At 54.5% G+C, this 60,948-nt stretch overlaps 1 protein-coding gene across 6 annotated transcripts; it reads left to right on the forward strand.

Moving 5' to 3' along the window:
- Nucleotides 1–2,761: 2,761 nt before the first annotated feature.
- Nucleotides 2,762–59,257, forward strand: ACSL1 (acyl-CoA synthetase long chain family member 1). Of its 6 annotated transcripts, XM_045821886.1 has the most exons (22): nucleotides 2,762–2,907; nucleotides 20,371–20,597; nucleotides 29,987–30,101; nucleotides 33,589–33,653; nucleotides 36,404–36,505; nucleotides 38,595–38,694; nucleotides 38,918–39,096; nucleotides 42,748–42,780; nucleotides 42,901–42,952; nucleotides 43,495–43,568; nucleotides 45,904–45,981; nucleotides 46,050–46,127; nucleotides 48,032–48,166; nucleotides 49,989–50,123; nucleotides 50,787–50,882; nucleotides 51,526–51,598; nucleotides 53,121–53,209; nucleotides 53,974–54,090; nucleotides 55,845–55,988; nucleotides 56,948–57,049; nucleotides 57,168–57,239; nucleotides 57,589–59,257. In XM_045821886.1, the coding sequence occupies exons 2-22, from the start codon at nucleotides 20,403–20,405 to the stop codon at nucleotides 57,727–57,729; spliced, it is 2,175 nt and encodes a 724-aa protein (XP_045677842.1). In that variant the 5' UTR covers nucleotides 2,762–2,907; nucleotides 20,371–20,402; the 3' UTR covers nucleotides 57,730–59,257. The 6 variants fall into 6 exon arrangements, with proteins under 6 accessions (XP_045677842.1, XP_045677836.1, XP_045677837.1 ...); XM_045821880.1 differs by lacking the exon at nucleotides 46,050–46,127; XM_045821881.1 differs by lacking the exon at nucleotides 45,904–45,981.
- Nucleotides 59,258–60,948: the final 1,691 nt, after the last annotated feature.

The raw sequence follows: 60,948 nt of genomic DNA on the forward strand, positions 1-60,948 counted from the left end.
AATGCCCTCCCCTGTTCAGTTGTGATTACAGCAATGAGACTGTTATGATAATGAGACGATTATTCCCATCCTACGGAAGATGCAGGGGGGTTTAGTGCAGAGTAGCCCCCCCCAATCCCTGTGCAGCACTGCCTCCCTATACAGTCTCTACCTCTTGGTCACAGAACAACCCCATAAATGGCGAAACTGTTTGAAATGATTAGGGAGAAAAGTTTCATTTTTTAAAAAGTGTTAGCACTGACAAGGACCTGAGAAAATATTTAGTCCAGCCCCCTTATTTCCAGAGGAGACGCCTGAGCTTCTGGAAAGTAGCGTTGCTTCCCAACCTCCCAACCCCTCTGCCAGAGAGTGTGGGATCCAGCCATGATCCCTGGGTGCGTGCCTTTCCCACTCGAGAGCGGTCAGTCACCAGCACCCGAGGGCTAGGATGCAGGGAGTATTTTGGGGGTGTGAAGGGATAAGGGGAGAGAGAGCCAAGGACAATTGTCACCTGTTACAGGTGGAATTGTGGCCCTCTCCCCTCCCAATTTAATGTTGAGGTCATAACCCCCAGGACCTCAGAACGTGTTGCTCTCTGGAGGTAGAGTCTTTGCAGAGGTGATCAAGCAAAAACAAGGTCATTCGGGCAGATGCTAATGCAATGTGACTGCTGTCCACAGAAGGTGACATTTGCGCACAGACGCAGACAGAGGGAAACCCACATGAGGAGACATTACACCATGACCATTCCTAAGCCAAAAAGAAAGGCCTGGAACTGATTCTTGCCCCACAGCCTTTATTTAGAAGGAACCAACACCACTTACACCTTCATTCTGAACTTGCGGACTCTGGAACCATGAGACAACACATTTCTGTTGTTTAAGCCACCCAGTATGTGGCGTTCTGTTACAGCAGCCTGAGCACACTGATCCGCCGCAGAACGTGGGAAGTGACTAAGGAGACACGTTGCTGAGGGACTGGTTGGAGGAGAGGGAAAAGGAGAGGCTGAGATGATGAAATCACGGGCGGGGGAAGGAGACCTGGGCAGAGAAGCCAAGGATTAGCCAAGTGTAAACCCACAAAAATGAAAGTGGAGTCCACTTCTGCCTTTACATGAAGAGCCTAGATTTAGTCTGGAAGGTCTAGATTTAGAAGGGGCTCTTAGAGAACCAAGCTGTCACAGAGGCCAACTGCTGTCCCCTCACTGGGCCACGGCTCCCGCTCACTGGGCGGGAAACAGTTACTGCTTGCTGCCATGTTCGGATAATCTGGAAAAGTGAAAACAGCCCGGGGGAAGGCCTGTGGATATTATTGGGTGCCATCAACTTGAGTTGCTTCCGGAGTGAGCACAGTTCCCCGCCCCAACTATCAGTGGGGCACTATCTCTGAGGCTTCTGCAGACACCAGAATTTGCGGCTGCTCGAGGACCTGCGGTAAAATGGCATGGTGTTGGCAGGTGCACTTTGTATCATCTCTAGATTCCTGATAATACCAAATACATTGAAAATGCTATGTCAATAGTTACTGTGCTATATTATATAGGGGATCGTGACACGAAAAAGTCTAATGCACATGTTCAGCACAGGTGCGCTTACTTCAGGCCTAACTACACAGTACACGTCAGCAATGACCTAACCTTTTTTTTCCTGAATATTTTTGATCTAAGCTTGACTGAGTCTGCTGAAGCACCTCTCCCAAGGCCCACCGTACAAATACACTGTTCCTATGGTTACTATGTGCAGCTCTGGAGGCAGGTGGCCTGAGTTCCAGGTGTGGTTCTGCCCCCACTGGCATTCAACCTGCCTTTGCCTCAGTTTTTTTATCTGTAAGAGGGGGATGATGCCAACACCCACCTCATCAGGGTATGAAAACTCAGGAACATAATATGTGTGTGAAGGGTTTCAATAAACAGGATCCAAAGCATCTATTGTAACAAGAACCCTTTCTTCCCAGGACTCAAACTCATGGTGGCACCAGGTAACAGCCCTCCACCGATGCTGGGCACGGGCACCACTGCAGCTGGGACCACCGTGACTGGTGAGGATGCTGGCAGGCCTCGGGCACCAAGAAGAACAAGAGTATTTGGGATCCCGGCCTCCTGGAAATAAATTGCACTGGTCTCTGAAAACCGCCAGTGGGTATCGCCTGGATGCAGAACCCCTGAAAACCGCAGGCGCAGGGCTGAGCACAGTGGAGGGGCCGCAGGAACTTGGCGGAAGAACGCTACACTTGAGCAATGGCAAGGCTACCTCCCACTCTAACTATCCCCGACTGGTGTGCCCAGGGTTGCTTCACGTCCAGGGCATTGCAGAAGTCCAGGCCAGTCTCGCCACGCGGGGGCTGTGGCAAAACCCTGCACGGGGAACGTGGTGAAATCGAGTTAAAAGGAGTCCTACAGGTCGGTGCCAAAGAAAACAGGAAAAGAAAGCTCTGGGGCCGCCAGGGCCCCTTCTGCAGAATCCCTTGCTAGCCCAGAAGTCAGCAGGGCAACGCCCTGGTGGGTGAAGATGCACAAGAGCGTCTCGCGACCCCCGCAGACTCCAGGGCTGGTGGGGCTCCTGGGCTGAGGCATCTCAGTTTACCCTTTGCTCCTCCTCAGATTCGTTATGAAACCACTGGCACGTTCGGGAGACTGGACGCCTTCGCGACTCCCCGAACCCGGCCGCTGGCAGCACGCTGGCAGCTTGCGCTACCAGCGTGAGCCTGGACTTGAAGGCGGGCACGCTTCGGAGGCGGGGCCTGAGTGGGCGCTCGGCGGGGGCGGGGCCTGGGGCGGGGCGGAAGCAGCACGCGCACTTAGCAGAGGCTGGAGCGCCGTCACAGCCCAGAGGTGACGGCGGCGCCTTTAAATAGCATCCGGAGCAGGCGCGGGGCAGGCAGTGGTCTGCTGTGACAGCCGGCGACGTAGCAGCCGGGCTAGCGGAGGAGGTGAGTACTTCAGCTGTCGGGATCCGCGAGCGTCCCCGTTGCGGCGCCCGTGGGATCCCCGGAGGTCCGGGGCTGAGACTGCCTCGCCGGCCGGAGCCCCACCACAGTGGGGAGGCGCGTGAGCCGCCGCCGCTCGGTTCCCTGGGACGTTCCGCTTTTCCGGCCTCTGCCCTGCGGCTAAGCCCAGCCTGCGGCCGCGGAGGCCTCCGTGCAGCTGCAGCCGCCGCCGCCGCCGCCACCGCCTCTTGAACCTGAGCCGCCGGCATCCGCGCTGGCTCACTGCGGGATCTCGGTGACGTGCGCGCCGAGGCTCCGGCCCCTGGTTTGTGGGGCGGCGGGGACTGGCCCGGCCTGGATGAGCCTGAGTCCAGATGCGGGGAGATGATCCTGACAGGCCAGCATCGGTGGGTTCTCGGCCACGGGCATCCCTCCTGCGCCCGTGGCAGGGCTTTCGGGGTGCGCCCACACCGCTCTCCTGCCTCTGCAAGACGCCGGCCCCCGCGCGGAGCGCTCGCAGGAGGGTCAAAGGCAGCACCAAAAGCCGGTGGCCATATGTAGAATCCTCACGGTGTCTCCTGAGGACTGCTAGTAGCCTCTGCAAGAGCCGTGATGGGGTCCTTGATTTACAGAGTCTGGCTTTTTTTTTTTTTTTTTTTCTGATTAACAAGTGGAATGATATCTGTGACATCACAGGCGGAGCGTGCGGATGGGTGACTGGAGCGAACAGTGTACTAGAACCTAGAGACAGGTGCCCCGGGTAATGGTATAATTGCAACCCCCCCCCGCCCCACTCTTTTTCAAGGTTATGAAGCTTAATTAAGACTGTTATACAAGTGCCCTCTGTCTTTTCCAGTCGAGACTTTTAAGCTTCTGGTGGATGCAGGAATATCCAAAGTGTCCCCAGTGTCAATACCCTTCCTTTTATTTACTGACTTTTGCACAGCATGGGAGAAGCTGGGTAAATCTCAGTTTCTGGCACAGATTTCATCTCTGTTACCCCAACGTAAACGATTGTCTCCAAACACAAAGCCAGTTGAATGCTTCTGGTTGATTCTGCGTTTTCAGGCGGAGGTGGCGGTTAGATTGGCTGAAAACTCGAGGCCGGAGCTGACAGCCTGTGTTGCATGTGCTTGAGAAGGTGGAACTTTCAAAGGAACCCTTGCTTACGATTCTGTGTTGCTCTGACTCAACTGGGAGAATCCCTTCCCAGCCTGAAACCTGACTCCTCCTTTGTGAAGAGGCTGCATTAGACTAAAGTCTTTCGGGAGCTAAAATTCTAGATTAGAAAAAAAAAATCTTAAAAGCAACACATTTCAAACCTCCCTCTCTCCCTTAAAACAATACAGACATATTATAGACCATATGCAGTAGACCTCTATTTTCTACACTTACTGTAAATAGAAGACTTTTTAAAAAAAATCACCCTTCTCCCCACAATTATAAGTATTTTGATATATTTTCTTCCATTCTTTATTATGCATATTTTTTAATTATTATAGGCAGCCCAACTAAAGAGAAATCCCTGGGCTTTTTAGTTTGGGGCATTTAAGAGATAGACTGTTGTGACAAGAACAGGTAGGGACAGGTGTCTGTTTATACCAAGCAGGTAGAGTTTTCACGGCTATGTCTGCTTTTGGGTGAAGGTCAGGACAACTGAAAGTGTAGCAGCTGGCCACAGTGCCATGCTTAAGGTCCAGGTCTTGCTACGCCTTTCCTTTTGAGGTTGCTGTCATGTGGAAAATGGTTGTGTGTTTAGCGGGGAGGTGGGGAAAGGTCAAGTTGTTCTGTCATCACAGCTAGGAATTTCTCCTTCTCTTTCCCTTCCAATTTCACTTTTCTAGAAAGAGCAAGACTATAGGTATGGCCGTAATTTCCAGACATTGTTACTCAATAACCTTAGAGAGATGAGTAATTTTGCCACTGAAAACGTATGTCCATTATTCTTTTGCATTCACTGCCCCCTTGTAACCAAATTACATAAAGTTAGAATTCACGAATAATGTTTTATGAAAGGTCTTGTTTGGATGATGCTGTTAATTAGATGACTGTGTTACAAAATACCAAAAAATGTGGGGTTTTTTTTGAAGGCAGCTCAAAACTGTTGGTATCCTAAGGCCATTTCATGCCTCACTCCAAGGCCGCAGTTAGTCAGGTGGTAGACTGAAGATGCCAGAGTTTTATTGACAGTGAGTGCAGTCCGACCAGTGGTCAGACCAGCATGTCAGGGTCACTGTGTCTGTCTCGCCTAGAGGCTGGGCCTCGGTGACCACAGCCAATCTGAAGCTGCCAGTGGTTGAGTTTGAATTTCAACATCCTAGCGCTTGCAGGGGCTTCTGAGAGCTTTTAAAGAAATACAAGCCCCGAAGTAGCAACTGGACTTTACGAACCAGAGGTAGAGGGAATTTTATCAGTGTTTGTGGCTGCAGTTCCTTACCTAAAATGTAGAACGCCAACTCAAAGCCATCCCAGTTCGTGTAAGCCCGAGGTGACGCACGCTTTGAAGCGATCCCCGTACCACAGTGACGAGAGAAAACGAGCACACAATCCGAGTCGTGGCCATTGTCTGCTTTTTTTTACATCCTGACGCTTAGAAGTGGCGAGCGTGCTGGAGCGGGCACCGTGTTCCGTTCGTGTGACCTCCGCTGGTCGCAGGGGAGGCGGGGGTGTGGCGGAGGCCTCCTTGGACGGTGGCTGGCCTGGAGGGATGACACGTTCTTGGGACAGGGACTCAGGTGGAGGCGAGCACTCTTCTCTCCTGCCTTGGAAGAAGACGCTCCGCTGGAGACGCTTGTCTTATCTCCAGCATCTTAAGATTTCAACACTGGTGGCTCGGTGCAGATACCTGGACTAATTCTCTTCACGAATTAGTTGCCAGTCTTCAAGTTTTAAATAAACCTTAGAAAACTCTCAATTATCTAAATCAAAACCATTTGCCTCAGAAAAGTGACATATAATATATAATTTTACATTATATACTTTTTATATTGTAATAAGAATCTATGCTTATTATAGAAAATTCGGGAACTATAAAAAAGGTCTTAAAGAGATTCAGTACTATTAACATTTTTCTGTATTTCCTTTTTGTTTCTCTAAACAATATTTTAAAAAATTTAAGCATATATTTTTTACTGAAGATAAAATATTTGATAATTTCATTCTAATCATCTAAATTATATTGTGAACATTTTTTCCATGTTTTAACATATCTTTTAGAAACGGGGGCATGTTCTGCTTTAAAGCTGTTGAAATTGACAATGGTTTGAAAAGCATTTTATGAATGAATGGCTTTAACATACTTTTGGGTTCACGTGTTCTAGTCAAAAGCTGTTGAAATAAAGATTTCATGGTCTGGAAAGATAAGCGGAAAGGCGTCAGGGCCCCGAGGGAGGAACCGTGACTTGCCTTTGACACCACTTCCTCATGCCGGGAGGGGTTTCTGACACACATGTGACCTCTCTGTTAGCACAGCCACCGCGCTGTGCCCTCGGGTTTGTAGAGGGACAGACGGCCCTCGTGCACGGGGCCAGCGTGCCCTGGATGGCTCGTCCTTTCGTTAGCCAGGAAGGGAAAGTTGCTGTAGGAACTGGTTTGTCCCTCTAGGCTCAGCTATTAACTGCAAAGCAAGGCGGTGTCAGCTGACTGACCAGGTGGCCATGGGCCGAGCACGGGCCACTCAGGGCCCGAGAGGTGACAATACCAGCAAACGGTACCAGACACTGTCCTCGGTGCCTCAGGTGTGCCCACTCAGGGGCTCTTCCCAGCAGCCCCGTAGGGTAGGCAGGCCCTGCTGCTATCCACAGTAGATAAAAGAACAGGTACAGAGGTTACGTCACCCAGCCAGGGGTTGAACCGAGGCAGTCCGGCTTCGGGGCCAGAGCTCCTGATCCCTTGGCCGTTCCAGGTTAGCCAGAGGGCGGCAAGGCTGAGGACGGAGCTGGTTCTCCTTCTGCGGGCCCGTTGCTCCTTGGCCTTGCCCTGTCTCATTCACACGCCGTCTTCAACCACCAGAGTGCTGAAAACAGCAACGAATTCTGATTCAGGCTGGTTCAGTGAGTGGCGAGTCCAGCTGGTACACGGCTGTGACTTTCCAGGGAATTAAAGAGCTGAAGGCTCTGCCTGCCCTGGAGGCTGGTCCTGTAGGACTAGAGACGAGTAGAGACTGATGATTGACGCGTCGTGTGCGGAAGGAAGAGAGCACGTGGGGTGGGCACAGGGACCCAGGCTCAGCAGGGAGGGCGGAGTGTCGCCCACTCAAGTAGGAGGTTGGCTTCTGCGTGGCACATAGGTTTGCTTTCTGCCGAGCACCTTGGCTCATTTCTCCAGAAATAGACCGTCTGGACAGGGTCTAAACTGTGCTGATGGCTTGCAATAGACAAGAGGGCAGAAGGGAGAACTTCCCGGGTTTGCAGGCACAGTGCTGTCGCCTAGTGGTTATGGCCTCTTTTTCCCAGAACAATTTTAGGTGGAGCCCCGAGGTGTAAAACCAGGGCCGTGGTGGCAGGCGGGGGCAAGGGGAATCCCAGGTCACACAGACAAGGCGGGCAGCGCTTCAGAACAGCCCCGGGCTCCCTGACACTGAGTCAGCCTCGCCCACTCACTCCACAGACCCAGTGGCTGGAGACCGGCCTACGCGGCCTGTGTCCCCCTCAGGTACCGACACACAGTGGGGGTTGCTCCCGAGCCCTGCGTCTGGGGGCTGGCAGGACCTTGATTCTGTCTTTGATTCGGGTCCCGAAATCCAGTCAGTCGACAGCTTCTGCTCATTCTGACGTCCTCTGTACACATTGCCCAGAGCTCACCCCCTTTCCCCTTTCCGTATCAGTGTCACTGACCTAGTCCAGAGCCTGTCACCTCTCGGGTGGACTGCCAAGGCCCTCAGTTTAAAAGAGAGGGGGAGGATGAGGACTTTCCCCAACACAGAGCTCTGATCGAATCCCTCCTCTGCCCAGAAGCCGACCAGGGCCCCTTCAGTGAGGTCCCAAGTCTTCCTTTAGCTTGGTCGTGGGACCGCCCGCCAGAGTCCGGTTCCAGCCTTCTCTTTCCCGGGCTTCCCAAACCACCACCCACTGGGACCTTTGGAGCGCAGGGCCTGGTGGCACAGGGTTCAACCAAGGTCTCTGCACCCGAAGACTGTATGTGAGCTCTCTGTCCCACCCCGCCCGCCAGCCCTCCTGGGTCCTGGGAGCGCCCCGACATTCCTCATCTGCCCTCGCTCCTCCCGCTCCTCCTGGCCCTGCTCCTCAGAGGTGCTCTTCTGGAGTAACCCCCTGTCCTCAGACTCCAGCTGCTCACTGGGACTCCAGGCTGACGCTCAACGTGGAAATGTTAAAACACTCCCCTGCTGGTTAGAGAATGGGCCTCAGCCCTCATTCAGAACCTGGGGGTGATGCCTGGCCGGCAGAGGCTCCCCTGGACCCTGCCCCGGGCCATCGGCCTTCCTTCCCGTTGGCTGAGGCGTGGCTGCCCTGGTAGCGCCCGCTCTCTGTCCCTCGCCTGGCTCTCTGGGTGTGCATCCCGCGCACCCCCAGGCTCCGGGCTGGTCCTCCTGGGGTCCAGGAGGAGGCCTCGCCCTGTCTTTTCAGCAGCCTTTGCCCTAGGGCCTTGACGTCAGTGAGCACTTAACACCGTCTGGTGACTGCTTGAGACAAGACGTCTGGGTGGTCAACGTCCTGTGGAAGGGTCACTGACAAGAACACGCGTGTCAGCGTCCCAGGGCTGTGTGTCACGGTGCCGGGCAAAGGTCCACTCTCCGGAGCGGAGCCTGTGCTTTCGCCCAGCCGCGCTTAGGTTTGGGGTGCTTCTGAGGCATCTTCCTCAACTACGTTTGAGCTGCAGGTGCGTCTCGGAACTGCCACCCGAGTGATCGCACGTTTGGGATTGGCTCTAAACTTGTCTTTAAAAATTGGCTATAAGATGAGACAATATTAACAAAACGTAGATTAACAAAACTGAAGCCAAAGCTGAGGCTATGGGTGCCTGCTGGCTTATTATAGCACTGTGTTTACTTTGGAGTGGACTTGGGCACTTTCATGATAAAGATGCAACCAACACCGAAAGGGAAATAGAGACCCAAACTAGTGTTGCCCAAGCAGGTAATGACCACACCGGACAATGTTTTTCTTCCTTTCTCTCTTTCAAACACTGGCCTATTGTTCTATAATTCTCTGCAGCTTGGTAGATCTGGTTCGTGTTAAGCTCCCCCCGGGGCCAGTACCTGAGCCCTGGGTGTAATTCTACCTCCTGTCCCGTGGCTGTCCCCAGCACCTCCCTTGTCCCTGCTCACACAAAGAGCTAAACCCTGGTTAACCGTTCTTCCACTTCACGTGCTGTTTCCTGCAACACGGCCGAGGTCTTGGGCGGAGCTGACAAAATCGAGGGGTTGCAGTGGGGTCCCACGCTCTTTCAAGGCTCTGGTGGGCCCCGGGGAACCACACAGCCTGAGATTCCTCTGTAGGTTCTGGTCGTCTCTGTGTTTTGGGGTGACAGCAATACCCTGCAGGACTGAAGGCCTCCCAAACCTGTGAGTAGCTGGCTGTCCCCTGCCTGGGTACAGGCCTGCCTTTGTGTCCTGTCTTCCACTTACCCTGTTCTGCTAAGCCGTTTCTCTAGTTTTTCAGGCCCTCTGAAACCTTGAGCTATTTTAAGAGGTGTAAGTAACTCTACCCAACCTGGTGTCCCTTAGGCCTTCTTACCCAGGTCACTGATACTTGATCCTGGTGACTTCTTCCAGCCATGAGGACTGCTGTCCTCCCCATCTCCCACCTGAGGCCTCACCCTGCCGGGGCCCCGGGGGGCTACCGACGACATGCGGCTGTGTGGGGCCAGCCTCCTGCAGCCAGCTGCGTCTTCACTTATCAACAGGGTGCTGTCCTGGGAGAGAGCCAGGGTGTCCCTGGCCTCTGGTTGAGGACACGCCTGCTCCAAACCCGCCCACTTGCCCCGTGACCTCCTCTTTGCTGCCTGCACCCCCACCTGTCCCTGCCTGTTCCCACCTGGCCTGCTTCCCCCGGCCCTCTGGACGGCCCTCCCTCCGCGAGGCAGCCCACCCTGAACTCTCTCCCACCTCTGCCTTCAGTGCTCACGTTCTGTCTGTGCCATGTGGCTGGCCCCTGCAGCGTCTTGGTCCTCCGCGGTAGGCGGAGCAAACCCTGCAGGTGCTGTGTCCTCAGGCTGGTGGCCTTCTGTCCCCAAAGGACTAACTAGGGAGAGGTTTTTTTTTTTCACCTGTGATTTTTTTTTTCAGAGAATTGTTTGTTTCTTTGCAGTGGGACCCTTCAGTGGAAGTTGCCCACGTAGCCAATCAGTGGCTGCGCCAGGACCCACTGGGCAGGGCAGGGCAGGTGGCGAGAGTGTAGATACGCACTTCTGGGAGGGCCTGGCTCCTTCCCCGTCCCTCTGCTGGGAGGACAGGCTGCCACCCAGGCCCTTTCCAGAGCAGGTGGGGAACACGCAGACACCAGGAGACGGGAACCAACCTGACCTAGTTATAGCTTCTTTGTCTTGAGAAGAGTTGAACAATATAGCGAAGCACAAGGGACAAGGAAATCATAAATCGGATACTACGCGCCCACCACAGAGAACTGATGGTTGTTCCCGTCTGTTGTTCCTCTGTATGCCCTCTGCCGCCTGTGGGTTCTGGGCGTGGCTGGGATCCTGGAGGCCAGGACCCTGGGACCACCCTTCTCTGGCATCGTCTTGGGGGGGCCCCATGGTGTTGGTGGGGGGCGGGGTCACAGCTCTCCTCAGCCCCTGCCCCTTCCTCTGTCCCCCAGAGGCCCACACAGGCGGCAGCGGAGAAGCCGACTCAAGATTTTGTGTCTTGCTGGGGGCACAGCCAGTTCCTAGAACACAGGCTTTTGCATCTAATATTCTGTCCATCTTTCTGTGCTGTCTCCTGTACGCGCTCCTAGAAACGAGCGGCTTTGGGCGAATCATCTGAGGGGACCCCAGGACCTAGGTACCTCCTGTGCGTGCAGTCTCTCACGCAGGTGGGCCCTGCTCCCCTCGGTGGAGGAGGGTCCTGCCTCGCTGGGCCTGGCTCTGGCCGCTGCGAAAGGACACCTGTTCCCTTTCCCACCAAGTGGTTCTCCCTTCCCTCGGCGGAGCCTCCCGTTTCAGGGCTGGGGAGGTGGCGAGTCTCTTCTTCTGGATTATTTTGGTGGCGGCCAGCCCTTCCTCCCCTCGCTGGCTATTATCATAACAGGTCCCACCTGTGCTGCCAACACCCCGGACCGAGGCGTCACGTTCCTTTGCACACAGCCCCACCGGTGTAATTAGGGCTCTCTCTGTGCCGAGTGTCCGCCGAAAGAGCCTGCCTTCTCGGGTCCCGGCGATGAGTGGGCAGCTCACCCCGCAGAAGCCTGCGGTGTCTCCATTCTTGCAGAAGGGCGGGGCCGCCCTAGCCAACAGGTCTCCGTGTCCCCATCAGCTGGGGCGGAGCTGACTGAGGTTGTCTGCCCTGTGCGAGCCTGGCCCTCTCTGGCTCTCGTCGGCAGACGCCCCTGCCTCGTCACCACACATGCACAGGAAGCGCTTCCCAGGCTTACGGCAGGGCCCACGGAGACACCTTGCTTCTCTTAGGAAGTCTTCTGAGTGGAACTCCTCCTCCTGAATCCGCAGCGGTGGAGTTTACCCTCGCCGTCCCGCACAGGCCGCGTGGACAGCCGGCTCCGCTGGGCACGTCCTGACCACAGCTGTGGTCTCCCCCAGTGGGTGTGCGGGACAGGTCTTCGTATCTGTGTGGCAGAGAGAAGGCAGGAGAACCACACGGCTGGGCTTTTATCTTTGCTTTCCTTTTCCTCTCCACTCTGGAGAATGTTGGGCAGGTCCTGTCTTCAGCGTTCCTTACATCTCCGACGGCCACTCACGTGCTCTCTCGGCGCTTAACCTGGGACGCGCCACAGTGCACTCTGGCGTGCAGGCTGTGCGTCTGGTTTGGAGGGCTCTCTCTTCTCACGCCCACCCAGAGCGGGTGGCCGGCCCTGCTGGGGTGGGCGCTCTGGACTTGAGCCCTTCTGGCGTCTGCTGGTCTGCCCGAGGAAGGCATTTGTTCACTCTTCCTCCCCCTCGGGAAAGCCCGATTCGTTGTGCACAGTCTGCAGTCGTAGGTCTAAGTGTATGTCTGTGTGCCAAGGAGAGGAGAGGACCCTTGTCCTTAGATGACGTTGGGTGACATTGAACGTCAGTGACACAGTGTGAGGAATGATGGGAAGAGCGGCAGGGCAGTGTTTTTGTGTCCACCTGAAATCAGTGGCCTGCTGCCTTTTCTGGCTTTTGCCTCCAGATGACCTGGGGGCTGCCTCTCACCCCTCTGGCCCACTGACCCACTGCAGCGCCGCGGGGCACGGGGGACAGTGCTGAAGTTGGGGACAGGGGAACACCCCTTTCTCTTTGGAGACTCTCTGTTCTGTAAATACATCCTCCCCGGGCTCCCCACAGAGAAGGGTCAGAATCACAGAGGGTCATTCATGACTCAGCAGATGTGTGTGAAGGCCTGTCTGGGCAGGGCACCGTGCCGAGCACCAAGGATACATGGGGCCAGAGGGCAGGGTGCTGCCCCCCGCCCCCGGGAGGGCAGAGAGGCATCCCCGTCAGAGAAGCAGACACACCCCTGAGCGGCGTGCTAAGGGCCACAGGGGGCTGAAGCGCTCCTGCAGTTCAGAGTAAGGGCCCTCGGCTCCCGACTGCGGGGTCCTGTAAGGACCTGTCACAGGAGGGATCGAGCCTGTTAAGCAGGGCCAGGGGCAGGAGCAGTAGGGATGGAGGTGGAAGGAGGGGCATGTGGCCTGCCGGGAGGCTCAGGGAGGACCCTCTGGGGGAGCAGGGAGGGATCCGGAGGGTGCGGCCCGGCCCCCAGTCCCAGCCTCTGTGGCTGCAGTGAGGCAGGGCCCAGGCCAGCTTGCCCAGAGCAACGTGGAGGGGGCTTTCGCGACCCTGGAAAGGGGTGGAGCTCACGGAGCTCCTGTCTCACCTCCCTCCGGCCTCAGGGCCCCACCTGTGTTCTCCCAGGCGCGGGGTTCAACCCTCCAGTTTCTTCTCTTTTTTCCATTTATATCCATCTAGTTACCAAATTTTTGTGTGTTTTTTAGCCGATTAAAAAATCTTACTGTGGTAAAACACGCACAACATAAAATTTGCCAATTTAACCATTTTTAAGTGTACAGCTCAGTGGCATTAAGTACATCCCCAGTGCTGGATAACTACACCGCTTGCTAGTTCCAGAGTTTTTCGTCGTCCCAAGCAAAGGCTCTGCCCACAAAGCAGCAGCTCCTCATTCCCCACCCCACCCCTGGTAGCCTCTATCCATGTCTCTACGAATTCATCTGTTCTAGGTCCCTCCTACACGTGGGATCATACAGTATTTGTCTTTCCAAGTCTGGCTTCTTTCACTTAGCAGAACGTTCTTGCAGGGCTAAGCCATGTTGTAGCGGGCAGCAGAGCTCCCTCCTCTTTTAAAGGCTGAGTAATATTCCGCCGTGTGCCTGTTCCACCTTTTCCTGGCCCCTCTGTCTGCCGATGGACCTGGGACCCACCCAGGCTTTCATCGCTGTGGACCACGGCTCTTCATCACCCCCTGCGCGCCTCCCACCTCCGTCTAGATTTCAACCCCGGGTGTGCTTGGGTCGCGGCACTTACCTCTCAAGTCCATGGGCAATGCTTTCAGACCCAGGCCCCTGTCCTGTTCTTGTGTGCAGCTGGGGCGGGACGTTGAACTTCCAGGCACAGCTTCCGCCGGGTCTTTGCATCGAAGGTGGTGGCAGCTCCACTTGAGGAGGGCCGTGCGGAGGGTTACGTGTGGAGGGTTACGTTGGATCGTGAGCACACAGCAGAGGCATCTCAGACTGACCCCCTGAACGTCATGCTTTCCCTCCCCGTCCAGACGAACCCTCAGGGGTTCCGCATTAACTCACCCAAACGCCGCCGAGGGCTGGGCCGGCAGCTGCTCCCAGCCGTCCGGTTTCTGTCCCCGTCGCCTGGAGCAGAGCTTGTACTGCTCGCCCTCTTCCCCGGGGCACAGCTCACCGGGGGCTGTGACCCCAGCCCTCCCTGAGCGTGCGGTCGCTTTCATGGCTTCTGTGGCACTCGTCACCGCCTTGGCCGTCACCATTGTGCGTGTCATTGTTGCGAGTCTTCCGTCGGCATTACTCCTTTTACTTCCGAGCCTCCCGAGTGGGGTCTGCGGGCTGTTTGCGGGTCCTCCTCTGTGAATGTTAAATCACGTCTGTGCCATAGAAGGTGAGGGGCTCCCCCAAACTCTGTTTCATTTTCTGGGGTGCTCTGCCGGTCACTTTATTTTGAGCAACCCCGGGGAAGAGCAGGCACCTGAAACCCCCTCTGGCGGTCCTGGCCTGCATCCCCATACAGGCCAGCTAACAGAGTCTTCCTCTCCCTGAGACGCAGAAGTCCAGCCCCCGCTGGGCAGCTCTTCCCAGGGCTCTGGCGTCACAAATGCAAGTTACTATTGAAAAGCTTTTAAAAATCAGTTTAAAAGGCAGTCCAGTATGTGTTTTGGTTACATGAATATGGGCCCATAAGACATATTTTTAAAACTGTCCTAACATTATAAACTGTGTTCCTGTGCCTTTGGAGACTTTTTTTTTTTCCAGTGGTAGCCACACACGTGACTTCAAAAAATGCTTCCACTTAGACAACTTAAGTGGAAGAGAAAAATGTGAAGATAGCCACGGAAAACTGGTGATCCTCCAAAAGTGGCTTTAGAGACGCCCGAGGCCCTGTTTGAAGAAGCATGTTCAGAGATCTTGAGTAAAACATTAATGAAATGTGAACAGAAAAAAGGAAGTGTTTCTCAAATGATTTATTTTGTCCTATGACTTACACGCACATGTAGCTGAAGGAGCACAGAGCTGTTCCAAGTACACGCTTGCCCATTTCACCTGGGCCCCGGCAGTTTATGTGTTCGAGTCGGACCCCTCCTTTGAGAATCTCTTTCTTTCGGGGAGCATATGTGGGGGTTGTGGCCTGGGGCCAATAAGGACAGGCGAGCCACGGCCCTAATGCCACTGGTTAAAGATTAGGCCGGCCTTCTACCTGCCCTTGAAAGCTTTGCGCCCCACCCTTTCCCTGGCAGCTTTAGGGGAGCTGGGCAGGGGGGCAGGTTAGTGTGGAAATGTGCAGCTTGACTCGAATCATTTGGTAGACCAGGTTCCTGAAAACAGAGCATCTCTGCTTTGTTTCCCTTTTTAAAGATCTTCTTGGAATGGCATTGATCCACAGAATCGCTGTCCCGAGAATTCAGCGGGTGAAGGGCCACTGCGCCTGGGAGGAAGAGCTGGCCCCCCGGCAGGGCAGGCGCCACCACCCCCTGTGCTGCCACGGCCGGCCCCTGGTGAGCGTGTGAGATCCCAGGCTGTCCAGTGCGCCCTGTCCCGCTCAGGCTCAGAATGGGGAGATGGTCCCCAGGGCCGCGAGCCGCCTGCGTGGTCAGGAGCTCCTGCGCGGGATGGGGCGGGGCAGCGGCCTCTGCTTTCCCTCCTAACTGAGGGCCTCAGTCACCTCGGCATCTGCAGCTCCCTCTCTCCAGAGCGAGCCCGGCTGCCCTTTGGGTTCAGGAGGGGGTGGCTTGAGCAAGTCGAGCTTTAGGCCGTTTGCCAGCCAGGGTTAAGGGGCACCGGCCCGCCGGTGTGGAGTGGCGCACTAAAAGACCCGCGCGCGGCGCGGCCGCCGCTCTCTTGTTGCTCCCGAGGCTGAGCTGCGCCCAGCCAGTGCCGGACAAAGGGACAGCTTTCAGCCCCTGTCAATGGCCTATTGTGCCGGGGGAGGAGGAGGAACAAGGAATGGCAGCATCTCGCCAGCTTGGCTTGCGGTTTTAAGGAGAGAAGTCGGGATTTCTTCCTTGGCCGCTGCCGGGGCGGGGACGCGCTCCCGGTGGGGTCCTGTGAGGGCCACGTTCCTCGAGAAGGGCTCCTTCAGACCACCGCTGCTGTGCCGGGGAGAGCCTGAGGGACGGCACAGGGGGAGGGACATCTGGACCCCCGTTCGTTTGGCTGGTGGCTAACATGAAGAAAATAAAATGCTCATGTAAGTACAGGTCTGCGGGGCTGCAGGAGCTGTGTGTGTGTCCCTGTGCCCTTAGAGAGTGATGCCCTTGTGAGTCACGAGTCCCCGTTGGCCCTGGAGCACCTTTTCCTGGTGCAGACAAAGTGGTGAAAGGTGAGCCTCTGCACAGTGGAGCTGGGCCCACGTGCTCAGAGGCCAGGGTGGCGGGGGAGGTGCCGGTGGTTCCATGACATGGGGGGAGTTTGGATGCACTCCAGATGCCGAGTTCTCCTAATCCCATGGAGTGCGAGTGCTGGAAGGACCTTCAGAAGCCAGCTGCTCCTACAGGCGCCCCACCTGGGACGGGCCGAAGGGGACTGGTGAGCCCCGCGTGCAGAGGAGTATGTTGATGCTCTCAGTGGAGAGGCGGCGACCCACCCGAGGGTAGGAAGTGTTCCCATGGAGGAAACCACACGAACTGGTGTCAGACTGGTGTCCTGGGGACACCTGGGGAAGCCTTCTAAGTCCCGAGCCCTGGTTTCCCCGACGTTGTTTTGTACTGTGATGCTCGGATACGGCGCCGATGGGAAAGCCTTTCCAAAACACCAGCTTGGTGCTGACGGTGTGACGAGCTGGCTTTCTGCAGGTTCGGGCAGCTGGCAGCCAGGCTTCTGCTGTCTGACGGCGTGCAGTCCCGTTTCTGCCCCCTATGCAGGGCATCTGTGTCCACCCGGGTCTGTTCAAAGGTGCCCTGTGCTCTGCTTCCTTGCACCAGGCTCATACCAGGTTTCCTGGACCCTGGCCACACGCCCTGTCATTCTGTGGTTTCAGACTCCAGCTTCACAGGAAATCCAAGAGACCCAGTGGAGCACACCCTCTTTCTGTAGGCGCGGGACTAGCTGAGGGGAAGGAGAAGCTGGCTGCCGGTAGTCTCCTGTGTTCCGAGAAATGCTGGCCACCATCTGCGTAAGCCTTTAAGCCGATCGAATCGTATTCTCAGCACACGGCAGCGCGATTATGTGCCTGGGCTGCAAACCTCCTGAGGTGATGGTGTGCAGGTTTGCTTTTGAAAGAATTTCAAAGATACTACAACCAGAACAGCATTGGAATGAGAATAAAGTCTGAGTTTTAACTATTCGTTGGTGAGTTCATGAGTCCTGATGCTCCTTTGAGACCAGTTGTTGCCTGAGACTGTCTTAAAGCGGGATGTTCGTGTTCGCCCGCAGCGTTTAAAGGCTGTTTATTGTGGCTCATTTTCTCCGAATGTAGGTCCGTCTCCATTTCTAAATATCCCAAGTACCTTTTCCTTACAGAAGTTAAACAGAAGGGGGAAGGTTCACAGTGCTCTTTGTTTCACATGTAAGAGCTGTTCTTTCCACGAATGTAAGCGAGGTGTTGGCTTCATTCTTCATTGCGTAGACTGTGCGTCCTACACACGGCATTAACCAGTTTGTTCGGTGCGGTTGGTTTGCAGCTGGTCGCCGGCTGCCAGCTGAGAGGCCTGGAGTAAACAAACTGCTGTAGCTTGTCATTAGCAACAAAGATAAGAATTTGGCTGGCACTAAACCCTTAGCGCGGCAGGTCAGTATCCAGTAAAATGCTGGTGCACGAGTGCTACTGCCGTTTTTTGAAGTATTTAAAAAGTCTCCTTTCCTAGACATTTCTATAAATAGACTGGTTTCATTCTTAGTATAATGCTGTCTACAGCTTGGCTACTGCTGATGCTTAAAATAGAAAAAATCACGTGCTTATGACTGGATTTGTTGGTGAGGGAATTATTTCATATTCTCACACAGGGATGTGGTTCTTTCAGACAGCCCCTGCAAGTTCGCACGATCTAGGTTTTACGGAAACTGTTTCAGGGAGGGATGAGGGGAAGGCAGGGGTGTTGGGGAAGGGGTGGTAACCCCCCTCAGACTTCGAGTGCTGTGGGCGTAGCAAAGACACGGAAGGTGGATCGGTGAGAGGGGAAGGCAGGCGTGCACACTGAGTGCGTGAGGCTGCTTCGCACCCGTGGACCTGCAGGGCTGTGTGAAGTTCCGCGCCAGGACTGGGCTCAGTTCGTCGGCTGGGCCACCGAGTCCCGTGTGTGCCTCGCTCCCTCAGAGTGGCCCTGCCCGATCACTGGGTCTGAGCGGTGCCCACTCTCATCGAACCCGGTGAGGGTGCTTGTGGGGTTTTGTGTCTCCCCCAGCTGGCCAGCCGACGGAGAGCCAGCCCCGCCCCCGGCCCTGTCTCCCCAGCTCCTAGCATGTGCCCAGCACACACTGGGTGCTCAGGCGTGTGGAGTGACTGGAGTAGCTCGACCCCCATGGACTCATGTAGAATAAAGTCTGCTGTGGGTGTGCTGCTGACAATCTGTCGCTTTCTCGGTCTGTCTCATGTGGGTCCCACATACCACCCCACATCTGATCATTTCAATGGCTTCTCAAAACACACCCATTGTCTCTTCTTATTGGGAAGCTAAGCAGAAAGAAAACAATGTCTGTGTTCAGATCTGGCACTGCCGGTGACACCGACTGATGCTTGTCCCTGCCCATGGGTGGAGCAGTGGGGTGACTCTGCTCCCAGCTTCTCATTGGCCCACCCTTCCCCCTGTCTTCCCCTGGGCAGTCAAGTATGGATTTTGTCTGCTAGTTACCTTTAGCCCAGTGGGCAGTGGCACAGGCCCCAGCATGTGACTAACGCCCTGAGAGACCTTGGCAGGCCGGGGCCCCTCCCCCACCCCCGCCCCCACCGCCTTTTCTGGTTCTGCAGTGGTGTGTCACCTAGCAGTCAGCTGCTGGTGGCACCGATGGTGAGTGGCTCTGTAAGTGCTGGTGCTTTCGCTCCAGAATTATGACCTGAAGAAATTTGCTTATCTGTTCCTTCTCTGTTGTCATGTCAAACCCGGACATTTCCTGTGTATGTGTGTGTGTGTGTGTGCGTGTGCATGTGCGTACGCACACACACCTACACAGAGCTGTTGTAGCACAGGAGTGCATGAGCTGAACAGATGCGTTCCACCGGCTCGTTTAGTATTGATGGCCGGGGAAAACGCCTGATATTCTGGCTCTGTAAAACAAATACAGTAGTACTGACTGAAACTTAAAGAGGATTTCTATATTTGGAAAAAGGGGATTATTTTTCAGCCTGTGACCTATCTGTTTAAAAGAACATATAATAAGTAGCTCACAAATACCATCTGAACTTGTAGCTGAATTAACACTCAGTGGATTGCCGGGAAGTTTTTAAGAAAGCTCAGATGATTTGCTGCTATTTCCTTCCTTTTACAGGCAAATGTGCTGTAGAGCAGTTATTCACTGAGATTTTCCTAATGAGAATTATTCTTACTTTTTATCTGTACTTCACATTTTTCATGCTGATATAGATGTAAATTGTCTGCAACGTGCACTTCGAGGCTTTAATATACATTGAATTTGTCATCTAATTTTCTTCTGTGTGTTTGGCTTCTTAATTTCATTTGTAAACCCCTTATGGTAAAACACTTCTTTATTCCCCCTTACCTCGCTGTTCGGCACGTAGGACTGATCACAGAGTATCGGTAGAGGATGTAACAATAACGCCTCCCACTTACTGAGCACTTTCAGATGCTTCGTACTATTCTAAGCTGTATGTGAATTATTTAGTCATTAGAAAATCCCTGGGAGATAGGTACTATTTTTTATCTCCATTTATACAGGAGGAAACTGAGGCACAGAGAGGTGAAGTCATTTGTCCCAAGCCATATAGCCAATAAGCTAAGGAGTTAGGATTGAGCTCTAGAGTCTGGGGTCGTAACCCCTCTTCTATACTTGCTCTCAACTGCTTACTATGCTATAATCTGTCTCCAGATATCTGGTGCTTGGTTTACGGTTTATGCACATCAATTTATGACTTTATTTTTGCTACACTGTCTGGAGGAATAGAAAAGAAATTATTGTTTCAGAGCAGCCAGCTGCAGTTCCCCTGCGTGGATGCTGCGGCTCCCCTGGCGCAGAGGGCGGGGCATGGGAGACACGCTGGCGTTGGGCCGCCTGTGTTCCCAGGCGGTCTGCACTCTGTGGGGAGAAAGGACACCTGGGGGCTCCTCGGTGGTTTGGGCTTGATTGTGCCTCATTATCCCCATTCACTGTGATGACGAGAGCCGAATCTGCTAGACTGCGGGTGGAGGAGAACAGAGACACAGTGTCAGGGGAAAGTGGGAACTTATGCCACTTGCTGAGCATTTTATGGCGAGAGTGCTTAGTGACGAACACTTTAAAGTGTGGTTCATGAAAACGTTGCGCAAGACAGTGGTAGCAGTGAAATGAGTTCCTAAAGTGATGTTTGCAGAAGGGAGGTTTTGAGGGCCGGGAGGGACCGGGCCTGGGGGACTGTGGGTTCGCTGCCTCGGCCAGGCCATCGGGCGAGGTGGTAGGCCTCTGGGGAAGCTGGAGACGAGTCCTGCCTCCCCGGAGTGAACGTGACGTTTCTCTCTCCCGACAGAAGTCGGCCTAGGGTGGCACCCGCACAGGACCATGCAAGCCCACGAGCTGTTCCGATACTTCCGCATGCCGGAGCTGGCTGACTTCCGGCAGTACGTGCGCACGCTGCCCACCAACACGCTCATGGGCTTCGGCGCCTTTGCGGCGCTGACGACCTTCTGGTACGCCACGAGACCCAAGGCCCTGAAGCCGCCGTGCGACCTGTCCATGCAGTCGGTGGAGGTGGCGGTGAGTGCAGGGGCGGGCCGCCTGCGGGTGTCCCCGGGAGGGCACTTGGCAAACACGCTCAACACGCGGGAGCTTGCCGGGGATTACAGATGGAGGCGGAGGCCCACACGTGGTGGGCTGGCTGGGCACCTCCCGCAGAGGGACACACAGGGTGGTGCTGGCTAATGTCACACAGAGGCTCGTTCCAGAAATCCCAAGTGCTGGGCCTGGAAGAGTCCATGACGGGAAGGATAGGCAGCATCTCAACTCTTACAGGGCTTCTGTTTCTGCAGAGAAACGGGCTGTCAAATGTCAAGGAAAAAGCACTCTCGCGTGTGCTGTGCCTGACAGTTAGAACGCAAGCCCCGGCTGCTGAATGGGAGTCTGGGATTTCCAGCAGGACAAGGCCAGACTGGGAGCCTGCCAGGATAACTGGGCTGCAGGATTCAGGATAGGGCACACAGAAACGGGGACACTCGGGGGGTGTCCGAGGTGGAGGTGGTGAGTGCCGTGGCTACGGATAACTTGGGCCAATGAAAGGTCATACTGTCGTCGTTAGGAAAGTTGCAGCACAGCGTGTGTTCCCAAGTTGGGGCTGCGCTGGTGGGCTGGCTGGGGAAGTCCAGAGCCCCTTGCGGACCGATTCTCTCCCAGGGCTCTTCCTCTTCCTTTCTCGGGCACCCCCCCCACCCCCACCCCCCATCTCTCCTCAAGGTTAGGGAAGGGCCGCAAGGTGAAGCAGCCAGGTCCTCAGCTGTGCTGTGACTCTTCACCTACTCACTGCTCTGTCATTTCTTGCTTTCCTAGCCAAGTCAGAATGAATCTCCAGTATGCATTACTTTCGACATAAACGAAAAACCATGTTGTACATGCAGAATTGCCTCGTTTATGCCTGTAGGTGGAGGTGAGAGACCTCACCTCCCGGAGCTGAGGGGCACGTGTGGAATGTGGGCCCTTCCACACAGAGCCAGGCCTGATTCGTAGCTTCTGGCTCGTGATGGAGGTGTCTGTCTTACTCGTAACAAATGTAAAAATAGAAGGACTGAGCTAGTGCTGAGGAAAAGCAGCTTTAAGATGCTTTATTTCTAAAGAAAAGGTAAATACACTTCACCTCAGCTGACCGCACACGAGTGGAATGTAACCTTCTCTGACGGGGGCTGTGCGGGGCTGGGGCACAGCAGCCCCGCCGGGCCTGGGAGGGGGACTGGCGCGTCGGACTTGCAACTGGGTGTCTGCAACTGGGCCGAGCCTGCAAAGGCCTGAGTTCATTTCTCATATGAGAAGTTGTGGGGGCACTTACGGGGTGGTTTTCAAGCTCCACCTTAGCAAGAAGTCGTGGAGCCTTATTAAAATACTCACATAGGTTCTTCGTAGAACAGTTTAAAATTGCTGATAAGCAGAAAGAAAATTAAAATCTATAGTTTCACTACCTGGCATATAGGCTTCCTGATTTTTCTCCTTGCTTATAGAAATAGATTTAGCTTGGGTTTTCAGAGCTTGTAGGTCTTAGATATATAAAATTCCCTTTGCATTTCTAAAAATAGAACTTAAAATACTGAATTTGAGGTTAGCCTTCAAGTCAGGACACTTAGTGATTATAGATGCTGTCAGAGAGCTCACACCTTCGTACGGACCTCGGTGGCAGAAAGGGGAACCTGCTTCGCTCCCTTGAGTGCCAGTCGGGCTTGTACAGCTGGCACTGCCATGGGGGCCGGCTGCCAGGTGAAAACATCACTGCTGCCGCTGCTGTTGCTGCTGCTGTGACCCTCCTGTGACAGGAAGTGAACACCCTGTGCCCCTCCCCGTGCTCCCACCGCCTTCCACTTCCCACGTGCCCTTCCTTCCCCCTCCCCTTCCCACAGACTTTGTGTGGATGTGAAGACGGGAAGACTCGGCCCTTTTTGGTTTGGCTGCGCCTCCTGTCTGCCCACACTGGCTGTCTCCCAGCTACACTATTGTAAAGCAGCTGCACGGGGGTTTTTTGTAAGTTACGGCTTGTAAAATTTCCCTTTACGAACCAGGGTTATAAAGAGGATTTTAGTGCTCACGCCCTGCACCTGTGTAGGAAAGGCGATGAAGACAAAAGCTAGAGAATGGGACAGAGAAGGTGGACTCAGCAACAGAATCCGAAGGGTTTTCTAGCATCGCGAGCACGGTTCGATCAGCAGCCTGTTTGCAGAGCTGTGTCCCTCTGCACTTGCAGCTGTGCGCCCACCACGGCCATGCGGAGGCTGGCCTTCCCAACGTGTCAGGGTAGGACTCCCGGCTAGCGCTGGGTGGAGGCAGGTGTGTGTGTGTGTGCGCCTTTTTTCTCAGTCACTTTCACCAGTGATGATGCAGATTTTCCAGTTCCAGCTCATCCCAGCCTGTTCTCTGGGTTTGTGGCCCCCACACCCCCCAGTGAAGACGATCTTCGCTGGGGGGACTGGAAACCCTTGGGACTGGTCAGGGTGCAGGCCCCGGTGGCTGCAGTGAAGGGACCAGGAGAGCAGCTGGAGCCGGAAGGGCCCAGAGGGACACATAGATGTGGTGGGGCTGGACCTGGCTGCTCCGCTCAGACCAGGCAACCCTGGGCAAGCCCGCCTGACTTCTGTGACCTTCAGACCCCTCGTCCGGAAGACAGACGGGCCGGTACATCCCTCTGTCACTGTCGGTAAAGAGGGCGGTCTGGAGACCTGCAGAGCGTCCGCCCGGCCCCTGGTGAGTGTTCAGTAAATGTCAGTTCTCTTCTTCGGCAAAGGCCTCCTCTTTCAGCCCTCCCGTCTACGTGGGGGAAAACAAGTGAGTCCGGAGAGGTGAAGTCGGGCTGCGCAGTCAGAGGGAGGTCGAGAGCTTGGTTACGCTGTCTTCATCACGGGAACCGAAAGTCATGCATTGTGCTGAGTGAGACGTGCCCGTCCGAGAAGACAAGTACCGTTTGATATCCCTCATCAGTGGGATCTAGTGAACAGACCGAACTAACAAGCAAAAATAGAGGCAAAGCCATAGATAGAGAGCAGGCTGACAACTCAGGGCGGGGTGGAGGCAGTGGAGGGGTCAAGCAGAAAAGGAAAGAGAAAGAACTCATGGACTAGGACAACCGTGTGGTGATTGTGGGGGGCAGGGGGTGTGGGTGGAGGTGGAGGAGGGTGTGTCGGGAATAAATGGTGATGGGGAAAATGCAGAAAGATGAAAAAAAGAAAGTGATGTATTATAACCACGGCCCTGTGGTGGTAAACAAGGACAACAAAGAAAATTTGGGTCTGTCCAGCTAAATTTGAAGAGTCGGTGGCTGGAGCTTTTGATTCCAGGGCAGACCCTTCTGAAAATGGATGTGCAGGCAAGTGAATCTGGAGGTAGTGATGGAAATGAAAGGAGGAAGCGGGGCAGGTCAGGCAAGAAACGGAGTCTGAGATTCTGCACGTGGGTTACACGCGGTGTCAGAAACTGTCAAGAAAGGATCAGCTTGTTGCCCCGCCCATCTCTGCGTTCATTGGTTGCTTCTTGTATGTGCCCCGCCCAGAGGTTGAACCCACAACTTCTGTGCTTCGGGGTCGTGCTCTAACCCACTGAGCTGCCTGCCAGGGCCTAAAACTTGGGCTTTTTAATAACAAGGTAGAAAAACCTTGCTAACTTAAGATTTTCTTATTAAACTCACCTTACAGGAACAACTGAGATTCCACATGTTGTTGGGCTTGCCTGCTAACCTGAAAGTGACTAGTTATTCGAACGCGGCGGCGGGGGGTTCGCGCCGGTTGTGGGCCCTGGCCGAGGGCGGACGGGCTGCGAGGGGCCGGGCGGGGGGCATCACAAAGGCCCGGAGAGAGAGTTTCTGCGCCCTGTGCCAAGACCGGGCCACAGAAGTATCGAGTAGCAGCCTCTGGGAATTCAAAGGAGGGCGGGCGATTGTTTTAGAAAAAAAAAAAAATTGTTTCCGGGTTCTTTTAAACTGGGAAGAAAAGTCCAAGTTCGCGGTCAAGCTGCTCTGAAAACACAGTAGGTCATTTTGTAAAAACGAGGCTACTTCTCCCGGGCTCAGCAGTCACAGAATGTGTGTGCACAGAAGTGACCGAGATGTGTGCTGCCGTGCGGGTGTAAGTTTAAAAATAGCGCCTCCCCCCACCCAACGCAGGTTGAACTTGCACCAAATGAAAAGTGACCGATGTGAGCTTTCCAAGCCTGTCCCCACAGCCCGGTCTCCCACGGACGCTGTCGCGGGCCCAGACCTGGGTTCCCCGCAGGTTTCACCTCCGAGGTGACGCGCGAGGCCTCCCACATTCTAAACGGCAGGCGCGGGGAGGAGCCTTGGGCCGGCTTGCTTTGCTGGGACACCATGTGTTTCTGGGAATTTGGATCGGACTTTGTGGCTCTACACTCTCTCCCCTCTCACGGAGGTGGCGGCGGGGTGCTCTTTTCCCTCCCCGGGGCCGGCAGACTGGCCCTGGTGATGAGTTCAGCTGTGTGCAGCAGCGTGGAACCAGCGAGTGCTGCCAGCCCGCCCGCCCCTCAGCAAATCCGCAGATCGGAGCAGCAGGGCTTGGGAAGTTGGAAGCTGGAGAAAGAAAAGGAACAGCACTCGGAGGACTGGGGGGAAGTGTTGAAGAGCCAAAAACCCCAGTCAGGCACCAGTAATCCGGACCCGCCTCCTCAAAGAGGAAGGTGACCCGAAGGTGCTGTTGGCAAGTGTGAACCTGCCTGCGGAGCACAGACAAACCTCGCAGCCGACCAGGCGGCCCCTGGAGCCGGGTAAGAGGCTCGGCTCCCCCGAGTTTCAGACGTGGGACTGAGGCAAGAAGCCTCGCTCTGCGTCCGTTTGCTCATCTGCGAGGTGGCTGGCCTGTAGCAGGCGCTCAGGACACACCCTGCATCTTCCCTGCACTGCCCAGGTGACACTGGTGTGGACTGCCACTGCGATGGTCCTGCCCTTCCTGAACTCGGTTGGGTGCGAGGGATCTTGGGAAGTGAGCTAGTTAAATGGTGAGCATAAGCAGTGAACCTGAGTGTTCATTGCTACCCTGTGACATTTACAGTTCAGCGTGATGGGGGGGGGGGCGGTCTAGGTGTTCTTTTCAGTCTCCTGTCCACTGTCATCCAGAAAAGGGGGTCCCGAGGGCTGCGATGGGCTGGCCTTTGAAGGCCCTGTTTGATCTGTCAGAGGTCTGGTGTCGAGGGCGGGGAGTCTCTCTGTGGGCTCGGTGCGGGGAACGGAGCTCGGGGACTGTTTGTGGAACGGAGCAGGGGATGGCCTGCTGGGCGGGGCGAGGTGCAGGTAGAATGTAAGTGCCGGGAGGGGTCATTTCACGTGGAGGATATTGGAAGGGGTGGGGGGGCGGAGTCTCTCTTACCCCCCACGACTGTGGTCCCACCTGCTGCGTTGTTTCCCTAGAGATGGGTTTAACGTTAAAACCCAGCCAAGTCTTGCCAGTGGCTTTAAAACCGGGTTCTCCTCCTCCTCCCTCTCTTCTCTCTCTCCTGTCCCCTCCTCCCTCGGTCCCTGGTGTCCCTTCTTCTTCCTGCCCCGTCCCCATCCCTGTCCTTAGAGGGAATAAACGAGGGGATAGGACGGATAGGGAGGTGGCTGTTCTGGCCTGTAGATGTCCATCTTCTAGGCAGAGAGGGCTTGGGCCTTTCTCTCCCCCAGAACCCTTCAAGGATGTGGTTTGTTTTTGCATGTAGATATGGGAGTGGCATAGAATGACCCGCGTGACCCGCACATCGAGGGTTCCTTTTTGTCCAACGCTGGCAAGAGTTCTAGTCTGGGTGCCACTGACACACAGATGTCGGCTGGGATCCCGCCCGTGCTGCCCTCAGGAGGAACACGAACTTTCACTTCCCAGTTCAGCCCCCGCGGCCCACCGCAGGGGCAGCCTCAGCTGGCACAGATGTGGCAGAACGGACGCAGGGCCGCTGCTTTCGCTGGAGGGGCTCTGGCTCACCGTCTTTTTTTTTTCTTTTTTTTTTGAACTGGGAAACTGCATGACCACATTGAAAAGTACGCAGCAGAAGAAACAAAAGACCCATAACCCTCCCTGAGTCACGGTCTTACTCCCTGATTTCCTGCACACTCATTGGATTTACGTGCTTAGCTCACCCTGTTTCTTGAGCAAAGCTGACGCCCCCCCATCCCCATCCCCAATCCTCAGGTTATGTCAGACGTCAAGGAGACCAAATGCAAAGTTTGTTTTTTTTTGCTTTTTTTTTTTTTTTCATTTAAGAAGGTCGTCCTAGAAATAGGCACATGCGCTGGAGTAACCCAGGAATAAAACCCCTGGCTTTCGAAGTGGCTCGGTTTTCGGAGTGCACGCAGGCACTTTGGGGTCCGGTTACTACAGCCGGCTTCCCCACACTCAGCGGCGCTCCCTCGCCCTGCGTGGTCGGGCCTGGGGTCCCGGCACCCCAGCACCCCATGTTTACGTGCAGCGTTTCCGCTCAGGCAGAACGGCCATGTGCGTGCACATCAGACACAATTCTTCACGGAAACGTGATCACTTCAGAGAGCAACACGTTTCAAAGCGCACGTCTGGCTGCTTAGTCTCCGCCACCTGTTCCGTTCGTCCCCGTCTCTCGAAGTGAGGGGCTAAGTGATGGTGTGACCTTTGGCCCTTTTCCACCCGTGCCTTGAATTGGCACCGAACCCGAGTGCTTCTGCTAATTATTCCGACTGCTGATTAGAGCAGCAGTACATACCTTGTCCTCGTGGTACTTTGTCAAGGGGAAGGCTTGTTTGGGACTTAGCCGACCCCTTTGACTTTGACTGGACTGTTTTACCTCCATGTTTCTCAGAGTCCTGAGGGTTATGCACCACCAGAGAATTAACCTAGCCAAAGAACTGCTTAACCAAAAGTTGGTCATCAAATTGTACTCTAGAGCAGTGATCCCCAAAATGGGCATTGGGAAGTTGACCTCCTGTCTCGAAGGGGCAGGGTCACCATATGTCCAGAGCTAAGCTTGATCTCTTTCCTCAAACCACCCCCAGCCCCAGCCCTCTGTTTCCAGTAAAGTGGGACCGCCGCCGTCTCCTCGGCGCTCCAGCTCTCCCCTTCTCTCCTCCACACTGTCCGTCACTCGCCAAATCCGCTTCATCCGGGCTCTGTGCGTCTGGTGCCTTGTCCTCCCCACCCCCGCCGGCCTCTGCCCTAGTCCGGGCCCCGCGTGGCGGTGCCCCCGCCTCTGCCCCGCCGTCCTGCTCTGCACACCACCCACACTCCGTGTGGGCGTCTTGCTGGAGCACAGACTGCTGGGTCACACCCCCAGAGGGTCTGACCCAGCGGGTCTGGCAAGGGGTTGACGAGTTGGCTTCCTCGGCAGGGCCAGGAGTGCCCCTGACCCTCCTGTGAGGGCCTCGGCTCGGGGGCGATCCGTGCCCCATACATCTGCTCACTCTGACTTCCTCCCTGTGCTCCGCTTCTGGCCACCTTCGGCTCCTTCAGAGCGAGCTCTGGGTCTCATGCCCTGAGTCCCATCTTCCCAGGTGACAGCTGAGGGCGTGGCTCAGCAGGGGCCACGGGGAGGGCAGCATTGCTTTTGCAGAGAAGGCTCCAGAGCAGAGGGTCAGGAGGACCCCCTGCGGACCGCCAGGCTGCCCGCGCCCCCAGGCAGAGGGGCCGCTGGCCCCTCTTCACAGGCACACCTCTTACTTTTCTTAGCCTTTTCCTTCTTCCCATTCTCCGCCCTTTAACCCTCCACCCCTTTCCCTTCCTGCTTACCCGTGGGTCTCTGGGTGGCTTCCTGGGATCAAGAGGTTTCTGAGTCTTACTATGAAGTTGCAAAATTGCTTCTGAATTTTAACCTGAGTAGTTTTTGTAGTACAGATACTGGCTAAGGAGGGCTGGGATTGTAGTTAGGACACCTCAGAGGGTGTCTGAGTAATATTCTACATATTCATACTTTACAGAAGAGTTCATTTAACTAAAAATAACCCTGAATGGGGACACATGGCATCCTCATTTTGCAGAAGAGAAAATAGACTCAGAGATTCAGTACTAATGATGCAGGATTCTATTTCCATCTTAACGTACACAAAGAATAACTTCTTTGTTTTCTAAAGCAGCATGGGGTATTTAATGATTATATTTGAATCATTAAATTATAGCTACAGGTATTAGAAAGTTTCTGCCAAGATAGAGAAGACTGTGTGAAGAATGAAATATATTATTGGGTGATATTTACTCCAGAAAATCATTAGCAGTTTCAGATCAAGAGTTAAACACACATAGGCAGCGCCTAGTGGATCCTGGAAGATGTACGTACATGTATCCGCATGGAAAAAGGCCTGGAAGGGCCTCGCCAAGCTGGCGGCAGGGGCTGGTCGTGGTTTTCTTTGATACACTTCTGTGTCGTTAAAAAACGCTCACTGTATAAATGATAACTTGGAGGGGAGGATCTCGAGCAGGTGGGAGGAGGAGTGAGGAAATCTAATTAGAATCAAGAAGGAAAGGAATCCAGCCAAACATACCTGGCAGTAGTCACCGAAGGAAGGGTCTCCACGGGGCTCCTCCCCCGCGGCAGCCCCGGTCCCTGCCAGCCCGGCCGCTCTGGGAAACCCAGCCCTTTGCCTCCTCCTCCAGGAGGCTTCCCTGACTCCTCTCTTCAGACCTCAAGCCAGAAATGGCCTCCCCCACTTCCAAACGGTCTTTCCTCGTGGTACCAGAAGTCCTTTGTCAGAGTCTAATTCCCCCAAGAAAGTGTTTCCTGACCATTGCAAATGTGAAGCCCTTTCTCTGAAATTAAAAATCAAAACGGAAAAAAACCCCCCCCACAAGGAATCGTAGGCTCTGTCATCGTAGTAGCTGAACTCGGTCTCTAAAGAATGCCTGGCGTTCCCGTGGGCCCCTGGGCCCCTTGCCGTGCGTCTGTGGGTCCCCTGAGGGCACAGCGGCTCTCCGGGTGAGAACAGCTACCCCTCCCACGGCCGGCCATCTGGTCAGGAGCCCTGGGACAGAGCAGGTGTGCCCCCTGGCCAGCAGGTGCAGACAGCGGAGAGAAGGGTGCGCCGCCCTCCAAGTCTGCGTGCCTGCAGGTGCTGCACGTCTCACGGGCACAGGCGGCTCGTGGGCACAGGTGGTCTGCTCGCCCCGCGTCCTGATCGTGACTGCAAGGTGCTCTGTGAGGAACCCAAGCCCCTAACGCATCATAGTGCCATTGACCAAGAGAGAAAACAGTGCAAATAACCTCAAAAGGAGCCTGGCCAACTCTAGTAAAGACTAAAGAACATAGATGGTGTTAAGGAAGTGAAACTGAATAGTGTGTGTTTCCACGAGCCGACACAAAACTGGTCCTCGGTGACACACCCTGCCCTTCGGCTCCTTCTGCAAACACTCACTGGGCGGCCGCCCCACGGCCCAGGGCGGGGGGCTCGGGGGCAGGCACGGCGGGCTTTGCACGGTCAGCGCTTCCCCCTAACAGGCTCCTCTGTCTGTCTCTTTCCACAGGGCAGCGATGGTGCTCGCAGGTCCCCGCTGCTCGACAGCGACGAGCCCTTGGTGTGTTTCTACGACGACGTCAGAACCTTGTACGAAGGCTTCCAGAGGGGCATACACGTGTCAAGTGAGCATCGTGCTGAATCCCTGGGGCTGACGCTCAGTGGCTTCCGTCCAGAAGGAGTGGCCCTCCTGGATGGAAATCATTGCGTATGAGCGGCCCCTGCTTATGTCTTCCGCCTACTTAGTATCATTCAAGCCTCCCTGACTCCTCCCGTAACTTCTGCAGAGTGAGACCCGGAGCCCCTGGCCCCTCTAGACGTGGGCTGTGGCGACAGAGTGGGTTCCACAGTCAAAAGTGTGTCCGGCATGTTGTGTATGTCATGGAGAGTCACACACACAGTAGCGCATGTTGGCTGACCTTTGCCGCAGTCAAGAGACCTCCGTAATAAGGCCCGGTCCATTACTTTTCAAACTTATTGATCGGGAGGCTCATATTTTAAGAAATACACGCTGACACCCCAAGGAAACAGCGACACTTTGGGAACGGGACTTTGCTTAATCGCTGACGGTGGCAGCCGAGACCCGCAGCCCCCAGCACCCGCCTTCCTTCCCAGCCCCTCTGTCTTCCCATCTCCAGCCACACAGGACGTCCTGTGGAGCCACGACTGCCTCTGCTCCCATGACCATGACCCCACACATCTGTGCCCTTCCCCCTCCCCCAAGGTCATGATGCCCCTTCTCTCCTCCCCCAGCCCAGGGGGCTTGATATGGTCCTCCTGACCCTGTAACACTCAGGTTGCCTTTGGCCTTGTCCATGAGACCTTCCTGGTCCGTCAGGTCTCGTCCCCTTCCTTTAAGCGAGGTGTCCACCTCACCGCCCACATCCGTGCCTGGTTCTATAACAGCCCCTCCAGCGGACAGAAGCAGTTGCCTGGGCTTCTGTCCCATCAGCGGCTGCTGCTTGAGCAGGGCCGCCACCTCTTCTCTCACTGCCGACACAGTGCATCACACAGTAGGCGCTTCATTCATGACCCCTCAGCGAAAAGGAGGACACCCTCTTCTTCCCCCACCTCTCTCTCTGTTCTAGTCTATTTGTGTGTGTTCCCTCTCCCTCTCTAGAAACGGCCCTTGGGGTCCGTGCTTTGTTACTTAAATCTTTTGGCAGTTAGCTTTATTTTTGCCGCTAGACTGGAGTCTCCCCATGGGCCCTGGACTGCTGTTGCTCCCTGTCCCCCACAGTACATTGCGTGTGATGTGTGCCCAAGCGGTGCCTGCCGTTTTCACCACTTGTCTGGTCCCGGCCAAGCCGGCGTCCCGGTTCAGTGCACCTGCCCCGGCACGCCTGCCCCAGGACCCCCGTGGGAGATTCATTAAGCCCCTCGGTGAAGGGAAAGCAACCCGCCTGTAGATTATTGAGTTTCTGAGTTTCTTCAGGGTTAGTGTCAGGGTCCGCATTTGTCTGTGACAATAAACACCAGGTGGACCAGCCCAACTAAGGGCCCATGAAACGTATACATGCGTGTGTGCGTGTGTGCGTTCTTTACCACCAAGTATGTACGTGTATAAATGTGCGTGCGTTTCTTCCACTGTCAGCACAGGATGGGACTCATCCAGGAGTACGGCGACTCAACAATACGCCTCTGAGTGTCCCCTGGTGTTAAGACAAGTCACGTAACTTTGTGGGGGCCACTTTATCTGCTTGGAGAATGAAGGACTTACATGAATGTTTCAGAGAAGATAAAGGAAAATAGGTTCAGTTATTTTAATCGATCCTGATTGAAGGGAGCTGCGTTGCAGGTTATTTTGTTCTTTTCCCCCCCCCAGAGGAACTGTCTATCTAAGCTTCCGTTTTCCTCGGCTACCATAAGATTACACTTTCATGGGAGCGCAGAAGCCAGCACCTAGATGAGGTAGTTCGGGCTTGTTGAATGTGGGAGAAGCCGGCCTGGAGTGTTTAAACCTTCTCCCCTTTGACACGGGCCTGGGAAGCCGCCGGGGAGGCTGGTCTCCCCGTGTGCTGGCGTCCCGGCTGCACTGCAGTGTCCCCGGGGAGCTCCAGGGGAACACTGGGCCCAGGCCGGGTCCTGCCCAGCTGTCTCCAGAAGGTCGTCAGCAGGGCCTGGGTGGAGTGTGTATTCGTAGTTCCCCGGCTGAGCCTGGGGCTAACTGCACTCTAGTTCTAGAGCTAGAATGCACAAACCTTTTCTGTAAAGAGCCAGGCAGTGACTGTCGTCGGCCATTCGGGCTCTGGCGCACGCCGCAGCTGCGGCCTTAGATAACGTGTCCGTGAAGGGGTGAGGCCGCCTTCCAAAACAAACCGTGTTTACAGACACAGGCGGCAGGCCTGCCATGGCCTCTGGCTACAGATCGCCAGCTCCTTCTCTCGAGAAATAGAGTCATATTATTTCAGATGGCCGATGTCTTTCGTCATGTCTGCCCTGGGTTTTGTTTTTGTTCGGTTTTGGCTTTCGAGATAAAATTGACGTACGGCGTTACATTGGTTTCAGGCGCACTGCACGGTGGCCACCGCCGCAAGGAGTCGGCTGACAGGTGTCGCCACGCACAGCTGCAGGTCTTGTTTCCTTGCGATGAGGACTTTTCAGAACTGTCCCCTTGGCAGTTTCGGGTGTGCAGCACAGGCTGGGTGACGGTGGTCACCGTGCTGTCTGTCGCACCCCCAGGCCGTGACCCTGGCAGCCTGGTCTTGCCTGCGGTCCCTGTGAGGTGACGAGGCTCCAAGAACAAGGCCCCACCGAGCTCTTTTGGGCTTCGGCAGACTGCCCGAGCATGGGGAGAGGGTGTGCGGGAGCCGGCCTGGCCGCCAGGGGCCTCACCGCTGGCTCAGCAGCCCGCACGCGCACCCCCATCCCTGGACGGTGTGACTCTGTCGCGGGCCCAGGCCTGCCAGGGCCCCAGGTGGGGCCGCGCTCTGCCCGTCCTCCCCCTTCCACAGGCCCCCAGCCCGCACCCCAGCCCCTCAGCTGCACTCAGTCCAGGAACGAAGCCAGGAGGGCTGTGGTCTCCACACGGACGCGGGCGTGCCTCCATCAGAGCTGCAGACGCACCCCCCCCGGGGGAGGGGCAGGGAGGCCCCCCGGGACCCAGCGCTGCAGGGGGAGCCCGTGTTTCTGGTCAGGGAACGTTCCTGCCAGTGGGCAGCTCTGACTGTCCACATGTGGCCACTTTTTTCCAGGTGCACATAGATGTTCCCTTCAACAGCCACACACTGAGCACGAAGGTCTCTTGGGATTGATTTGTAGAAAGGAATCTGCATGATCCCAAGTGTAAACGGTTGTGTTTATCCCTGTGCCAGCCTTTGGCGCGGAGAGTGAATACGGGTTTTCTTTCTGCGTGTCGGGCACCCGAGCTAGGACCACGGTGCGCACCGATGGTTCCTCTCCTTCGCATTTGCCTCCTCCCGTGCTCCCCCTCTGCTGCCCCATTTGAGAAACAAAGTAGAAATAAACAGCCAAGCACAAAGTGAAACGAACACCCGGGGGGCGTCCCCTCCCATCTGAAGCCGGGGGCACCCACGCCTCACAGAAGGAGGCGGGGTGCGAACCGCGAGGTGCACCCGTGTCACAGCCACTCTCTGCTTCTCCCCGTTTCAGACAACGGCCCTTGCTTAGGCTCTCGCAAACCGGACCAGCCCTATGAATGGCTCTCGTACAAGCAGGTGAGTTTCCCGGCTCTGTGGACGCCTCGCCGCAGTGTTTCGGTTTGCCAGCCCTTACAGCCCTGCAGTGCTGGGGCCGGAGGGTCCGTGCGGGTGGGTGTGCCTGGCGCGCCTGGAGCCTGAGGACAGATACGGTGCGACACAAAGCCTGGGGAGACCCAGACACGTGACTCAGCTGGTGGTCCGAAGCACTTTGTTTTGGAACTAAGGTGGACACACGGTGGAGCAGAGTATAATTTTGAAGATGAAATTCTAGAAATGCGCCTGATGCGGGCGGCTCTCTTCCCAGCCCCGTGGAGGGATAGGTACTCCTCTCTGGAGGGAGAGATTGAGAAAAGTCGAGAAGCCCAGCATAGGGTGACCCTCTCATTTTACAGATGAGGAAAACAGGTCCCAGGAAGGCATGGGGCGTGCCCACGGTCACAGCTAGTTAGTGCAGACCAGGACCAGCAGTGTGGCCCGAGCCGTCTGGCCTAGGGCTCTTCAGAGGGTCAACCAGCTCGGGACTGTGTGACATTGAACCCCAGGCAGCCATCGACAGCAGCACGGGTGCTCAGAGCGGTCCAGAGATGACGCCGGGGAAGCTGGGATCTGGTGTCTGACTCCTGTCACTCTGCAGTCCCAGCTCCTCCGCAGCCACAGCTATTGAAATAGTGGTTTGTGAGTGGCAGGTAGCAGAGCAGGAAGGTTGCTGTTTGCTTTTATTCTGCACCCCTCAGCCCCAGCCCCCCCAGTACAACAACTCCATGTGCCCGTGCCGCTCCTCAGTCTGAGTGGTGTCTGCGGAGCAGCAGCGTCGCTGGGGGTGCAGCGGGGGGTGCAGCTGGGGGTGCAGCTCCACCTCCTTTGTCTCCGAGCAGCTGTCCAGGAAATGGCCAGGCTCTGGGCGGGTTACCCCGGGGTGCAGGGAGCTCAGGGAACTTCCTCCTTCCATGCTTTGTGTGGACATGGGGTCAGGAGGCAGTGTGTCCCAGGGTGTGTGTGTGATGGAGTCGTCGCTCGGGGCCATGGAGCCGGCTGGGGAGCCCAGCTCCATGTCCTCCCTGGGCCGACATGCACCTTGTCCTCCCTTCCCTCGGCGGGGGGCCAGCCCGGCGCAGGAGGCTTCGCTGGGGCCTCTCTTGAGAGAGGGCCCGGAGGCAAGGCCCGCGGCTCACCTTGCTTGCGGGAGTGACAAGCTATGGTTCAGGTGATGGGATGGACTTCACTGTTTTTATTTTGCCGTACCAAACCCCAGTTACGGTGTTCCAATAGTGGTTTCCAAATCCCTCATTTCTGCATGTGGCGCAGATACGGGGTGAGTGAGTGTGTGTGTGTCGCACACATGGCATGGCATGGGGGTCTCAGGGTTCACAGCAGGCTCAGGTGCGTCTCCTACGGCAGTGCGTCCCCACGTTCCTCCCGCTCTCTGTCGGCTGGAGGATTGACAGTCACGGGGTCCCTGCAGGTGTCCATCCGTGTGCGTTGGAGTCAGGCTGGTGGACGTGAGAACTGGCTCAGCCTGGAGCCAGCTTTGGGTTTGTGTGTTTACGTCACTTTTCTTCACAATTACCCCTGTGATTCCGCCCTGCTGGGGGCTGGCACCCCCTTTTGAAGAAGGTGTGGAGCCTCCTCCCAGGGGTACAGACGCACACGTGGCATCCTGCCGAGCTCCGCAAGCACTGCGGGGTGCCACAGGTGCCTGTCCCTCGGGCGCCGCCAGTGACGGCGGTGAAACAGCCGCAGGGCGAGGCAGCGACGAGCCTGCCGGTGCCGCTCCCCGTCACTCTCCAGGGTCAGCGCTCACTCCATGGGCAGAGCCACGGTGGCCCCACGTGCCAGAACCAACCAGGTTCCGGCACAAAGAGGCGTGGCTTCGTCTCCCGAGGGTGTGTGGGCGGGAATCCAGAGTGCTCTTGAGAATCCACCAACTGAGAATGAAGAAAAGAATTCCAAATGTTAAGATTTAAAAAGCTTTTTTTTTTTTTGGTCAATTTGGGGTCGCAATGGGGAGAAGATGGGGTCAAGTATATATTCATGTCTAAGTTTATTATGCATTTCTGTATTTATTTTTCACTTAAATTGTTACAAATATTCTAAGTTTGGTATGGTTTTCATGACTGTAATGTTTTCTGGCTGCGTGGCATTTTCCCAGAGATCCGCCACCATGCACTGAGCCACCCAGCCTTTGGTCTCTTGTCCCCAGGAAGTTTGTGACTTTAGGTAGTTTTGCTCTATATACCTTTTTACAAATTTTTTAAACCTCCTTTTAAGATTGAACTATTTCCTAAGAATAAGTTCTCAAGAATGGAAGTGGAGAGCCCGATATAAGACTTGTTTCTTTTTTTTTTTAAGATCTCCCCAAAATGTGCTGTTTCTGTGTTTATACCAAATGACAAGTTTTGCCTGCTTTGCTGGTCTTTAAAAAATACCAAAAAAAAAAAAAATGTCTTTTCCGAGTCCCGGGATTTGTTTTATACATTTTTGAGATTTTGAGAAACCGAAGTACGAAGCAGAACGGGGCGAGAAGCCCTGGCACGTGGTCACCCCTGGGCCGCTCTGCGCCTTGCAGCAGGGCCCACGGGCAGTCCTCCCGGGCGCGGGTTCTGGTGAAGAAAGCCTCGGGTGGCTCAGAAAAGTGTCTCTGAAGGATGCCGGTTCCCACCCCCCCCCGCCCCACCCCCCTCTGGGCGGCGCTGCTCTCCGGCTGCCGCGCCCTTAGCTTCGGCCCCGAGTCGGGCCTGACGCCGCCCGGGTTCCCCTCTCCGTAGGTGGAGGACCTGTCGGAGTGCGTGGGCTCGGCGCTGATCCAGAAGGGCTTCAAGGCCGCCCCCGACCAGTTCATCGGCATCTTCTCTCAGAACAGACCCGAGGTAACGCCCTCCTCCGACCGCGCGAGGCTTTGAGGGTCTTCGGAAGAGCCCTCCGGGGTTCACGCCTTCCTCCGCCCGCCGCCACCAGATCTGCGGCCTGATTTCTGCCCGGATCGCGGCTTTGGGTCACACCCTAGAAAGCCGCCCGTGTGAAAGCCCCAGCCGGGGCCTGCGTCGCCTCTGGACGGAAGAGCAGTCACTGCTTAAAAAGGGGCTGATTTGGTTGTGCTAGACCAGGTTCCCAAACAAAATCTTTGCAACAGGTAACTAACAAAGAAGTCTCCTGTGAGTAGAAGAACAGTGTTCATGAGTAACAAAGAAACTGGGATACAGTTTTTTCAGCCACAAACTCATATTTTCTTTCTGAAAGGCTTAGTTTTTCCCTCTGCTCAGGTTGCAAAGGTTTAAACAGCGTAGACAACCAAGAAAGTGCCTCCCCTCGGCCCAGCCTTCATTTGGCCTCCCAGGCTGTCGTTCAGCCTGGGGGGCCTGGGCGAGGTGCCTCTCTGGTCCCTGGTGTGATGTACTTTACGTGACTCTCCCCGAGGCATTGCCCCTGGTGTGGGCGAACAAATTGACAGCATAGCTGGCCTGGGAGAGTCCAAGCACCTGGCTTGAGGAAACGGAATTGATTCTTAGACCTACTTGTGTCCAGAAGGTGTGTCGGCTCAATCCACGTGCTACTCACTATTTTATAAATTAGGATGATTTCTTAGTCTTTTATGTCCCGCTAAGGGGAAAACATTATTTTCCACAGCTGGGTCATTTCTAGGCTCATGGAACTTAATTTCTTTCATTTGAAGAGAAACCTATTCAAATAAACACACCTAGCATTTTCGTTTTAGGGAAACTCTGTGATGACTCTACAACTAGGACACACATCCCTTTAAGAGGTGGTTTTCTTCCTACATTTATGAGTCAGTGCAGCACGGGTTTATCGAGCACCTACTATATGCCAGGCACTGGCGAGGCACCAAAGCACAGCAGTCACTTGGATCTTCCCCGCGAGGTACAGCGTGAACAGAGACAGCCCCCAAAGCTGCTGCTTTCTCTGTAACATCCGAGTGTGGACAGAGGACGGGAGGAGTATGGGAGCTCAGTCAAGGAGGACTTTCTGGAGGTGGCAGCCGAGTGGAGAGTTGATGGAAACCGAAGGGATGTTCTCATCAAGCAGCATGATCGTGCTGGGGAAGGACGCACTGGAACATGGGAGAACTGGGAGTCGCAGGAGAAGGGGCGGGGAAGAGAGGACCACAGGTGCCGCTGTGCCTGCTGAGGGGCTTGGGCCGTACCTCCCTGCTGGTAGCTAGAAATTGGGCCCAAGAGGGAAAAGAGGAGAGAAAACAGCTGCGGGCCAAGTGAGTGTGCACGCCCTTCGTGCGGCCACCCTGCCCCCGTCCGTGCCGGACAAGATGGGGGCCCTGTGGGTCTTGCCACATTTGCCTCGTAGGCAGGTGCGTTTCCATGTGGCTGCTGAGTTTGGGGGCCAGGCGACCAGCTACTACATCACTTTCCATCATGCCTTTTCTGGGGAGATGGCACCTAGCCAGTTTCCCCGCTTCCCCCACCCCAGGCCCTCGTGCACACTGCAGCCAGGTGGGTCTTCCTCAGACCCACGGCTGCCATTTTGCCGGGAAACCCCCCATGGCTGTGCACTGCCCGGGGACCAGGGTCAGCCTCCCCCAGAGCCGAGGGCTTGCCCCCGCCCACCGCCGGCCTCCGTTTCCCCACTCCCTGCGGGGACCTCCAGGCCAGCCAGTTGCTCGCTGACCTCCTCCCTGCTTCTAATTCGGCAGTCCCCGCTCTGGGGGTCTCCTTGCCTTTCTCTCACCCATCCAACCTGTGCTGCTCTCGCAGGAGGCAGCTCAGCTACCGCCCCACAAAGATGGCCCGCTCCTCTCAAGGAGGGGCTAGTATTCTTTCCTCATTGTGAATCCCTCCCAGCGTCTGGCATATAGTGGTTGATGTTTGTTCAGACAGGGAGGTAGCGATGCCCAGTGTGTCCGCCTCAAATCCAGAGCGCTGGTCTCCGTGGCCTGGTTCCGCGTTGACGTCTGGCTTTCTCTCCCCACCCTTACTGTCCGTCTAGTGGGTGATCATCGAGCAGGGATGCTTTGCCTACTCGATGGTGATCGTGCCTCTCTACGACACCCTCGGAACCGAAGCCATCACCTACATAGTCAACAAAGGTACGTGTGTGGTCTTTGCATGGACATCGGCCTCGCTGCTGGTCAGATTCAGTGATACGCGTTTGCTTGTACTTGATTCGATAGGGAGTTTGTATTCAAATGTCCATCTACCTTCCTATATTTTAAAAATGTAGTACTTAAAATAACCTTAACATTAAAAAATTATACAGTCAAGCTTTTAATATTCCAGAGCGTACCGCTCATTGTGGCTCTTTTTTTCCAGCTGAACTGTCTGTGGTGTTTGTTGACAAGCCAGACAAGGCCAACCTGTTGCTAGAAGGCGTAGAAAATAAGTTAACCCCAAGCCTTAAGATCATAGTTGTCATGGACTCCTACGGCAGCAGCCTGGTGGAGCGGGGCAAGAAGTGCGGGGTGGAGATCATCAGCATGAAGGCCATGGAGGTGAGTGCTGCCGCCGGGCTCCGGTGGTGCGGCCGCCGCTGCAGCCGCACGGCCTCCGCGCTGGCTGGCTGCCTGCTCTCCGCCCCTAAAACCCGTAAAAGATCTAGAACGGGGACTGCTGTCTCGCACGAGGAGGAACTCCACACGCGCCCAGTTAGTGCCGCGCACCGTGCAGAAAGTCCTTTCCTAAAGCGAGGTGCAGTGCTCACCTACTTGTTCTGGAGCCCCGACAAGCCGGGCGTGTGACCTCCAGGTTCAGGGGGAGATCTGAGTTGGTGTTTCTTCACTCACTGATTGGTCTCTAAAACGCAGCCAGGTATGGACTTGGGCCTCCTTATTTTCATCCCCCCAAACTGCTTTTGTAGAGGCCTGGTGGATTTCTAGCGGAGATGTTTGATCTGGTTTATTTCCATATTAAACTTCTTCAGGTTCACGTTCGGCACAACTTTAAAGGCAACGAGCGTGGCTCCCCTTGGGATTGGTTGTTGGCCATCAGCTCCTGGAAGAAGCTGATCTGCACGGTGGCCTTGGGTCAGAGCTCAGACCCGAGGAGCGGCGGGAGGAGGGTCTCGGGCTCCGGAGCTCAGCAGTTCCTTCTGAAAACGTCCTGTGTTTTCCTGGGACAGTTACAAATAGGAGTTCAAAACTCACTTCTACTTTTCTATAAAGAATTCGAGGCTATAAAGAAGGATTTATAAGGCCTTTTCTGGGGAACTTAGAAGTTGTAACAGAGCCTTCTGCCTCACATACACACTTGCACACACTTTCACACACATGCTCTCTCACACAGGCGCACACTCACAGGCACACACGTTCACACACATGTCCCCCCACAGGCACACACTGTCACACACATGCTCTCTCACACATGTGCACCCTCACATAGGCATGTCCGCACACGTACACACTCTCACACACATGTACACACTCTCAGACACAGGCACACATTCACAGGCACACACCCATAGACGTGGAAGCATGGAACATGAGTCCGTAAGAGCTGGTAGGTGTGCTGTATTGCTAAACTGGGTTTTTAGTTTCTGTTTTTTTACTTTACTCCCCTCTGACAGTAATATGATCACTTCTTCCCCATCTTTACTCCTTCTCCCCAACCACCCCCCAACACAAACACACAGGACTTTTTCTGTCTTATTTGACTACAATATGATAAAGGAGTGATTTTAAGATTAAAAAATTTAGATGAGTGAATGAAGATTATAATATAAACTTTATATTAAAATCTTTGTTTATAAAAGACGTTGCTTTATATTTACCTTTGTAATATGATTTGTATTTTGTTTTTAAAAAATTTGTAAGCAAAAGATTAAGGTTTTAAGAAGTGAATTTTTTGGCCTTGGAAAAGCTTGTGTTTATTGTAAAAATTGTTAAGTATATTTCTAGTTGATACCTCACATCTCTGTTGGTTTTAATGTTAACTTGCCTTATCTTTTTTTAATTTAAGCATAGTTGGTATACAATATCGTATTTTACTAGATTCAGGTGTACAGTGTAGTGATTGAACATTATTATAGCTTAAATTGTGGTCATCTGTCACCACACAAACTTATTTAAAATTGGCTTTATTGCCCTGGCTGGCGTAGCTCAGTGGATTGAGCGTGGGCTGCGAACCAAAGTGTCACAGGTTCGATTCCCAGTCAGGGTACATGCCTGGGTTGCTGGCCACGGCCCCCAGCAACCACACACTGATGTTTCTCTCTCTCTCTCTCTTTCTCCCTCCCTTCCCTCTCTAAAAATAAATAAATTTAAAAAAATAAATGAAAACATTTAAAAAAAATTGGCTTTATGGTTGATCTTGTGATCAACTTTATATTTCTATATATCTATATGGGACCAAAAATATAAACATCAGTATTTGGAATTTTTGCATTTTCCCCAATACTTTATTATAAAAACTTTAAAACAGGAAAACAAGTTGAAAGAATAGCGCAGCAGACCGCCACGCACCCGCCCAGCGTCTGCGACTGACCCTTGAATGCGTTTGCTCGATCACACACTAGCCCCCTACCGCACCCCTCTCTGCACCCGTCAGCCCGTCTTCCACTGATACGTCCCAGGGGGCTGCAGATTTTATCGCCCTCCTGTGCTGCAGCGTGCTGATCGTGAACTAGGACTCAGTTTCTTCCGTTTACGGTTCTTCTCTCCTTGGCATTTGAAACCTAAAGACGGCAACTCGTTACGATCGCCCCAGTCTTTCTAAAGGATGACAGGAGGCAGGCCAACAGTGGGCTAGCTGGGTGAACGTTGTTCCCCGTAGATGGAAAGGTAAATTGCATGTCACTATTGCTTTATTTTATTTATTATCCATTTTTAAAAATATATATATTTTTAAGATTTTATTTATTTATTTTTAGAGAGGGAAGGAAGGGAGACAGAGAGAGAGAGAGAGAGAGAAGCATCAATGTGCGGTTGCTGGGGGTCATGGCCTGCAACCGAGGCATGTACCCTGACTGGGAATTGAACCTGCGACACTTTGGTTTGCAGCCCATGCTCAATCCACTGAGCTACGCCAGCCAGGGTTATTATCAATTTTTGAAGAATTGAAAATCTCAAGAGGTTATGTAAGAAGAGATGGTTTGAAGAGATGAGTGGGAATTTAGATCTGATAAGGATTATTTTGAAAAAAAAAACTGGTGGAATTCTCCTTGCTTTAGCTCTTAGTTGGCTTTAATTTGGACATTCGTATTCCTGTTTTTTTAATCAGGGATCTGGTTGTGTATAAACTTAAAATATAATTAAGATTAAACACTGTTTAAAATTCTGTGCTGGACAGAGACTCACTGAGCCTTGAGCACACCCATCTAATTTCTACTTAATCCTGGGCATGCGCACTCCATGTGCTCACTCGAGCTGTTCAATTTTAATAGGAAAAGAATATAAATAGCTTACTTTAAGAGTTAATAGATTCCAGTTGCCACAGAGGCCGCCTCCTGCAGTAAACTGACTGGCGTAGCATGAGCTCCTGGTAGCAAGCTGTCGTGTTGGGCGCTGCCGTGCCCGCAGAACGGCTCCGCGGTGCTTCCCCTTCACGTCCCGTCAGCGGCGGCCTTGGAGCCTCGTCCTGGCCTGTTTTGTGCTGGAGGTTCCCAGCCCTTCCTCTGCTCCACGTGAGGACAGCAGGCATCTGAGCCTCCGGCTTGGCCGGCGTGAAATCTTGCACAGGCTGCTTTTTCTCTCCGGATCGAAGACGTCAGCTACACCGAGCTGGGCGACCCCGTGTCTGGCTCTGCTCCGACATGGGGACGTGCTGGGCCTCGGCGGTTCTTTAAGAGCTGGGTTTTGTGAAAGGCCAGACTAGGGAGTGGGGGCGGGGACAAAAAATCCATCGTAAAAGACTTTGGTTCCTGTCTTTTGAGTAAATCCTGTTTCAAAGGCCAGTCCCCATACCAGTTCTGTGGCCTGTGTAAGCGGAGAGACAGCTGGACAAAGTGCTGCTCAGAGCAGTGGGCTGGGTGTTTGGCCCCGGTCCCCTTTACGTTGCCGGAGCCGATTGGATTGGAAACACATTCTGCCCTCGAGCCGGCTGTCAGCACATCCCACAGTGAAATCAGCTCGACGTGTCTCGGTGTGACCTTATTCTTTCCATTTAGAAAATGTCCCCATTTAAGATTTTTTTTTTCTCTTCTAATTCAGGACCTGGGAAGAGCCAACAGAAGGAAGCCCAAGGTAAGGCGCTGTGTCGGACCCTCCCCCCCCCATGTGTAGTCGTCTCAGACACGAGTGGAAGTCCGGGTTTTCTATTCTGACTTCCTCCACCTTCTTCTTCCTCTTTCTAACGTGCCGCAGCCTCCGGCACCCGAAGACCTTGCAGTGATCTGTTTCACAAGCGGGACTACAGGTGAGTTTCGCCACCAGGTTGCTTCTAAGTGGCATCCGGAGGTGTTTCCTCCTGCCCCCGTTTTGGGATGACTTCCTGGAGCCGTGGACGGACTGCAGGCAGAAGAGGCACAGGAGGTTCAGGCATTGTCGCCTTGTCGCTCCGCAAGACACGCCGAGAGCCTGAGCATGCCACACATGTCCACAAACGTGTATTGGGGGCGACGCTTCGTTCATCTTCCCGAGGCAAACTGTGTCAGTGATTCACAGAAATACAGGAAAACTCCTGCTTTGCTTCTCTCATTGCCGCACACCCTCTGAAGCGTGCCCGCGGTAATCAAGGGTGTCGAGGACACTAGGCTGCACTGAGAGGGCGGCAGATCGCTCAGGAACTCAGTGGCACCCGACACTCGGCTTCCCGGGCGGGTCGACCGCGGTGGGCCTACGGGGCCCCGCCGGCGTGCAGGGTCCGGGGGGGGGGGGGGGCCTCCTGCCTGCCTGCCCCCCGGGGACGGGGACGGCGCTGCTGTGCTCTGACTTCGCTCTGCTCGCTCTGTCCCTCAGGCAACCCCAAAGGAGCCATGCTCACCCACCGGAACATAGTGAGCGACTCTTCGGCTTTCGTGAAAATGACAGAGGTAAACGGTGGGGGCGGCGCCCTCTCTCTTCACGCGCGTTGGTTGGTCAGCAGTAGGCCTCGAGAACGAACGTGGTAAAGGCAGCGCCCCCACGCCAAGTCCACGCTGTGCGTGGACTCCCTGAGTTGTAGGGAAGGCCTGACCCTTCGTGCCCCTCACCCCCCTGGCTTCCACTGTGGGCCCGCTGTCCAGCACCCCTCTCCAGCGCCCCCCCGCCCCCGGCTCTGATCGCCCGAAGCATCAGCAGCTAGACTGCATTACAACTTCCAGCAGGAGAGGACAGACAAGAACTGACCCTCTTGTGCTTTTCCCCACTATTCCTGCGTGGGAAAAACAATTTCATTATGTCGACAAGGAAAGGCTCAATGCTGCTGAAGGTTTTTGAATTATTATTTATTATGGTAGGTTTGACTTCCATTTCATGAGAAGGACTGAAAGCCTGGGACCTCAGTTGCTACCCAGGTGTCCTCGTCTGCCTGGGCTGCCGTGGCCAAAGAGCACAGACTGAGTGGCTTAAACGACAGACCTGATTTTCTCAGAGCTCTGGCGGCTAGAAGCCCACGGTCAGGGTGCCCACAAACTCAGTCTCCAGTGAGGGCTCTCTCCCCGGCTGTAGAGGGCCCCCTTCTCACCGTGCCCTGCCGGGCCTCTCCTCCCGTGCACGAGGAGCATGAGGGAGGTTTCCTGCATCCCCTCTTCTTGCAAGGACCCCAGTGGTTTGGGATCAGGGCCCCACCCTCATGACCTCACTTAACCTCAGTCACCTCCCAGAAGGCCTGTCACCAAATGTAGCCATGCTGCATTAGAGCTTCCGCGTGTGGATTTGGAAGGGCGGGGGTGACACAATGCAGCCCCCGACAATGAGGGTATGTTTCAAACTTGCTTTGTAGGGAGCTACCACTGAACAGCATAATGCCTTCTCTCAGAGCCTTTGCACGTGTCGTGTGATTGGGTTCCTCCATCTCTGGGCGGGTTCTATCTGTGGTGGGAGCCTGTGCTTCCTGAGCTTGGAGAGTGGGCCTGTCTGGGGGCTGCAAATGGGCCGTCTCACTCCCACTCCCACTCCCACTCTCTGAGTCCCAAGGACCTCTCTGGGCATACCCTTGCCAAATGCAAGTCAACAGTTAGTACCTCACCAAAGGAAAATTTTAATTTTCCAATTGGCTTTCAAAGACAACTAAAAATGCATCAGTAGCTCATTGAGGCAAACGAATCCAGAACTTTGTTTAAAACATTATATTACCAGACGCATTCGCAACTTTGTAAAATTTCTAATCATGCTAATGCATATTATTTGTTATGCTAAATCAGAACATTGAAAACCGTAGATATTATCAAGTCCGATCTCACATTCTATGACATTTGCCACAGGGACGAGACATACTAGTTGGAATGCAGGTCATACTTGCATACAATTAACCCCGGACCACGGCATGTTCGGGCTACATCCGATGCTTCTGGGACTCCTGCATTTGCTCAGGCCGGGGGCTCTCACCGATGATCACATTATCATGAAGGACTGCCCGGCTTTGGGGAGGGGGGGCAGGGTTCAGGAGGTTTGCATCCCCAGGGAACAACTGACAGTGCCTTCATCTCCTGGCTGGTGTGAACAGCTGCTGTCGGCAGCCCCCTGTTTTGGCCGGAACTCCTTCTGTTAATAACATGCAGACCCTCACTGTGCTTGGCCATAAGTAAAGCCCATCCAGAGCCATGAAATGCAAACCCGATGTCCAGACTTCACCCAGATAGAGACCTATTGCAGCCAGTGTCTTCCAGGAAAGCAGGTGCCAGATCAGAGCATGCGTCAGACAAAGCGGGCTGTTTTTCACGGGTATAGGAGGCCTTTATGGCAAAGATGTTGGCCCAACTGAAATCCTCCAGATGCACTTACACGGTGGATGAAAGGAGCTGGAAATCCAGTGCTTCTCATCTCCTCTCCCTCCTTCCCTTATAACCTGACATGCTGTCTCATGGTGGATGGGGTCTCATGTTTTTGCCCTCTCGGTGGAACTGAGCTTGCTGGGTGGTGGGGGACTGTCATTTTGCAATACTAAATGATTAGAGCACACGAAACTTGAGCATCCCAACCTGGGCAAAGTTTTCCTTATTTTTGACTAATGTGCTAAGTACACACACTTCATCATTCAAAATGACCTCCGCCCTATTCGAGTAAGTAAAGTATTGCTTTGCATTTCACTCCTCGGTGAGGAATAAGGGCAGATCACGAGCCCAGGCCGTCTCCCCCCAGTGTTCAGGTATCGTGTGCTCTAAAACAAGGTGGAAAACTACTGGGATCCTAACGCCTTCTCTGCCTTGCCGGTGTCTTCGCTTGCAGAACATTGTCAACCCCACCCCAGACGATGTGCTGATCTCTTTCTTGCCTCTTGCCCATATGTTTGAAACAGTTGTCGAGGTAAGACATTGCACGGCGCATCTCTCACCTGCTCGTTTGTCTGTGCTCTAAGTCGTTGTGTTTTACAGAAAGCGATTGTCCTGAACGCCAGTGACACACACATTTCGTTCTTACCACTTGCACACATGTTTGAACAGCTCATGCTGGTAAGTCTGACGTGCACACCGGCACCCCATCCTCAGTGCCTGCCGAGCCCCGGTTCAGAAATGGGGCTCACTGTTCGCCAGAGTGTCACTTCTCTTCTGGGTCTGGCCACTCGCACTTCAGTCGTTCATGTTAAAACTAGAAGCTCGGGCTTGCGAGTGATCTGCCCGTGGACGTGATTCAGGAGGATTAACTGTAAAGATAGAAATCTTAGGAATACCGTCTGATAGAGCCTAGTGAGTCTTCTGCTCTGTGAGGAGCCTCTCTTTTTTTATTGTCTTTGTTCATCAATGCCCATGTTGGCTGAAGACGAATGCTCTCACCGAAATCCCAAATGACCTTAGAAAGGCGGGATGGTCTTGAGCTGACCTTTGCCCGGGCTCCCTGTACCCAGCGGTGTGCCTCGTCTGAAAACTGGCCGAGAACCACTTTTTTCCCCTCTTGGACAATTTGAGTCATACACTTACAGGGAAAACGAGCACCATTCATTCATCTAGAAATGTTTACTGAGCACCACCCGTGTGCCACGCCCTGCGCTAGGCGCTGGCAACAGAGAGGTGATTAACGGAGGGCACCCTCTGATTGCCTGCCTGCGGCCCTGTAGGACTTACTCACCCCTTAAGGACCGGGGACCATTAGGTCCCATCTTCTCTCTGTTCCTTCTGCTTCCTGCGCACCTCAGGGGAGCTTGCGCGCTCATCAGACGATGTCGAATGAGGTGATGATGGATCCCATGTACCTGGTGGTAGTTTCGGAAGTGTGCCTGGCAGGCCGGCCACAGTGAGGAAAGCCTCCTGAGCTTTCATTTTTAAACAGCGAACCCTGGTGTGCCTTTCCGGGGGTTTCCGCTTTCCGGCCTGAGGCTGTGTGCACTTCCGTTGCATCGTCTTTTGAATCTTTTTTGTTTGTTTATTTTTTTAACATTCTTTTAAGATTTTATTTATTTATTTTTAGAGAGGGAAAGGAGGGAAAAAGAGAGAGAGAAACATCAGTGTGCGGTTGCTGGGGGCCGTGGCCTACAACCCAGGCATGTGGCCTGACTGGGAATCGAACCTGCGACACTTTGGTTCGCAGCCCGCGCTCAATCCACTGAGCTACGCCAGCCAGGGCTTTTTGGTTGTTTATTTTTAATCCTTACTCGAGGATATGTTTATTGATTTTTAGAGCAAGAGGAAGGGAAAGAGAGAGAAAGGAACATTCATGTGAGAGAGAAGCATCAATCAGTTGCCTCCTGTCTGTGCCCAACTGGGGATAGAACCCGCAACCTTGGAGCGTAAGGGCTGACGCACCCACCAGCTGCGTCACCCGGCCAGGGCTGAATCTTCCTTTTTGAAAGTTAGAAGAGGCCAATTGTTTGCCAGGCGCACGGGGCTTGCCAGTATGGTTTGCCTCCAACAGAGAAAAGTCACGCGATAGGTGACAGCTGAGTGACAAGCCATGCTGGTGTGAGATGCCGCTGGCGTCTCAGCCCCCACATATTCTGTGGCTTTGTAGAAATGCTTAGCTAGATTCCAGTAAAAAGAAAATGAGACTTTGATAAGCTAGGACTGTGGGTGAGTAGCTAAGTTTTTGTTTTGAGAATAAATTAGACCTAAAGTTTCTGGAAGACTAAAAATATTTGGATTATATAATACCATGTCATTCAGTCGACAGATTATTTATCATGAAGCAAAAATAGCAGAACCTCTGTGATCCTCACCAGAAACAACATACCCTGGCTTATGGCTAGGGTACAGTGACCGAAGAATGCGAGAGCAGTTTTTTTTTTTTAAGCTGCCGACATTTAGGAACTTTAAGATCTCCAGAAACGTCTCTGACATGCCAACATGGAAGTCCTGTTCGTCTCTGTGTTGTGTGACCCCTGCCGCAGTGCTGACATGCTGGCCATGTGTGTTTGCCTCCCTAGTGCGTGATGCTGTGTCACGGAGCTAAGATAGGATTTTTCCAAGGAGATATCAGGCTGCTCATGGATGACCTCAAGACGCTTCAACCCACAATCTTCCCTGTGGTCCCGAGACTGCTGAACCGGATGTTTGACCGAGTAAGTAGTCCCCAGCACCGCGCAGGGGCGGGGTGCCGGGCCTCAAGTCCCAGTCGGGTGTGCATGAGGTGCAGGCGGGGCCTCCTGCGTGCCCCGGACTGCCCTCCTCATCTCGCAGAGCCGCAGTCCACGGTGCTGCGGAACGGCATACGGTCACTCACAGGGCTGCTGTTAAGGATTGTGGGAGAAAACACACAGGCACTTAACCCAAAGGGACAATGCAGGTGTAAGGTGGAGGTGGTTTTCTTTCTTTTTCCTTAAAATGTTTTACTTATTTTTAGAGAGAGCAGAAGGGAGGGAAGACAGAGAGGAAGAGAAACATTGATGTGTGAGAGAAATATTGATTGGTTGCCTCTCGCACGCCCCACCTGGAGACCTGGCCCCCAACCCAGGCATGTGCCCTGCCTGGGAATCGAACTGACAACCTTTTGGTTTGCAGGCTGGTGCTGAATCCACTGAGCCACACCACCCAGGAACGTCTTCTTTTTACAGTGAACTCTTTGAGCCTCTGTTTTCCCATCTGTGCAAGGGACTTCTGCCTCCTCCCCCTGTTGAGTGTCGTCGCATGAAGCTGCTCCTTGCATCACATGAGAAGAATAACTATGAAATGGTTTTATAAATTGGAAAGCTCCACGCACACGTGGAATGTTACTCACTTAGCCACCTTGCGAGAGGTGCCTGCCTCAAAGCAGGGACTGCGCAGGCCCCCGCCCTGAGGCGCCCTCCCAGCGGGGACCCTGAGGCCAGGGCCAGGGCCAGGGCCAGGGCCGGTGTGGTGTGAGTGTCCCCCCAGTGAGCCTGGACGGGGCCCTCAGTGCTCTTTCACTGGGGGCCTGCCTTCTGTCGTCCATGAGAACCTACTCGTTTTTCATGGTTCTTTCAGACAAAACTTACAAGAACTACTCTATTGAACTATGAGTCACATGCCGTACCAGGCACCCACTAAAGTGTACGATGCAGAGGTTTTCGGTACATTCTCAGAATTCTACAACCATCCATACAGTCCCTTCTAGAACGCGTTTGTCACCTCAGGAGGAACCCCTGACCTTCCCTTCAGCTGTCATCCCCACGCTGCTCCCCGCCTTCACCACTAAGCCACAATCACCTGCTTTCTGAATCTATAGATTTGCCTGTCCTGGCTTGGCCACGAATGGAGTTATGCAGTATGTGTTCTTTTGTGACTAGCTTCTTTCACTTAACGTGTTTTCAAGGTTCTTCCATGTTGTAGGGAGTAGCTGTACTTCATTTCTTTTTTTTTTAAGATTTTATTTATTTATTATTTTTAGAGAGAGGGGAAGGGACGGAGAAAGAGAGGGAGAGAAGCATCAATGTGTGGTTGTCTCTCGCACACCGCTCACCAGGGACCTGGCCAGCAACCCAGCCATGCGCCCTGACTGGGAATCGAACCAGTGACACTGGCTCACAGGCCCTCACTCAGTCCACTGAGCTACACCTGCCGGGTGTACTACATTCCATTTAACAGCCAGATAATATTCCATGGTATCGGTGTAACACCTTTCATTTATCCATTCATCCATCAGTGGGCACTTGAGTCGTCCCCACTGTTGGGCTGTTACCAACATGCTGCCAAGTTTCCCGTGTGGACACGTGTTTTCATGTCTCTCGGGGAGGTGCCTGGGGGCGGAGCTGCTGCACGTGGTAACCCCGAGTGTTTTCTAAGGCCGGGCCACGTGACGTTTCCACCAGCAGGGCAGGGGCTCCCGCGTCCCCACGTCTTTTCCAGCGCTTGTTGTCACCCCTCCGCCTGACGCTAGCCATCTTAGTAACCGGGGAACCTTCCCTTCCACGTCCCGCCCGGCAGATTTTCGGGCAGGCGAACACCACGGTGAAGCGCTGGCTGCTGGACTTCGCCTCCAAGAGGAAGGAAGCGGAGCTGCGCAGCGGCATCATCAGAAACAACAGCCTGTGGGACAAGCTCATCTTCCGCAAAATACAGGTGACTCCCGCCGGGGGCCGTCACGCCAGCCAACCGGGGTCTCAGGGTTTCCGTGCGGGCTCTTTTTACAAGAGACGTGTGAAGACAAGAGGGAGCATGACACATTTGTGTTCACTCCGGCACATTTCTAAAAATGAAGGACAAAGCCGTCACATAAACCTCAGGATCCAAGATACATCGGAATAATATCGTAGCTCTTGAGGGCAGAAAGAAATCAGAATATTGTATCCTTTCTTGTCCATTTGGCTTTATTTTTCCGGAGCACGAATATCACTCTTGAGGTAACTTTTTAGGCATGAGTGATAAAGAATAATACATCAGTCTAACAAAAATGCCCAAAGTGTGGCAGTCGCCACACATCCACCGCACTCTTGTTCTAATTCCTTAAGACGCCAGCAAGTGGAGAGGCTGGTTGACTTCCATACCGGTTCAGAGCAAATGGTAGCGTCTCGGGCGGAACAAAAAGTCCAGCCGGGTGTTCCTCCCGTGGACGCCCGTGAGTTCCTGGGCCCCGGCGAGTCCTGTGCAGCGTGCAGAGGAGGGGCTGGGGGTTGGGGAATGGGGTGCCGAGAAAGTGTCTTTGAGGAGCCCGCTGGCTTCCAGCCTTCTAACCCTCCTCCTTGTCTCCTCCTTGTCTCCTCCTTTCCCCTCCTGTCTTCTAAGTCGAGCCTGGGAGGGAAGGTCAGGCTGATGATCACGGGAGCCGCGCCCATCTCCGCCACCGTGCTGACGTTTCTGCGGGCCGCCCTCGGCTGCCAGGTGAGCCGGCCCCCCTGCAGTCAGCCCTCCCAGACGGGCACGTGCCCGGGGCCGTCTTTCCAAGAGCCGTTCTAGTGCTCCCCGTGTGCGTCTGGTTTTCATTCAGAAGGTTGTGGTATTCCTCGGTTGCCTAGAGACAGACGCTTGTATAGTTCGACCCGTGGCACGGGGAACACGTGTTTGCGCCCGCCACTGTGCCGTGTCCTCACTGGAAGGGCACAGATCACGCCACTAGAGTCAGGCAGGAGGGGCTGGGGGGTCGTAAGTGATGGCCAACCCGCGCACCACGCAGAGAGCCTGTCTTAGTTGGCGGAGCCCGCTCGGCACATAGGGCCTGGGGGACGGAGCCCTCCCGGGCAGCTCGGTGCGGTGGGCCGTCCCCCGCGCCCGCGGTCTCCCTCGCGCATGCGCAGGACGCGCAGCCGAGAACGGGCGTGAATGGGCTGGGCTCGGTGTGAGGGCAGAGGTGTTTGGGCGCCGTGATGAAGCGCGGTGCAGTATGGGACAGATTCACCACGCAAGGTTTGAGAAGCGGTTCCTCCCCAGCGGCCCGCCCCCCCGGCCCGACGCTGGAGGGACTCAGCTGTGCACTCCCAGCGGAGGCGTCCCCTTTCTAATGCCGTTTCGTCTCTTGGTGACCCAGTTCTACGAAGGCTACGGACAGACGGAGTGCGCGGCCGGCTGCTCCCTGAGCATGCCCGGAGACTGGACAGCAGGTACAGCTGGTCGGCGGGACCGTCCTTGCGGACCTCTGTCATGCAGACTGGGATCGAGGTGGTCACGAACCGGTTCATTAACCAGCTTCAACAAGGGCTGCGTCTCAGATGATTAGGCCTTGGGGTACCCAGTCCCATAAATCAGGGAGCCCTGGGGAAAATGTGGCGGGTTGGGACATGGTTTTGAGGCTCTGACTGGAAAGCTGGGTGGCAGTGGAGACCGCTGCAGACCCTGAGGGTGGGGGCTGTAAGAGCGGACGCCTTGACCCCCCACTTCAGGACGTTTGGCCCAATTGAGCTGTGGGGCCCCCTGATTGGCTGGTAAATTTTAATTAAATGTATACTGTGTGCTATGGTAGATGTTGCTACTACAGAAAAAAAATAAATGCAGATCCTTTTTCCTAAAAAGACAAAGTGGAGACAAATACCAGAATAATTGGATGAGTACCTGTCATGGGCGGGGTTCCTTGTTAGGGGCTTAAGGCGTATATGACGTGTATTTCTCCCCAACGACATCCCCATGAGATAAATCCTGTTGTCTCCAGAGGGCATGATTGGCTGTGGGCTAAAAGACTTGGGAATAATGTGTAAGAATTGGCACAGCATCATCTCAGCAGCCAGAGTTCCAGCCCAGGTCTGAGTGCAAAACGTCCTGCTTTCCCCTGTAGCGTGCCGGCGCATCCCGCACCGCGATACCTCAGTCCCCTGGTTTATTTGGTGCCTTATCAGTATGAGCACTGTGTAGCAACACAGACGTGAAGTATCCAGTGTGATCTAATAGCATATTCTGCTGAGATTTGCACTAACAGTCTGTGAACCTTTTCCATTGTGTTTAATTTTTAACCCCCCGTTCCTTACCAGCTAAAGACTTTGGAATAGGGATCTCTTTAAGCTGACCTTATTAAAATGGAGGAGGAATTACTTGCGATGCTTCTGCAACATGCCTAATTTCCGTTGCCTTTGCCTTGGGAATAGAGAACCTAAACCTAAGACCATTTTGGCAAGACAGCTAAGTTACATGTAGAAAGAAGCATCGTCCTGTCTTCATGAACTTAAGCATGGAACACAGTCATCCATACTGAAGGAAGGAAAGGCCACACTGTCCCAAGCCAGGGGGCAGGTGGGAAAACAACCGTGACCTGCCATGGCCGCCCGTGCTCTCTTACAGAGAGCAGGGACGTTCAGAAGCCTCCCTCAGGGCCCGGCGGCAGAGCACTGGTGGGGGTGTGTGCAGAGGGGCAGGGAGAGCGCCTGTAGAAGGCCCGCTTCCTAGACTTTGGAAGGTAACTGAGAGCATCGAACTTGGGAACGGTCCCTGGGAGGCCCTCGGTGTTTCTGTCTGTATGCTAGGAGTCAGCTCGCCATGTGAGTTTGCCAGAGGGGGAGTCGCTCTCACTGCAGAAACCACGAGTTGTCACATCAGCAGTTCTTGCTACGAGCAGGCTTATTTGTGATAGAGATAATTTGGCCCGAGGGCGGTACAGTCCCATCAGGAATAACCGCTCTTTTATTTCACGTCCAGGCCACGTCGGGGCCCCCATGCCGTGCAGCTGGATCAAACTGGTCGACGTGGAAGAGATGAACTACCTGGCTGCCAAGGGCGAGGGCGAGGTGAGTGGGCCCCACCATTCTTCGTCCTCACGTTCCTCCAAAGCTGCCAACAAGCGCATGCGTCCCCAGCACAGCCTCGCGCAAAGCCTTTGGGCCCCTGAGCTGCACGTCCCTGCTGATCCTGCAGCCAGACGAGCTCCTTTTCTCCAGTACATTTGTGTTTAGCTCCCGGAGGGGGTGTTGGACGGGGCCACTGGCGCCTGTCTTTTTCTGCCGGACATGGCAGGGCCTGGGGCCAAGACGGCTCGAGGCTCCAGCGGCCTGCAGCCCGGGGCAGAGCTCCCGTCGTCTCCTTGCCCTGGATGCCTGCCTATCGGTGAGCTCCGCTGGTGGGAGGGAAGTCCGATCACTTCAAAGGGATTCCGTCGCCTCTGGGGCTTTCCAGCAGGTTGGATCTGGAGTCTCGAGCAGCCCCCCCCCCCACCCCCAGTTTTATTGAGGTGTCGTTGGCACACAGCTCAGTAGAAGTTCAAGGGGCACACCCAGCGTCAGGACTTGGCTTACACGTCCTGCAAAGGGTTCCCGCAGTGAATGCGGCTAACGTCTGTCACCTCGTGTAGGTACAAAAAAGAGAAAGAAAATGTTTTTCTCCTCGTGAGGCAGACTCTCAGGAGCTCCTCTCTGAACAGCTCTCAGACCCCACCCCGCAGTGAGCAGCAGCCACCACACTGGTGCTTCTGCCCTCGCAGCCGAAGCTGTGCCCTGCCAGTGCCCCCCCTCCCCCGGCCCAAACCCCACCCCCACCCTGACCTCCTCTCCCTCAGGTGTGTGTGAAAGGGCCCAACGTGTTCCAAGGCTACTTGAAGGAGCCGGCGAAGACAGCGGAGGCTCTGGACAAAGACGGCTGGCTGCACACGGGGGACATTGGGAAGTGGCTGCCGGTAAGTGGTCGCGTGCCCGCTCCCGGGCACTGTCACTGCGCCGTGGGGACGCAGCTCTCCCGCCGCCGGCCTCTGCCAGGGGGTGGGTGGGCGGCGGCCCCCGCCTTGCCTGTCTCCCCCTGTCCCGCGGAGGGGCTGGTGTGGACGCCTCTGTTCCTGCAGGGCACAGGCTGCCCCGTGTGGGGCTCCCCCGTTACCTGTGGCAGAAACGTTTTGTTTGATGTTCGACACCCATTCCAGTCGCTGCTTCCTGTTTAACATCCACGGAGACCGTGGCTTTTCACGCACCGACAGTGTGCCTCGGTGCGGGGGCCTCAGTGAGACGGCCGGGGGGGGGGGCGCGTCGTGGCGGGCTGCCAGGGGCGTGGTGCGTGGGTGGGCACGGTCCGCACGCGTGCATTCCTTAGGTTCGTCATCGGTTAAAACAGGGCAGACACTCCACAGATTACACCGACCCCTTCTAGTGTCGCCCCAGAAGCGCTGACCGGAGGGAGAGGAGTCCCAGAAGCCACCCTAGGAGCGGGAGGCTGGGCAAGAAGCGGCGCCCGGAGCGCTGGCCGGCTCTGCTGGCTCTGGCACAGCCCTGCTTTTTCACGCTGTTGCCACGTTGACTGCAAGCACTGAAATGCCTTATGTGATTTTTTGAAAGATTTCCTTTATTTATTTTTAGAGAGGAGGAAGGGAGGGCGAAAGAGAGAGAAACATCGATCCGTTGCCTCTTGCACGTCCCCAACCAGGGACCTGGCCTGTAACCCAGGCCTGTGCCCTGACCGGGAACTGAACCGGGGACCTTTCAGTTTGCACCCAAACCGCCGAGCCACACCAGTCAGGGCCAAGTGCCTAATGTAATGTTTATTATTGTGTATTGTCGGATTCTTATAAAGTTAAGGTGCTTAATACCGTGAAATTTTTATTGATTTGAAAAATGCCCCCCTAATTAATTCAGATTTCAGAATACCCAAGCTATTTAGACGTAAATGAAGTCCCTGTCCCAGGTTCAGGAGGGACTAAGTGTCCCTTCTCACCCCGGCTCAGTGGGCGCCGCTCACAGCCCGCCGGGACCCCAGTCCCCCCTGCGGGGAGTGGGGGAGAACAGGGGTGGCGTGAGAGAGCCTAGGAGGAAGCTTCCAACACACGGCTTTTGGGAGCCTGACATTGACCCCAGGACCAGGATAGGCTGAAGGTCGGGTGGGCAGGTCTGGGCCAGAGAGTCTAGTGCCCCCACTGTTACTGGGTGCGCAGTTGATCGACTGTTCCCCAAGGCCCAGGAGCGCCCACCCCCTTCCCCAGCCCTGGCGCCCTAGCACAGCGACGGAAACCCCGCCTTGGGGCTGGGAAGGTTCCCTGAGCCCCCTGGGGCCCTGGGGAGGGCAGGTCTGCGTCTCTGCCCTCGAGGAGCCTGACCCCACCGCAGAGGCAGGCATGCGCGTCCCTGACTCAGGGGCGAGGCTGCGCGCTGAAGCCGCGCTGGACACAGCAGGCGGAGAGCCGCCAGGTGGCCCACACGGGGTGAAGGGGAATGAGGACGGGCTCCAGACCCCTCCAGTGTCCCCTACTGGGCTCAGTGGCCTTGGGCAAGTTACTTAATTCTCTAAGGCTCAGTTTTCCTCTCTGTAAAATGGGACGATAACAGACTCTGCCAGAAGTGCTGAGGATTACGTGAGAGCACGTGCACAATGCCCTGTGCCGGGTGCGATTGAGCCTGGGTGGGAGCCCGCCATGGCCCACTCACAGCCCCCCTCTCTGATGAACAGAATGGTACCTTGAAGATTATCGACAGGAAAAAGCATATATTTAAACTGGCACAAGGAGAATACATAGCACCCGAAAAGATCGAAAATGTCTACCAGCGAAGCGAACCCGTTGCTCAGGTGTTTGTCCACGGAGAGAGCTTGCAGGTAGGTGCTTTCTGAGCTGGGAGCTCTAGGGGCAGGCGCGGCGAGTGCTGGTCTCCGGCGACCAGCTTGCGATGACTGTGAAGTCACTTTCTCGTCTGACGAGCTGGAATGTGAAGGAGGCAGTATTGGCTTTCGCTGTTGGGCGCTTCTTATTCAGAAAAGTTTTTTTCTCTTTAATTTGCACATTTTTATTTCCCCCAGAGCGATGTGGCACACCAAGAGAGGGAGGGTGGGAGACCCTAGGGAGTGAGTGAAGACATGGTTCTGATTTACTGACGAGGGACAATGGTGATGTGTGGATTGCAAGCAGGTTTAGAATTTTCAAACACGTTAAACCCAACATATTTATGATATGCCTCCTCAATCATCTTCGAGCAAACGGTGGTTGTGAGCCGACCTCAGGTCGAAAGCCAAGACCGATATTGCCGTGAAGCATCTGTTTGCCGAAACGCTGGGCCAGTGGTGACGAGGGGGAGGCGGGGCCTGGTTTCCTGGGGGGTCATCATGTCACAAACCTTGAGGTTCCCAAGCAACTTGAGAAGATTTTCTCATAAGGGAGTGTGCCTATTTTTCTTCGACCTAGACTCTTACTGTGCCTTTGATTTTTATTTATTATTTATTTCCCTGTTCTCTACCATCTTATTTCCTTACCTGAGCCTGTTTTATTTTTTTAAAGGAATACACAAAAATAAATAAAAATTAGGGTTTGGGGTTTCTTTTTTAGCCTTTGATTCTCAGTGTTTAAGACCCTTACTGCAAACTTCCCGAGGCCGCCACTATTTTAGAGCTGGGGGTTCTTACCCTGGGCTCAGTGGGCCACCCCCCCAGGCCGGCAGTACGTCCTGGAGAGAGGGTCTGTAATTTTCACTCGCTTCTCCGGGGGTCCCGATGCCAACTTATGCAGGCCCACTCTTGTAGAGCACCTGGGCCGTGTAGTCACTGACTTGTCTGTGTTAAAGGCATTTCTCATAGCCATTGTGGTCCCTGACATCGAGATACTGGGGCGCTGGGCCGGGAAGAGAGGCCTGGAAGGGTCCTTCGAAGAGCTGTGCCGAAACAAGGTAGGTGCAGGGGCTCGCGGTCTCCTCCCGCCCCACCCCCCCCCGCCCACCCACCCGCGGTGTCGGGTGCCAGGCGCAGGAACCTCCAACCCAGGAAGTCTCTCGTTTCTCTTACCAGGATGTCAAAAAAGCTATTCTAGAAGACATGGTGAGAATTGGGAAGGAATCCGGACTGAAAGCCTTTGAACAGGTAAGACTTTCATAAAAGTACATGAATTCCTGTGGAACAAGTTTTGGACGTGAAGATTTGTTATGAGTAGGTTACAGAAGAGACCCTAGAGAAACCGCGAGGGATGAACAGTGGAGTGGGTTAGGTTAGGGTGGTGGGGCGGTGGGGAGTCCTTTAACGAGGGTGGAAGTCGGATACAGACCCGCGTCCTGCCCTGAGGATAAGCCGCCGTCCTCGTAGAGAGAGAGTGTGGCTGGCCAGCGGCTGGGGGGTGGTTTGGCAGCATACGGGCCTTGATCCCCTCGGGTGGCTTTTTAGACTCAGATTTCTGCTGTCCCCTCTCCTCCTAAATGGCCTTGTTTATTTGCAGGTCAAAGGCATTTATCTCTACCCTGAACTATTCTCTGTCGAGAACGGCCTTCTGACCCCAACGATGAAAGCTAAAAGGCCAGAGCTTCGGAATTACTTCAGGTCACAGATAGACGAACTTTATTCCACCATCAAAGTTTAGTGGGAGGAGGAAAGCTCAGAAGAAACCACACACCTCCACGATCTTCTTCTACTGGTGGCCTTCACGTTGGTAACTTTGACGACAGCAAGCGTGTGGAAGGGGAGGCGCGTCCACGCCTGACTCGTGCACCTGGGGTTCTGGTCATAGGAACATCAGAGGGAACGGGACACTGCCTTACAGTCACCTCGCGTGGCAGACCATGTATATGTATATGTATGTGTGTGTGTGTGTGTGTGTGTATATATATGGTGGTACATAATTTCCAAAACAAGCCTTAAAAATTGTTAAGGGGAAACTACAAATGTGCTAAGTTATTTGCGACTTCCTTAGTTCAACAGGCGGGTGCGAGAACCTCCGTCTCCCTGTCTCTCTCTCGCGGAGGAGCTCAGACTCTGCTCCTCTGGAGAGCCTGCTGTGCCGAGGGGCGCGGTGCGCCGGAAGGAAACAGTCCCTTATGAGCAACCGTCCCAGCTGGAGAGTGTCACAAGTGGACCAGAGATTTTTCCCTTGACCCCTGTCGCCTCCCCTTCCCCATCTCACACACACTCTCACCCACCTCCCTTCTGAGGAAAGCCGACAAAACCCCGTATTTCTTCACAATCCCCACGACTCCCCGCGGGTCAGAAGGTCCCCGGCGAAGCGAAGGACGGTCCAGGTGAAAACAGCGCAGACGCGGAGTCTCAGACGAGCAGCCCCTCGCCGGGGCGAGTGGGTTCTGGCGCCCGCCCGCACAGCAAATGCCCCCGGAGCCCCCTCTGCCCCAGCGCTCGTGGAAAGACATCGGCCCTAGACTCCACGGCGAAGACATGCATTTCAAGAAAGCACTGGTTACCTGGGACGACCATGCTCAACTGTGACGCCTGCGTAACTGTCCATCGTCACTGAACCGTCCCTCTCTGTCTGCGATGGCCAACGGGTCTGTAGTGTGGTTTTCATATCAAAAGTTCATGTTGCGATTAACTGGCCCTTGCCCCAGAAGGCACTCTCAGGCAGGGCGTGTCTCCGACAACGCCGAGGGGTGGATGGACTCGGGCACTTGTGGAAATGGACAGTAATAAACCCCTGCTCCCCTGTCCCCGTGCTACCTGATCTCTGTGAAATGTGTTCGACAAGCCAAAATTCTGGGATGTAGAAATCTGGAAAACTCGCTTCCTGGGGTTAACTTCCCCAGGTTTGGGGTTTTTTCTTGTTTTTTTTTTTTTAGTTAATTTGGGAAATTAGCACTTCACTTGACTGCAAGCCTTTGCCACATGCGACTGAATCACGCTGCGTGGGAAGCAGTCGTTTCTGGGTGTGTGAGAGCCCATGCACTACGCGACACAGGGTGTGCACTCAAGAAGCATTGTAGTAACACTGTTCGGCAGCCTAACTTCGTACGTGTGTTCTCCACTGCACAAGAAGTCAATAATTTGTCACATCGGGGTTTTGAATGTTTGCTTTAAGTGTTGGCTATTTCTATGTTTTATAAACCAAAACAGAATTTCCAAAAACAATGAAGGAAACCAAAATAAATATTTCTGCATTTCAAGCGAGTGGAGCCTCTGTTTCTGGGTCACCAGTGACAGCGGGGCAGGGCAGGCGTGGCCCTGGGCCCGGGGCGTGGACACGCCCACTGCGCCTCCTTCCCAGGCCTCTTCCTGTGACACGGTCTCATCCTCAGGCTCCCCCGCAGCAGCCCCCCTACTGGGTTGTGCCGGGGGGGGGGGGGGGGAGTCATGGTGGGAGTCACAGAGATTTTCTTGAAAATGCACATTCTTTGCTGGAAAACCACAGTACATTTCGGGGGGTATGGGCTGTCCTGGGTGGCTCTGTGGTGGGTTGAATTCTATTTCAGTCCATCTCGTGCTCCTCTCTCACTGGTTTGGAAGCAGGCTAGGAGAGCTGCCCCTTTTCCCAGTTTCTTTCCCTCCCTCCCCATCCCACGCTGTCATTGTAAAGATTTCCTTTTCCACTGGTCCTCATTAATCAGCCTCCGACTCCTTCTATAATCTCTCGTGTGTGAGCCCATCCCCCTCCCTCCGCCCCCTGCCTCTCGGGTTTGCTGTGGCAGTGTTCGCTGGCTGCCTCCAAAGCTCAAGTCCAAGGCGCATCTCGGCGCCCACCGAGGCTCCCAGCCCATCCCGCCTTTCTGTCTGAGCTCTTACCGCCCTCCTAGCGTCTCGTCTTACTGTCCTCTTCCTTTCTTTCCCTATTTCCTGTCCTTTTCCCTTTCTCAGCACAGAACACGGCGCTTAGAAACCAGTAAGTGTTCGTTCAATAAGTCTTGTTTGAATAAAGACCTGACATTTTCAACAAAACTCCTCTTTGTAATGAGGCTGATACACATAATACACATACTGGGTTTTTTTTTTTCCTTTTGAAAAGTTATTGTAAAATACACACAAAATTTACCACCTCATTTTTAAGTGCACAGCTGAGTGGCATTGAGGAGGCCCCCACTGCTGTGTGGCCGTCGCCGCTGTCCACCCACAGAGCCCCGTTGGCCTCGCAGACCTGAAACTCGGGCACGCAGAATCACCCCACCTTTGTCCTCTGGGGACTGGCTCCTTGCACTCAGCACAGTGTCTTCAAGGGCCGTGCACGTTGGGGCCAGCGCAGTCACTCCACTCCCCTCCTGGCTCCTCCTGCCCCTCCCTGCAGGCCCCGGCCGCCACACACCCTCACTGTCTGAACTTGGAAATACAGCTCGTCTCGAAGTACACTTGGCATTTGGTAGTTGCGTACTTCCGCCCGACTCTCCAGTTTTAAATTACTTGGAATGATGCTAATGGCTACAATGCTCAGAGTGTTGCTGCACGCCAGGCACTGTTCTTCGCGTTTTACACAGATGACCTGTTTGACGTTGACAAGCCTTCCAGCCAAGTGCAACCACTGTCCCCATTTTACAGGTGAGGCAGTTGCCGCACACCAGCTGTGTGATCGGTGTCACGTGCCAGACAGAATCGGAGCCCCAAGGCCAGGCTCTGGACACTGAGCTCTCAGCCTCACGCTGTGGGCGTTTCTCGTTTGCCTTTGGCCATGAACTTTCTGACAAAACGTGTCCTTGGAGGGAGTGCGCTTGGCGTCGGCAGTTCTGCGTCAGCTTCAGTGCGAGGGGTTTCGATTCCTAAGGGTTTTTCTTTGTCACAGCAGGGCTGACACCACTTCACAGACTTCTAGTCTGGTTTCGTGGCTTGTCAGACATTACATATGCTTGCCCTCCATGATGCTGATGGTCTC

Source organism: Phyllostomus hastatus, unplaced genomic scaffold (assembly GCF_019186645.2).
Source record: "Phyllostomus hastatus isolate PE091 unplaced genomic scaffold, TTU_PhHast_1.1 phas_scaffold_46, whole genome shotgun sequence".
Taxonomy (NCBI): domain Eukaryota; kingdom Metazoa; phylum Chordata; class Mammalia; order Chiroptera; family Phyllostomidae; genus Phyllostomus; species Phyllostomus hastatus.

Bases quoted from the DNA above. Each gene is read 5' to 3' on its own strand.
- ACSL1 (XM_045821886.1), top strand. From the start codon at position 20,403: ATGCAAGCCCACGAGCTGTTCCGATACTTCCGCATGCCGGAGCTGGCT. The intron at 36,506-38,594 runs GTAACGCCCTCC...CTGTCCGTCTAG, and splicing joins TCTCTCAGAACAGACCCGAG to TGGGTGATCATCGAGCAGGG. The intron at 53,210-53,973 runs GTGAGTGGGCCC...CCTCTCCCTCAG, and splicing joins CTGCCAAGGGCGAGGGCGAG to GTGTGTGTGAAAGGGCCCAA.